Here is a 72,089-nt window from a genome sequence, read left to right on the forward strand (position 1 = left end):
AATCCTTTCTACTACTCTCAGTTTCTCAAGTTTTTATTTTTATTTTTTTTAAACATTTTTTATTTATTTATTTGAGAGAAGAGAGAGACAGTGAGAGAGAGCATGAGCGAGGAGAAGGTCAGAGGGAGAAGCAGACTCCCCGTGGAGCTGGGAGCCTGATGTGGGACTCGATCCTGGGACTCCAGGATCATGACCTGAGCCGAAGGCAGTCGCTCAACCAACTGAGCCACCCAGGCGCCCCAAGTTTTTATTTTTAATCAAGTAAGTGTTACATTATATTTTCTGCATCCATGGAGATGATTGTTATTCTTTTTATTCTGTTGATAGTGTAAACTGTATTGGTTAATTCTGAATGTTAAGCTAAGTTTTAAATCCTCGAATAAATCCCATTTACTCAAGATGAATTATTCCTGTTTATATATTGCTGGATTCAGTTTGCAAATATTATGTTTGGTACTTGTGTCATGCTCATGAGAGATATTGGTCTGTCAAATTTCTTTGTTGTAATCAGGCATTAACTTCAAGGTTATGATAATTTCATACAATTAATTGGGAATTATTTCCTCTTCCTCTACTTTCTGAAAGAAGTCATTTGAGATTGGTATAACTTTTCTTTTTCTTCTTTAAATGTTTGAAAGAACTTACCAGTTATACTATATGGGTCTGAAGTTTTCTTTGTGTAAAGATTTTTTAGCTACAGATTTAATTTCCTTACCAAATATAGGAGTATTTCACTTTTTGTGACAAACTTGGAAATTTGTGTTTTCAAGGAATTTGTTCATATTGTCTCTGTTATCAAATTTATTAAAATAAAGATGTTTATTATTAAAACTATCTTATTGATTTCTTAATATTTTGCAGGATCTGTGCTGACATCCCTTGTCAAACATGATACTAGTTAATCAATACCAGATAGTTGGAAAATCAAGAATTTGTTTAAAAAATATTTAATGAATACTTAATATGGACCCAATGATATTCTAGACACTGAGAATTCAGTAGTCAGAAAATCAGACAAAAATCCTTCCCAATTAGGTTTATGTTCTAATGAGCTTACATTAAAATCTAAATGTAAATTTGCCTTATTTACATAAATCTGAGATTTCTTATTGTTTGACAATTTCTTGTTTCCCTTTCAGTATGGAAAATGAACTGAAGTAATATTTTTTTAAAGATGTTTTATTTATTTATTTGACAGACAGAGATCACAAGTAGGCAGAGAGGCAAGGCAGAGAGAGAAGGGGGAGAAACAGGCTCCCTGTTGAGCGAGAGCCCGATGCGGGGTTCCAATCCAGGACCCCAGGATCATGACCTGAGCTGAAGGCAGAGGCTTTAACCCACTGAGTCACCCAGGCGCCCCATGAACTGAACTAATATTAAAAAGTCTTTTTTTTTTCCATCTCATGATTTATAGTTTGAGACTGGATCTCTCTTTGTAGATATTCAGGTTCATATGTAATTATTATGGTCAATTGCTGTTCCAGCCTTCTGTCAGTGTTTGGGCAGAGCCTGTGACTGAAGAGAATCACTCAGAGGGGAGAAGAATTTGTAGCCCTTCTTTCTCCCTGAAGTTTATTTTGCTGGGTCAGCCCAATGTAGCATGAAGATGCATGATGATGAGCTGACAAGTTTGCCTAAATGCTGTGAAAATAAATATGTTTTGTGCCTGACCTGGTGATATCTCAAAACTTTATGATTTGTGTGTTCACAGTGATGTCAAACATGGGCTTCTGCAGTCATGACACTTGCCCTAGGTGATTCACTCCCCAGGTTTCCTTCCCTCTGCTCCAGTTCCAGAGAAAGGCTGGCACGTTCAATCTTGGCTCCTACCAGCAGTTCACTCTGTGAAATCTTTTGAGTGTCGTTTAATTCGGTAAATTTCCTATGTTGTTGTTCTTCTAGTGTGTGTCCATAATAGACTCTATATCTTCTGCACTGCATAATGCAAACTTCCAAGAACAACTTTTTGTTCCTGCCCTAAGCCTCAGGATTCAGGGTAGGGCTTCTACCCCCGCCATCTCCAGACAATACCTAAGCACAGCACAAGATCCTGTGAGACACCTCTTTATTCTCCAGCCATTCAGAAATTCCAAGCAAGAGGGTTCCAAGGCCTTAGAAAAACTCCCAAACTTCCAAGAACATTCTTTAGAGCCTTCATCTTTATTGGGAGAACTATTCATCAAAGCTCTTCTCCACAGTAGGTTATGGGAAAAAGAAGAATGTTCCTATCTATATTTAATCTTTAAAAAATCTTCTTTCTCAAAGTGCTTCTTTCATATAGTTTGCTTAGTACAGTGCTACAAGAGAAGCAAAATAAGCAAATTTATCCTATTTACTTAATGATTATGTCCCACACTAGAATCTAGCTTAATAGAGCTTATTTTCATGTAATTTAGTGTGTCTCCTCTTAAAAGTCGAAGTAGGAAATGCATTATAAGAAAAGAAAGTGGAACTGAGTTTAAGCTCCCAAGGCATCGTTACAAGTAAATACATTATATACTATTCCATTTCAAAGAGTTAAGAGTTAATATGAGCATATCATGTTCAAAAAGTAAATCAAAAACAGGGTCAGGGTTCAGGTTAAGAAGCAGAAAGCAGTAAGAAAATGAGGTCATGAGCTGGGGAGTTCTTCAGGAGTTAAATACCCGCTGTTCTGTCTTCAGCATAGGGCTAAGGGACAGGTCAACCTGCCTTGGAATGGGAAGTGATCCTTTTAAAACATGAAAGCTATTATTTCCTCAGTGGCTGAAGAATTTCAAGAAATGTCAGCTTGGGCCAAATTTGGACATTGGTAAAATGAAAACTACAATATAGGCACCACACATTTAAAAAAGGGGGAAAAAAATCAGGGCCAGATGTAAGTATGAATTAAGTGGTTGGAGGAAAATATTCTGCATATAAAGTTCTCTATTTTGTACCAAGAAAGTTGAAAGAGTGTGGGGAAGGATAGAATCTGGAATAGAAGACATAAGGTAAATTCTCAGGTTGCTCTTCTAAGAGGTCATGGTGGTTTGGGGCTTATAATTTGTTCTCTCTAGACTTTGTTTCCCCCACAAGTAAGAGGAGAGGTAAACAAAACACGTATGTTACAAGCTCACGTAAGAAATGACATAATTGCTAACACAGTTACTAGTTACTGTCAGCCTCTTAATTTGTTCTTGGATTTTTTAATTTAATATTTTTAAAGATTATTTATTTATTTACTTGACACAGAGAGAGATCGCAAGCAAGCAGAGAGGCAGGCAGAGGGAGAGGGAAGGAAGCAGGCTCCCCGCAGAGCAGAGAACCCGATGTGGGGCTCGATCCCAGGACCCTGGGACCATGACCCGAGACGAAGGCAGAGGATTTAACCCACTGAGCCACCCAGGTGCCCCTAATTTAATATTTTTAATTAAAGATAACTGATATATGATTCTACTGCTGTAGGGAGACAAAGGTTTGACAAAATGGTAACATTTTTCATGGTCTGTAACCACTGGAAAGAATGACATGTCCATGGGTAGATAGTGGCAGAGTGTTGGTTTATGAGCTCCTGGGGAGCTTCCCAAGTGTAATCCAAAAGTGCCCTGCCCTAGGTGGAGAGCAAGGAGAGAAAGAATAAAGGGGCAAGCTACTCCAGGTTGGTAGGTGACAGGTTTACTAAGCAACAGAACTTACGCAGGGGGCTTGTCTTAGGTCACCATAAGACAAGTAGGTCTTGGGGCACCTGGGTGGCTCAGTGGGTTAAGCCGCTGCCTTCGGCTCAGGTCATGATCTCAGGGTCCTGGGATCGAGTCCCGCATCGGGCTCTCTGCTCAGCGGGGAACCTGCTTCCCTCTCTCTCTGCCTGCCTCTCCGTCTACTTGTGATCTCTCTCTGTCAAATAAATAAATAAAATCTTAAAAAAAAAAAAAAGACAAGTAGGTCTTCACACCTATCTGTCAAATCTAAAACATTTACATAGACTCCTTAACTACATTTACCCACATATACCATCCAGACGGTCTCAGCATAGCATCACTCTCGCAAGGCTATGACCTTGGGGCAGCCTATGGTGGTGAGAAGTCAAGCAGAATTCACATTCCAAGGACAATGGAGGTGATAAGGATCCTCTGATTGTTGAGGTCCAGCTCAGCGTCAACTGGTGGTTACATTCCCTGGACAACCTCCTGCAATGCATAGTCAACAAGTTAATGTCTTTCTACAAGGCCCTTCTTAACGTTTATTCCAAAACTTCTCAATACAACTTCTTTAAAGAAGTGTTTATTTTTTCCATTCAATTATTTATTCAATTGTAAGCTCTAGTTTCTCAAACCACACCAGCTGTACATATAAAATAAGATCACTTTTGCCATTATCCGCCCCACTTCCTGGGTTGTGGATATTTCATTCTTCTAGTAGTTTCCTTTCTCCACATAATTTTTGGAAACCCCAAAAGGATACTTACATCTTCCACAAATCTGTCTTGGTACTTGATTTTTAATTCCCCAAGATATTCTAGCAATAGTTCTAGAAATATAAACATTACCTTCAGTTTTGTTAAAAACTCTTCCAGGCAACTCTGTTTCTGCTTAACGGTATTTTTAAATGGAATCATACTTATCGTCTCCTGTGCCAATAAGATCAGGTTTGTTTTTGTTGTTGTTTTTAATTTACTGATCGGTTATAAAGTTTAAAAAAAACAAAACCAAGCAGTGCCTGGGTGGCTCAGTCAGTTAAGCCTCTGCCTTCGGCTCAGGTCATGGTCTCAGGGTCCTGGAATCGAGCCCCGCATCAGGCTCTCTGCTCAGCTTCCCTTCCTCTCTCTCTCTCCGCCTGCCTGCCTGCTTCTCTGCCTACTTGTGATTTCTGTCTGTCAAATAAATAAATAAAATTTTTAAAAAAGTCTCTTTAAAACAAACAAACAGCCTCAAAGACCAATCTGAAATCTGCTCTCAGATAAGACCAAGATTAGAGTTTATTGAGCTCCCCTGTGGTCTGGCCCTGAGACCACAACTATGCTGAAAATCTATCATCTTTCAGTTCAGAAGGAAATACCTTTTTCTTTTGACCAAGTAAACATTTTCTGTTATTTTGCACAACAGTGACATTTTTCTACAGAAGTACATATTTTGCCTTAATTAAGATGAAGCAGAGAATTACTTATGTCTTCAGAGTTAGCACTGTCTTAACTATCAAATATTTGGAAAAATTTGTGTGTAGTCTCAGAATACCAGGGCTCAATAATCATTGGTATGAATCCCCTCTTACACCCTGAAATCATGGACTCAAATTCCTAGCATGAGAGATTCTGAATCTGCCTCCTACTCTTTAGGTGTTCACACATTAGTTAGAAAGAAAGAAATGAGCATGGGTGAAAGCAGGACAGCATGTGACCTCTAGAATGGACCAGGCAGTTGATGCTTAGAGGAAACACTAACCATTCTTGGAGGTCTCAGGAATAAAATCTACCCCCCCAAAAGTTGTACTTTTTGAAAGATGTGGGATTATTTAGACAAGGAGAACAAGGCGGCTCTAAGTAAGGGAATATCTTGCATAAAATTACAAAGTATATGTTGTAATGTGTGATGGGAGAAAATGATAATTTAATATAATATTGATATGTGGAAAATATGGTAGGAAGTGGGGCTACAGGGTTAAATGAGAGTCAAAAAGTGAAGGCTCTTCTTTTTTTTTTTTAATTTTTTTTTTTAAAGATTTTATTTATTTATTTGACAGAGAGATCACAAGTAGGCAGAGAGGCAGGCAGAGAGAGAGGAGGAAGCAGGCTCCCTGCCGAGCAGAGAGCCCGATGTGGGGCTCGAACCCAGGACTCTGAGATCATGACCTGAGCCGAAGGCAGCGGCTTAACCCACTGAGCCACCCAGGCGCCCCAGAAGGCTCTTCTAAATTATGCTCTAAATTCAACCACAGTCTGCTTAGGGTCAAATTTTACATTCTCACTATTCTCCTCCACCATAATCATTTATATTTAATGAGAATGGACAACAAATTTTTTTTTCTTACATTGATCACAATAGATAAGGGAGGAAAGACCACCTTGGACCTGTAAGAAATTATATCTATTATTTTTCTTAGTCTTATGTTTAAAAGTATTATAAAATATTTGAGACATTTGTAGGAATATAAAAATAATATAACAGATGAATAATATAAGAAATATGATATTACAAATGTAATATAATTTAAACTACTGCTTTATTTCTCCTTGGTAGCATTTCCTTTACTCTTCACTCAAAAGTAATAGCTAATTTCACTGAGTTAAAATTTGACATTTTTTCTTCAAATATTTATAGATTCTTCCTCATATGTATACACAAACATATACCCATGTGTAGATGAATACATCTACATTTACATGTACATTTGTATATGTACAAATATAATTGCATGCAAGAGTTGAATGTATTTTGGTTTTAAGGTATGTAAGTGTTCTTCTGAAATTTGCTTCTTGATTTTCCTCAATATTTTATTTGTGTGATTCATCAATTCAGATGAATGAATACCTATAGCATTATGTTATTCATTTTCATTGTTGTATAGTATTCTATGGTTGATTATTACATGCAAGATCTCCATTCTCCTGCTGGAAACTTATGTTGCTTCCAATTGTTTGCTGCAATTAACAATGCTGCTATGAATATTCTTATGGATGTATTTTTGCTCATATGTGTATGTTTTGTTACATTCTATCAAAACTTATGAATGATGTGTAAAACGGGATTTTTAAAATATCAAGTGTACTATATTGCTAGAATAGGAAAACCAATATTTTTTCTTACAGTTGTATAGATATATATTTCTATGACCTCAGAACCTGAAAACAAAGGGCTTAACAAATTGCACAACAGTCTACGAAGCTTGTCAGAGGTTATAATCAAACTTCTATATTTACTTTATTGAGTAAAACAAGTTACATGTCCATTCTCCAAGGGTGCCTGAGGATTTATCTTTACATCAAGGTTACCTTTATTTCCAGGATCATTACTTACAATATTCTTTATCAGTCTTTTCCTGTTCTATATTTAATGAAGTCTAAAGACACTTAAATGTTTATTATTTCAAGAGTGGTTGTTTCATGTATAATGCAGTCTCATGACCCATATCAAAATCACTCTAGTGGATTATAAATTATACATTTTAGGGTCTATAAAACCTGAGAGGATCCAGTTATCAGGCTTTTTATTGTTAAAATATTTTTATAATATCTTTCTAGATATAACTAGCCTTTAACTGTTATGATGACCATCCAAAGTACCTCCCTTGACTAGTAACAACCGAATCCTGAATTCTTTTTCTACATAATTTTATGAGAACAGGGTGAAATATCACAGGGATCTTCTTCAAATATCTACCATAGGAGATAATTTGACACATGCCACATTTTGGGAAGCATTAATCTTTTCTTTCATATCCCAGAGGGAAAATAGCTAATGAAAATATTGTGACTAACCTTATCCAAAATGCTCTAGTTTGATTTTCATACACACACAGCTAAACCATAGATAGTGAAGCATTAAACATAGAATTAATTAAACCAAATTTACCAAATATTTACTGTGTTATTTCTTTATGCAACACTCTATTCTAGGAACCCAGGATACAGAGAATAATACAATGAAGTCTGGTCACGTAGGGCTTATATGCTATACGATTGCATTTTGCAGCACTATGTACTCTTAGACAGTATCCTAGCATTCTGCCTTATGTAGCATTATATAATTTTTAGAGGATACATTTCTTAGCATAAATAATAGCATATTTGAGGAAATTCTTTTCAGAAATGTTTCTACAAAATTTATATTCTACAAATGCATTAAAATATGATAATGGCTGATAAAAAGGAAAAATGCTGATAATAAGTAAAACAGTAGATGACCTAAAAATGAGAGACAACATACAAATTTAATTACACAAAATCTTAGAGATTCTAAAACTGTACACAAATATACAACTCAGAGAGAATGCAGGTGCCACAGAACTTTGTTTAATATGGTGAAGTTGCTGTGAAAAATGGGATGGTAGTTTCTCAGAAAATTAAACATATAATGTCAATATGACTCAGTAATTACACTTTTAGTTATATAACAAAAATAATTGAAAGCAAAGATCCAAGCAGAGATTTGCACACTCATGTTTGTAGGAACATTATTCACAATGGTCAAAATGTGAAAGAAACTCAAGTGTTAATTGAAGAATGAAAGGGTAAACAGAATGGTGTACATACAAAATGGGATATCAACAAGTGTTAAATAGGAATGAAATTCTAATACATGCTTCAACATGGGTGGACCTTGAAGAGATTAGGCTGAGTGAAATAAACCAGACTTAAAAGAACACATGTTGCATGATCATATTACATGAGGTACCTAGAATTGTCAAATTCACAGAGACAGAAAGTAGAATGGTAGTTGCCAGAGGCTGGCAAGGAAGGAAGTTGGGGAGCAATTGTTTAAAGAATATAGTTTTTCAGTTTAGGAGCTTGTTAGTGGTGATGATTGCACAATATTGTGAATACCCTCATTGTCACTGAACTGAACACTTAAAAATAAAGTGAAGGGAAAGCAAGAAACTACAGACAGTTATGATCAAAGGGGAGAAGTGAAAAGAGGTTGGAAGGCAATGCGGAGTCAAAGGAGGTGGTTTGGTTTTATTTTATTTTATTTTTTTTTAACTTTTATTTATTTATTTTTTTTTAACCTTTTTTTTTTAATTTATTTTCAGCATAACAGTATTCATTGTTTTTGCATCACACCCAGTGCTCCATGCAGTCTGTGCCCTCTCTAATACCCACCACCTGGTTCCCCCAACCACCCCCCCCACCTCTTCAAACCCTTCAGATTGTTTTTCAGAGTCTATAGTCTCTCATTGTTCACCTCCCCTTCCAATTTCCCCCAAATGCCTTCTCCTAACTCCCCATGGTGGTTTGGTTTTAATATGAAGAGAGCTAGCGCATGTTTGGAATATCCAGATTACAGATAGACAGTAAAAAGAAAGAAAACCAGCAGTAACTATGGGAGCAGAGTTTGGTTGGGAGAGGGGCAGGAACTCTAAACAGTATTATTTTGGTAAGCATGAAAAGGTTATAAACCTATAAAGAAAACAAGGTAGCAATAAGTAATTGACAAGAAAGTCAAGATAATGTACCTCTAAGGGTGAAAGAGTGACATAGTCAGAGGTGACACAGAGGAATTTCTGGGTGATTGTCCTGCTTCTTGATCTCAATGATAGTGTGTTTTCTATAAAGGGATGAATGTGTGCTTTGTAATTATTCACTAAATTTCATATTTAGGTATTGTGTGTTCTATTCCATACTATCAAAAGTAAAAAATAAAATACACACACACACACACACACACACACACACATACACACACACACACGAAGGAAGACTAATATCCCTAATGGATGTAGAGTACTTACAGATTACTGAGGAAAAAATAGACAGCCTTGTTTTTTTTTATTTTTAATAGGCATATTATGAAAATAGCTAATTCATAAAAGAAGAAATACAGCTAGTCACTAAACATACAGTGTGATGTTCGACCTCACAGATAACTTCAAAAACTAACTGAAACTCAAACAAAATCCTAAGAAAACAAAATGAGAAGAAAAAAAAATTATGGATCTGGCATAAATTTTTAAAAAGATGGATACTTTCCCAGGCTGGTGAAAATGTTGGCACAGAGATATTTTCTTTAAATGGTAGGTGGGGACTCTATTCTGATTAAATATGGGTGAAATGTGTGATCAAGCAATTGCACTTACAGGAATCTGTTCTTCAGTAATTAGGCAATTATCTCACAAATGTACTGGGCTTTTCACCACAGAATTATTATGTAGGAAGACAAATGGCAACAGAAAGAAAACAACCTAAGTATCCAAAATTAGGAAACTGGTTAAGTAAATTATGGTATGTTCATGTCATGGTATGTCACAGAACCATGAGAAGAAAATGCACTCGTATACTCACAGGAAAACAGGTCCATGGTATAGTAAGTAGAAAACCTTTGTAAGGTCTAATTTCACTTCCATTAAAACAAAAAAATAGTGTGTGTATGCACTCTTTTGTGCATGCAATGCAAAGACAAAGATAGGAAAAATGTATCATGAAGACACAGAAAAATACTAATGTCTTTACTTTTAAGAGACATGATTGGGGGTGGAAGACTAATTTTTACTTTAAATCTCTCTCTCTCTCTCTCCCTATTTACCACCGATACATTAATTAAGAGGTTTATTGATGAATTTGTTTTCTTTTTTGCTTAATGTATTTCAAGTATTTGAAAACAGAAAAGTTGAGAAGAAGCTGTGTATTTAAACACTGTGTTATGTGTTCTCTTTTCCATCATGTTAATTTGAGAAACCAGCATCACAGTTTTATAGATTTCTATTACTAAATTTTAATTCAAATATGCTATTTTCCTAATGCTTTTTATATTGCTTTCATTTTCTTCTGAAATTAAACATAAGAATCCAAAGTTCTTCCTCAATTCTTTTTTTTTAAAGTCTGCAGTTAATTTTAATACCCGAGATAAAGAAGATCTCACTAAATTAGGTAGCTATGTTAAAGGGGCTGAGAGGATTGCAAACCTAATTCTATTAAGGAAGTAAATAATCTATTTGCAAACCCTTATCTTGAGTTCTCTCTGGAAAAGGCTAATTTTACTTGTCTGGGTGCTGATGACAAATAAAAATTTTTAAATAACATAATAAAGAATGACCAAATCAAGCATTGCAATCAGAGGTGATAGGCAATTTACCTCTGAGAATACTGTGATGATAAAATTTTTGATGTGCTATGTCTTAAGTGCTTCCTTGAATTATAAAAAAATAATTACATTTTAGAGACCTGATTTTTAAACCACCCACTGATTATTTATCTGAGGATACTGCCATTTTCAAAATTTCTTTTAAGCTTGCCTATATTCATGATTAAATCACCCATTCTGATGATCAACTTAGCAAAACATGAAACTGATATGATTACTAAATCAAATTAACTATTCTGATGGTTGCTTTCATCTGCTGGCTTTCCTTTCAGGTTATTGAAGGTTATTATTTAGTCTCAGATATGTAATGTGGCCTGATTTTATGAATGCAGCTTAAAGTATTTCTGAACATATTTGGAAGACAATAGAACTAGAAAAATGTGGTTCAATGAGAAATGCTAAGTGTGGTGACTTAGTCACATATAAATTTGGTTAGGCTGAACTTCATTGTCCAGAATTTCCTTTACACTAAGTTTCCAATTAAGGTAGACCAGGAAAGGGATTTTTTGAGAGATTTAGAGAGAGGGGAAGCAGCATTTTGTATCTCACATGTTTGTCACTAATCTGTTGATTCACCTTCTTGGTGGTGGCTGGACCTATTACCACTCAAACTTGCCCCTCAGTGTCTTTGACACCTGTGTGCTTATCTCAGTGATGAGGAGTCTCAGCTTAGGCAGGATGCCTGTACACCCAGAGTCAGAGTAGGAATACTGACCTGGTTTCAACCTGTTCCAGTGGGTGTCAGAACATTTTTGTAGGTTCCCACTTTCCCTTGCTCTCCCCAACTTTACATCCATCTTCCCTTTTCAACTATTGTTTTGGAGACATCAAGCTTCACCTTCAGACACCAAGGCAACAGTTTTGCAGAGACTGCTCAACCAGCTCACACAACTTGGTGAGGTCAAATCCCTCTAATAAATAATAAATCTGAAGATAGAAGATAATAGAGAGATAGATAAATCAATCTCCTTATGGTTCTTGATTCTTTGAAAGAATCTTAACAAATACACTATGATATGGATTAAATACTTTTACTTGAATTTCAATTTTTCACCAGAAAAATGATTTTAATATATTTGAGTTATTATGAAAATTTAATTTTAAACTAGGCAAAATTAATTAATACCTGTCTTATTAGGTACTAAATGAATGCTAAGTAGCATTGAAAGTGTGTTGAAGAAAAGAGATATTCAAGAATAATAATGAAGTGAAAAATAAAACACAATGTCATTTTGTTCTGTTCCAAAAATATCTTATCTATTGACTGGGAAGAATGGCACAATTCCATTTCTGCCTGCAATTCTCACTCTTCCTCTCACTGTATTAAAGACAAAGGCATGGTATCTAAAAGTTCAATGTTCCTATTATTCAGTAATTGCTCCTGTAACCCTATCCCATCAGTACAGATTAGTTTATCACATTAGGTAGTTAATAATTTGCAATATCAGAATGCTGACACTAAAAGTTTAGCAGACATGGCATACATTTCAGTGGGCCCGGAGCATGCAGATAACAAACCCCAGATGGTAGAGGTCAAGCTGCAGGCTCCAGGCCAGGAAGAACAGGCTCCTGGTGATGGCACCATTAGAGGGGTACATGGGAACAGATATCCTGAGAGCTGGGGGTTGGAGTCACAACAGGGAACATTTCTTGAAATATCCAATGATAATTTGCAAGTATTTTGTTAGCATTATTAAAATCCAAGAGTCCAGAACATGAAGAAAAACTTTTAAGGTTTGAGGGTATATTATACTTCTAATAATTTGAAAAACCCATCTTATTTATTATAACTTTACTATGCTTATAAAGTTTATAGTCTGTGTTTTTAATAAGGCATGTGATAGTGTAATATAACAAAAATTTAGCGTATAAATGTATTATAAATAACATTTATAATCAATATACATATAATTAATTGAGAATGTTTTCCATATACATATATATATATATGTTTTTTTTTTTACTGCAAATTTTGGATTTAGAGTTTTTGATGAGACCTCTTATTTTCCTTTGATGGTCTCTGTAGTCTCCGCAAAACGTTGCTCAGTAGTATATATGTGGATATGCAGTAAACACTGCTAATCAATAAATATATAAAAATGAATATTTTTTATATTAGTGTTATTCAAAAGCCTCCATATTATTAAAATAGTTGAATGTCACAGCAACAGTATTAGTAAAATACTAAAAGACACTGGAATGACTTCAGGAGAACAAGGATTTTCTTTTTTTTTTCCCTGTTTTGTTCACTAATGTATCCTAAATGCTTGGAACAGGGCCTGGTATATTGTAGGGGACAGAATCATTTGTTGAATGTTGCTGTTTCAGTCAAAGTGAGCAACATATTATATTTTGACAATCAAACCACTTTTTTTCTATTTTCTCTAGTCAACTCCAGTTATATCTTGATAAAGTGAAAGAAAAAAAAAAAACAAGCAGTGACAATGAATTTAAGACAGCTGATTTGGCACACAAGGCAGTTTCTCCCCATCACTAAATTTGAGAATCATAAAAAACATTTTCAGAACGCTAATAGATAACTAGTTTCAAATATAAAGTGAAGTTTTGGTTGAATAAGAGCTCTAGGTTTATAATATTGGGCTGGAGAAATTCTCAATATATCTGGCACAAAGGATAAAGAGATGGGAAGTATAAGAGAAAAATGGACATATGGAAGATAAGAGTCAAATAATCTTGATTTTTTTTTCATAGAAATGTGGGAGAGGAAGAGAGAAAATGTCTGTAATTATTTGAGAAAATAATCACAAAAGATTAACACAATTAAATAACTGGATATATAATAAATTTTTCAAAATGAATGATAAGGAGCAAACTCAGAAACTACTACTGTCAGAGAGAAATAAAGAAAATCACTTCCAAAGGAAAAAGACCCACTGACCACAGACTTAATAGAAACGGTGGTTGTAGGAAGATAAAGGACCAGCATCAAAGTGCTGAACCAAGAATTCTCAAGCCAGTCAAAGATCATTTAAGAGTGAGAGGGGAAAAAAAAAATTCAGTCATACAAGGACCCAAGAAATTTACCTCACTAAGAACTTTTCTCAAAAAAATCCACAAAGGCAAATAAATCAGTAACTCATTTTCATCAAAAAATACTGACTGCAGGAGGAGGAGTCAAGATGGCAGAGAAGTAGCAGGCTGAGACTACTTCAGGTAGGGGGAGATCAGCTAAATAACTTATCTAAAGATTGAAAACACCTACAAATCCAACGGGAGATTGAAGAGAAGAAGAACATCAATTCTAGAAACAGAAAATCAACCACTATCTGAAAGGTAGGACTGGCGGAGAAGTGAATCCAAAGCGACTGGAAGATAGACCGCGGGGGGAGGGTCAGCTCCCAGCGAGCAGCCGAGCAACGGAGCACAAAATCAGGACTTTTAAAAGTCTGTTCCGCTGAGGGACATCGCTCCAGAGGCTTAACTGGGGTGAAGCCCAGGCGGGGTCAGCGCGGCCTCAGGTCCCACAGGGTCACAGAAGGATCGGGGGTGTATGAGTGTCGCAGAGCTTACCATTATTAGAACAGGGAAGCCAGCTACAGGGACAGAGCCGAGGAGTAAGCTCTAAGCTCGGGGTTACCTTGAGCAGGTCGCAGGCTCGATCAGCTTGGAGCGCGGCCAGAGGCCAGGGTGTCGGGAGTGGTTGGGCGCTGTTCTCTGAGGGCGAACTGAGGAGTGGGGCCCCGGGCTCTCGGCTCCTCCGGGCCGGACACCGGGAGGCCACCATCTTCATTCCCGTCTTCCAGAACTCTACGGAAAGCGCTCAGGGAACAAAAGCTCCCGAAAGCAACCCAGCAAACCCTAGCGGATTACTCAGCCCGGCCCAGGGTAAGGGCGGTGCAACTCCACCTGGGGCAAAGAAGCTTGAGAATCACTACAACAGGCCCCTCCCCCAGAAGATCAACGAGAAACCCAGCCAGGACCAAGTTCACCTACCAAGGAGTGCAGTTTCAATACCAAGGAGAGCGGCGGAATTCCAGAGGAGAAGAAAGCAAAGCACGGAACTCATGGCCTTCTCCCCATGATTCTTTTTTTTTTTTTTTAAAGATTTTATTTATTTGTCAGAGAGAGAGGAGAGCGAGCGAGCACAGGCAGACAGAATGGCAGGCAGAAGCAGAGGGAGAAGCAGGCTCCCCGCCAAGCAAGGAGCCCAATGTGGGACTCGATCCCAGGACGCTGGGATCATGACCTGAGCCGAAGGCAGCTGCTTAACCAACTAAGCCACCCAGGCATCCCTCCCCATGATTCTTTAGCCTTGCCGTTAATTTAATTTTTTTTCTTTTTCAATTTTTCTTTCTCTTCTTCGCCTAAATTTTTTTACCTTTTACCATTTTCTTTTTTTTAACATTTTTTAAATACTTTATCTAATATATATATGTATTTTTTCCTTTTTATATTTTTTATCGGCTTTCTTTTTTTAATAGTTTCTTTTTTTTTCTCTTTCTGAACCCCTTTTTATCCCCTTTCTCCCCCCTCACAATTTGGGATCTCTTATGATTTGGCTAAAGCATATTTTCCTGGGGTTGTTGCCAACCTTTTAGTATTTTACTTGCTCCTTCATATACTCTTATCTGGACAAAATGACAAGGCGGAAAAATTCACAACAAAAAAAAGACAAGAAGCAGTAACAAAGGCTAGGGACCTAATCAATACAGACATTGGTAATATGTCAGATATAGAGTTCAGAATGATGATTCTCAAGGTTCTAGGCGGGCTCAAAAAAGGCATGGAAGATATTAGAGAAACCCTCTCAGGAGATATAAAAGCCCATTCTGGAGAAATAAAAGAACTAAAATCTAACCAAGTTGAAATAAAAAAAGCTATTAATGAGGTGCAATCAAAAATGGAGGCTCTCACTGCTAGGATAAATGAGGCAGAAGAAAGAATTAGCGATATAGAAGACCAAATGACAGAGAATAAAGAAGATGAGCAAAAGAAGGACAAACAGCTACTGGACCATGAGGGGAGAATTCGAGGGATAAGTGACACCATAAGACGAAACAACATTAGAATAATTGGGATTCCAGAAGAAGAGGAAACAGAGAGGGGAGCAGAAGGTATGTTGGAGAGAATTATTGGAGAGAATTTCCCCAATATGGCAAAGGGAACAAGCATCAAAATCCAGGAGGTTCAGAGAACCCCTCTCAATTTCAATAAGAATAGGTCCACACCCCATCACCTAATAGTAAAATTTACAAGTCTTAGTGACAAAGAAAAGATGCTGAAAGCAGCCCGGGAAAAGAAGTCTGTAACGTACAATGGTAAAAATATTAGATTGGCAGCAGACTTATCCACAGAGACCTGGCAGGCCAGAAAGAGCTGGCATGATATATTCAGAGTACTAAACGAGAAAAACATGCAGCCAAGAATACTATATCCAGCTAGGCTATCATTGAAAATAGAAGGAGAGATTAAAAGTTTCCAGGACAAACAAAAACTGAAAGAATTTGCAAATACCAAGCCAGCTCTACAGGAAATATTGAAAGGGGTCCTCTAAGCAAAGAGAGACCCTAAAAGTAGTAGATCAGAAAGAAACAGAGACAATATACAATAACAGTCACCTTACAGGCAATACAATGGCACTAAATTCATATCTCTCAATACTTACCCTGAATGTTAATGGGCTAAATGCCCCAATCAAAAGACACAGGGTATCAGAATGGATAAAAAAAAAAACCCATCTATATGTTGCCTACAAGAAACTCATCTTAAACCCAAAGACACCTCCAGGTTTAAAGTGAGGGGGTGGAAAAGAATTTACCATGCTAATGGACATCAGAAGAAAGCAGGAGTGGCAATCCTTATATCAGATCAATTAGATTTTAAGCCAAAGACTATAAAAAGAGATGAGGAAGGACACTATATCATACTCAAAGGAACTGTCCAACAAGAAGATCTAACAATTTAAATATCTATGCCCCTAACGTGGGAGCAGCCAACTATATAAACCAATTAATAACAAAATCAAAGAAACACATCGACAATAATACAATAATAGTAGGGGATTTTAACACTCCCCCTCACTGAAATGGACAGATCATCCAAGCAAAAGATCAACAAGGAAATAAAGGCCTTAAATGACACACTGGACCAGATGGACATCACAGATATATTCAGAACATTTCATCCCAAAGCAACAGAATACACATTCTTCTCTAGTGCACATGGAACATTCTCCAGAATAGATCACATTCTTGGTCCTAAATCAAGTCTCAACCAGTATCAAAAGATTGGGATCATTCCCTGCATGTTTTCAGACCACAATGCTCTAAAGCTAGAACTCAATAACAAGAGGAAATTTGGAAAGAACCCAAATACATGGAGACTAAACAGCATCCTTCTAAAGAATGAATGGGTCAACCAGGAAATTAAAGAAGAATTGAAAAAATTTATGGAAACAAATGATAATGAAAACACAATGGTTCAGAATCTGTGGGACACAACAAAGGCAGTCGTGAGAGGAAAATATATAGTGGTACAAGCCTTTCTCAAGAAACAAGAAAGGTCTCAGGTACACAACCTAACCCTACACCTAAAGGACCTGGAGAAAGAACAAGAAAGAAACTCTAAACCCAGCAGGAGAAGAGAAATCATAAAGATCAGAGCAGAAATCAATGAAATAGAAACCAGAAAAACAATAGAACAAATCAACGAAACTAGGAGCTGGTTCTTTGAAAGAATTAATAAGATTGATAAACCCCTGGCCAGACTTCTCAAAAAGAAAAGAGAAAGGACCCAAATAAATAAAATCATGAATGAAAGAGGAGAGATCACAACGAACACCAAAGAAATACAGACAATTATAAGAACATACTATGAGCAACTCTACGCCAACAAATTTGACAATCTGGAAGAAATGGATGCATTCCTAGAGACATATAAACTACCACAACTGAACCAGGAAGAAATGAAAAGCCTGAACAGACCCATAACCAGTAAGGAGATTGAAACAGTCATCAAAAATCTCCAAACAAACAAAAGCCCAGGGCCAGATGGCTTCCCGGGGGAATTCTACCAAACATTTAAAGAAGAACTAATTCCTATTCTCCTGAAACTGTTCCAAAAAATAGAAATGGAAAGAAAACTTCCAAACTCATTTTATGAGGCCAGCATCACCTTGATCCCAAAACCAGACAAGGATCCCAACAAAAAAGAGAACTACAGACCAATATCCTTGATGAACACAGATGCAAAAATTCTCACCAAAATACTAGCCAATAGGATTCAACAGTACATTAAAAGGATTATTCACCATGACCAAGTGGGATTTATTCCAGGGCTGCAAGGTTGGTTCAACATCCGCAAATCAATCAATGTGATACAACACATTAATAAAAGAAAGAACAAGAATCATATGATACTCTCCATAGATGCTGAAAAAGCATTTGACAAAGTACAGCATCCGTTCCTGATCAAAACGCTTCAAAGTGTAGGGATAGAGGGCACATACCTCAATATTATCAAAGCCATCTATGAAAAACCCACCGCAAATATCATTCTCAATGGAGAAAAACTGAAAACTTTTCCTCTAAGGTCAGGAACACGGCAGGGATGTCCATTATCACCACTGCTATTCAACATAGTACTAGAAGTACTAGCCTCAGCAATCAGACAACAAAAGGAAATTAAAGGCATCCAAATTGGCAAAGAAGAAGTCAAACTATCACTCTTTGCAGATGATATGATACTATATGTGGAAAACCCAAAAGACTCCACTCCAAAACTGCTAGAACTTGTACAGGAATTCAGTAAAGTGTCAGGATATAAAATCAATGCACAGAAATCAGTTGCATTTCTCTACACCAACAACAAGACAGAAGAAAGAGAAATTAAGGAGTCAATCCCTTTTACAATTGTACCCCAAACTATAAGATACCTAGGAATAAACCTAATCAAAGAGACTAAGAATCTATACACAGAAAACTATAAAGTACTCATGAAAGAAATTGAGGAAGACACAAAGAAATGGAAAAAATGTTCCATGCTCCTGGATTGGAAGAATAAATATTGTGAAAATGTCTATGCTGCCTAAAGCAATCTACACATTTAATGCAATTTCTATCAAAATACCATCCATTTTTTTCAAAGAAATGGAACAAATAATCCTAAAATTTATATGGAATCAGAAAAGACCTCGAATAGCCAAACGAATATTGAAAAAGAAAGCCAAAGTTAGTGGCATCACAATTCCGGACTTCAAGCTCTATTACAAAGCTGTCATCATCAAGACAGCATGGTACTGGCACAAAAACAGACACATAGATCAATGGAACAGAATAGAGAGCCCAGAAATAGACCCTCAACTCTATGGTCAACTCATCTTCGACAAAACAAGAACGAATGTCCAATGGAAAAAAGACAGCCCCTTCAATAAATGGTGTTGGGAAAATTGGACAGCCACATGCAGAAAAATGAAATTGGATCATTTCCTTACCCCACACACAAAAATAGACTCAAAATGGATGAAGGATCTCAATGTGAGAAAGGAATCCATCAAAATCCTTGAGGAGAACACGGGCAGCAACCTCTTCGACCTCAGCCGCAGCAACATCTTCCTAGGAACATCACCAAAGGCAAGGGAAGCAAGGGCAAAAATGAACTATTGGGATTTTATCAAGATCAAAAGCTTTATACAGCAAAGGAAACAGTGAACAAAACCAAAAGACAACTGACAGAATGGGAGAAGATATTTGCAAATGACATATCAGATAAAGGGCTAGTGTCCAAAATCTATAAAGAACTTAGCAAACTCAACACCCAAAGAACAAATAATCCAATCAGGAAATGGGCAGAAGACATGAACAGACATTTCTGCAAAGAAGACATCCAGATGGCCAACACACACATGAAAAAGTGCTCCACATCACTCGGCATCAGGGAAATACAAATCAAAACCACAATGAGATATCACCTCACACCAGTCAGAATGGCTAAAATTAACAAGTTAGGAAATGACAGATGCTGGCGAGGATGTGGAGAAAGGTGAACCCTCCTACGCTGTTGGTGGGAATGCAAGCTGGTGCAACCACTCTGGAAAACAGCATGGAGGTTCCTCAAAATGTTGAAAATAGAACTACCCTATGACCCTGCAATTGCACTGCTGGGTATTTACCCTAAAGATACAAACATAGTGATCCGAAGGGGCACGTGCACCCGAATGTTTATAGCAGCAATGTCTACAATAGCCAAACTATGGAAAGAACCTAGATGTCCATCAACAGACGAATGGATAAAGAAGATGTGGTATATATACACAATGGAATACTATGCAGCCATCAAAAGAAATGAAATCTTGCCATTTGCGACGACGTGGATGGAACTAGAGGGTATCATGCTTAGTGAAATAAGTCAATGGGAGAAAGACAACTATCATATGATCTCCCTGATATGAGGGAGAGGAGATGCAACATGGGTGTTAAGGTGGTAGGAGAAGAGTAAATGAAAGAAGATGGGATTGGGAGGGAGACAAACTATAAGTGACTCTTAATCTCACAAAACAAACTGAGGGTTGATGGGGGCAGGGGGTTTGGGGGGGGTGGGGTTATGGATATTGGGGAGGGTATGTGTTATGGTGAGTGCTGTGAAGTGTGTAAACCTGGCGATTCGCAGACCTGTACCCCGGGGGATAAAAATATATGTTTATAAAAAAATAAAATTTAAAGATTGGAAAAAAAAATACTGACTGCAAAAATCACATTTTAAAATGACAATATTCAATTTGACTCCAGATGATTCAACATGACAGATGAGATGAAACCCAAAGAGCAGAGAGAAAGAAAATTGAAATAAAATGCTCTATAATTTTTGGGAAACCATAAGTTTAAAAATATTGGTTAATGTTTTATGCGATACCACTAAAATAGAAATAGAATGCATAATTCTCAATCCAGTAGAATGAGTAGAAGAAAAAAGAAACTAAGAAAATGTAAGCTTATATAATTCTACATTTTATAGGGAAAAAATTCTCCCTTTAATTCTTTGAGCAATAGTTCTCCATTACTAGCCTGTGTTCATAAAAGTCATGTATTTGCACGTTGAATAGACTAAAGCAGCAAATCTTCCCGCCCTCTCTGTGATGAGGGAAACCAGGTCCGATAACCTGGTCCACAGTCATACAGTGAAAATAATCCACAAAAGAGCCGCAGGAAGAAGATCAGGATTTAATACAAAAGAATGCAAATAATTTCAAAATACATTTATATCATTTCTGATAGGAGCATTTTAACTTAAAACATATTATTTCTTCAACCTCCATCTCTCAAATGCATTCATATGACTTCGGTTGTCACAATTCATTGACCCACTTGATTGAATCCATTCCTGTCTCTCTCTCTCTCTCTCTCTCTGTATATATATATACATATATATATGTATATATATATATATAAATGAAAACTCAAAACTAAAAATCTAAGATTTGTAATAATTTGAAAAGAAGATGAGAAAGGCATTTTTAAAAAGTGAGACAGATATGTTAGCATTTTTCTCAGTATTTCTCATAATGCTAAATTTAGATCTATAGCACACAATACTATTTAATGTAATACTTTCAATGTTAACTTAAATATTTATGAAAAATGTTCATAGCCTTGAGCAAAACAATATAAGAGCTACCATTTTAAATGCCCCAGGAAAAGATGATTTTAGGCATTTTAAATATTATGTTAAAACCATTTATATATTTCTAAATGTGTTTCTAGTTGGGCATTTTTCCAAAAATACTAATTTGGCCTTTCTCAATGTCCAGAAATGAAGGCAAGATTCGTCTAAATAAGAGACTGTGGCATTAGAGTCAGTGTTTCAAATGCAGATGGAAAGTTTATTTGAGTCTGATAATAATGTCAGAAAAGGCTTTAATGAGCTATTTAAAATGGGATATGGGTAATATGAAATATTCAGAATGTTAAAACTTGATCAATGGGAAATGCTGACACTAGCAAAACCATTTATATTTAGAATAAGATGGGGCGGGGATTTAGCTTTATTTATTTATTTCTTTGTTATCTGCTTTATTTATCTGATTTTGTTATCTTTTTTTTTGGTTGTTGTTCTTTGCTTTATTTATTTTTGTTAGCTGTGTTACATATTTTTCTGGTTATCTTTTTAATTACTTGTAGTAATAAGGGCCAAGATATTCATAATAAGAGCTACTTTTTTGAGCACTTACCAGGGGCCAGGTACTCTGATAGGATTTTAGTTTTATGAACTCATTTAGAGCTCTGCCATTGTCTTGATTTGTTGTAAGGGGAAGCATTGCACTCTACTGCCTCCTTACATGCATGAGAGCAGCAAAGAATACATGGGGGCAGGAAGTATGGGTTTGGGAGTCCTCATGGGCCACTGGAGAGAATGTGGACACTCCACTACACCCAGCTTAGGACTCTGCATTTTCTCCTGGGCAAATGTCTCAGAGGAATTCTCACAAGGCTTCAAGCAAGGCCTGGATGAAAGGATGCTCATTACAACATTATTTGAAGTGCCAGGTTTTACATATGACTATGTCCCAACATGAGGAATCTTTGTGGGTAAAATGTGATGGAATTTCACAGTGGAGCACAGCAGCTAGAGGAATAGATGATAAAAACAAATATTTATAAGTCCTAAATGCATAATGTTAAATGGCAAAGAAAAAATATATATTGAAAGACAATAATAATAACAATAACCACAAAGAATACAAAATAAACACATCAAAAGAGTTGTCTGGCTAGAAAAGCAAATGGGTGGGAGAATGAGGAAAGAGAGGATGAGTACCTAATTTTTAATTAAAAAAAAAAAAGAATGGAGGAATTTTCAGGGACCAAGGAAGATAGAATGTCATACACGAAAAACATGTATTAACTCAGTGTTTTGCGTCTGAATTCTAACATAGATAAAAACATAAAATATAAATAAAATATTCTATTGCAAAATTATTGAATAACACTTTCAATTCAGATAAAAATCAGAATTGGCTAGGAACCAAGATAACTGAAAATAATATTTAGTTTTAGTGTAAATTAAATTTGTGCAACCATTTTTGGAGTAGATTTTTATAAATGCACATTGTTTTTAGTCTAACAATTTATCTTCAAGAATTTTGTAGTAAACAAATGATTGGAAAAGTAACCAAAGACATATGTGTATGACTGTTTACTGAAATAGCCAGAGAAAGGACATTGACTGCTTTCATAAGTGTATGTAAAGATTATTAAAAAATAAGATAAATGAAAGTCAAATTATTGATTTATACATCATGTGAAAGAAGGCAAAGCCCAGCAACTTAAATGTATTGCAAAAATTGGTAATTATATCACAAATTTTAAATAAGCATTCCACATTTGTTCTTCAGAATAGACCAGCATTATGAAAATTATTATTTAATTAAAGCTAAACAGATTGCTTGCAGTATGCTTAATCTCTATCTCCAAATCTATACCATATTTGCATCTCCTCTGTAACTATTAAACTATAAAGTGTAAAATGCAATAAATTAATAAATGGTTATTTTATGAATGCATACCTAAATAGAATATGAACAAAGGCACTTGAAAAAGTGAAAGAAAATGATGCTTTCTTCTAGTAGAATTATATTTTGTTTTATTTTTACTTTTCTGTATTCTCTAATTTTTTTCTGCAAAAAATACAACTAATCTGTGTAATATAATGAGACATGCTCATTTTGATTTTGCCTGAGTATATGGAAAAAGTATATTGCTTTTGTTAAAATGTAGCTTACTAGCATTTTGCAAGATGTGAGTGTTTGTTTTGCAGATTTTGATTTATTAAGTGTGTGAAGAATAAGGCTATTTCATGAAATACCAAGAAATTTATGAAGAGAGGAGGGGATGAAACTGTTTTTGTGCTTAGAAATTCTCAGTAGTCTAGGGGAAGATTACAAAATACACAAAAATCCATGATGAAAATATGTGTTACCAAAAGAGATATTATTTGTTAGAGTGTGTATGCTTGTGTATAAATGGAGGTAGATAAGAATTTATCTAGGAGGTAGATAAGATTTCCTTAATCTCAGGAAACAAACTGAGGGTTGCTGGGGAGTGGGGCAGGGGGATAGGGATAGGGTGGCTGGGTTATGGACATTGGGGAATGTATGTGCTGTGGTGAGTGCTGTAAAGTGTGTAAGCTATATGATTCACAGACCTGTACCCTAGGACAAATAATATATTATATGTTAATTAAAAAAATAAATGGAGGTATGATAGACTACATAGTTTATGAACTTCCAAAGTACAGAAAAAGGAATATCTGATAAATTATGCAGCATCAGATTTTGCTGGCTTATATCTGGCCCATAGGCTCTTTGAAAGTTTTCATAGGCAAAGTCAATGAGGAACAACTGGATATAATTAGAAATAATGATGATATGGAAACTCTGATGGTCATTATGGGGCCTATACCTGCCATTTTTAAAATTTTTTTTTTTTTTTTGACAGAGAGAGATCACAAGCAGGCAGAGAGGCAGGCAGAGAGAGAGGAGGAAGCAGGCTCCCTGCTGAGCAGAGAGCCCGATGCGGGGCTCGATCCCAGGACCCTGAGATCATGACCTGAGCCGAAGGCACCGGCTTAACCCACTGAGCCACCCAGGCGCCCCACATTTTTAAAAGATATTTTTATTTAAATTTCTTTTTTTTTCTTTTTTTTTTTTTTAGATTCCACAAATAAGAAAGATCACATAGTATTTGTCTTTTACTGTGTCACCTATTTCACTTAACACAACGGCCTTGAGGTCTATCCATGTTGTCACAAAGAAGTGTTCTTTCTTTGTGGCTAATAGTTCCATTGTATGTATGTGTATGTGAATGTGTATGTGAACATTACATATAAATATTTAATTTTTTGTCCATTTATCCATTGACGGACACTTAGATTTTTTCTCTATGTTTGTTGGCTATTATTTAAAATGTGGATACAAACATGATGGTGTAGGTATCTTTTGAGTTAGCGTTTTCATTTGCTTTGGATAAATACCCAGAAGTGAATTGCTGGATCATATGGTTGTTATATTTTTCATTTTTTTGAAGAACTTCCATACTGGTTTCCATAATGGTTGCAGCGAATTACATTCTCACCAACAATGCACCAGGATTCACTTTTCTCCACATTCTTGCCAACACTTATTTCCTGTCTTTTTATATTAGCCATTCTAAAAGGTGCAAGATGATAAAAAACAAAAAAAACAAACAAAAAAAAAACAAAAAACTGAGGTTTTGATTTTCATGCCCCTGAAGATTGATGATGTAGACTATTTTTTTCATCTTTTCATCTGTAAGTTTTTGGAAAAATGTCTATACAGATCCTCTGCTCATTTTTCAATCAATTGTTTGAGTTTTGCTATTAAGTTGAATGAGTTCTTCAGTTATTTTGCATGTTAGCCCCTTGTCAGATACATGATTTTCAAATATTATCTCCTATTCAGTAGGCTACCTTTTCATTTTGCTGATGGTTTCATTTGCTGTGCAGAAGTTTTCCAGTTTGATGTAGTCACACTTATTTTTGCTTTTTTTTTTTTTTGCTTTTTGTGTCAGATTTAAAAAATTATCATCAAACCTATGTCAAAGAGCTTCCTGTCTATATTTTCTTCCAAGAGTTTCATGGTTTTAGGTCCTGCATTCAAATGTTTAATGATTAATTAATTAAATAATTCATCAAATGAATTAATGTGTGTGTGTGTGTGTGTGTGGTGTAAAATAGTGGTTTATTCTCATAAATTATACAATATTCTCATATCATTCTGATACGTCATTCTATTCTATTGGTCTATGGGTCTGAATTTATGCCGATACCATATTGTTTTAATTACTATAGCTTTGTAATGTAGTTTGAAATCAGGAAGCATAATGCCTTCATCTTTGCTCTTCTTTTTCAAGATTGCTTTGGTTATTTGGGGCCTATTATAGTTCCATAAAAATTTTAGGATTGCTCATTCTATTTCTGTAAAAACTACTACTGGGCTTTTGATAGGGATGACTATCATGAAGCTTACATATAACAGCTTATATCTATAACAGTCCATTTTTAAATTGATAGCAACTTAAATTTGATTTCATTCTAAAGGTCAACATTTTTACTCTCCCTTGCAACATTTTATGTTTTTGGTTTTTTTTAAAGAATTGTGTGACTTTTTTTTTAAGATTTTATTTATTTATTTGACAGACAGAGATCAAAAGGAGGCAGAGAGGCAGGCAGAGAGAGGAAGAAGCAGGCTCCCTGCTGAGCAGAGAGCTCGACTGGGACCTCCCCCCTGGGATGCTCTATCCCAGGACCCTGGGATGATGACCTGAGCCGAAGGCAGAGGTTTTAACCCACTGAGCCACCCAGGCGCCCCAACATTTTGTTTTTAATGTCATATTTTACATCTTTTTATCTTGTGCATCTCTTAACTAATTATTATAATCATAGCTATTTTACTACTTTTGTCTTTTAACTTCCATACTAACTTTGCAAATGATTAATCTACAACATTTATTGTACATTTACCTTCCCAGTGAGATTTATACTTTCATATGTTTTCTTATCACTAATTGTCATCCTTTCTTTTCAACTTAAGGAAGTCCCTTTAACTTTTCTTGTAAGACCAATTTAGTGATGAAGTCCTTTAGCTTTTGCTTGTCGGTAAAACCCTTTATCTCTCCTTTAATTCTAAATGATAGCTTTGATGTGTAGAGTATTCCTGGCTGGATTTTTTTTTTTTTTTTTTCTGTGTACACATTAAGTATATCTGTTACTCTCTTCTGGGGTTTCATTGTATGTAACAAGTTGTTTTTCTCTCACTGCTTTTAATATTCTCACCATGTCTTTAACTTTTGACTTTTTAGTAATAATGTGTCTTGGTGTGGGGTCTTTTTGGTTTCATCTTATTTGAAACTCTCCAGACTTCCTGGGCCAGGATGTTTGTCTCCTTTCCCAGGTTAGGTGTTTTCAGCTATTATTTCTTCAAATAAGTTTTTTGCTCCTTTCTCTCTCTTTTTTCCTTGGGCCCTTATAATGTGAAAATTAGTCTGCTTGCTTTTGTCCCAGCAGTTCCTTGGGATATGTTCACGTTTTTTCCCCTTTGCTCTGATTGGGTGAGTTCCATGGCCCTGGTTTTGTGCTGACTGATCCTTTCTTCTTCTCCATGTAGTCTGCTGCTGAATCCCTCCAGTGTATTTTCCAGGCCAGATATTGCATTCAGCTCTGTGACTTTTACTTGGTACTTCTGTAAGGAAGCACCATATGCTATTTAGATATGGGCTTGCCAAAAATTACCACAGAAAATAAGTGTTTTGGTTCTGACAGAGATTTTTCTGTCCCTCACAGCATCAAACAAATTCCTGACACTTAAAGTAAAGAATTCACTATAGAACTAGATTGCAAGCACATCATAGACCAGAATGTTGCAGATTATTTTTTTACACAATTGAAAAAGATGTACTTTCTTACAAGAATTATATCCCTTTAAATAAAAGGAACAATATAATTCCGGATATGATATGGTTGATTAATAAAAAAAAATTCATGTTTTCATCCATTGATTATTGCTATAGCTTATGAAAAGGAACAAACGAACAAACAACAAAAAAGTTCAAAAGATGAGAGAGAATTACTCAAAACTATCTTACCCAGAATAAAGGTAAAGTTACTTAACAACAGACAAGTTTCCTCAGAACTAAAGAGCAGGGCATATTAGCTAAATCAAGCCTAGAAGCTTTCTATGACTTTTTCAGAATAAAAATAAAATTATTGATCAAGAATAAAAGTTACTTCTTATTTTCAAAGGCCACTCCTTGCAAATGTATTAGCCATCTTTCCACTTATAATCTTTTCAAGACATGCTATCTTCCATGCAATCCTTCCTTTTCCTAGTTCATCAATCTCTTCCACTCTATGTGATTTTTCTTAACATTTAATCAGCATGTCCTTCTATATCCCTCATAATTCCTATCATCCTCAAGTTATATTTTCATTTTTCTGTTCACTCTAATAGCCAAACCTCACAAAAGATTATATGTGCTTTTTTTTCTCTACTTGCTCATCTTGTATTAATTTTCATTGTGACTTTTCCTGTAACATTTCAATTAAATTATACTTATTACATTCCCATGATTGTTGTCAAACACCAGAGATAATTTTCTACCTTAATACTACTCCACTTCTTACTTTATGAGAATCAGTTAGCTCTTCACTCCTTCTCAAATCCCTGTGTCCTCTTGAACTCCAATATATCCATGACCTTCATGCCAAAGGTAAATTGTACCAAAAGATAGAATTAGACAAAGACCAAGACAGTACACAGAAGATAGTAGAGACTGATAATTAAGAAGTCCCCAGTCATATTAGAGGATGCAAGGGGGAAACTTGAAGTTGATTCAGTATTTATTTTGTCTCCCTTATAGCTTGTTATTGTAACCATGACTAGAAAAATGAAATCTTTTATTATAATTTAAATTGTTTTATATATAACCTTTCCCAATTTTCTTATTCCCTTATTTAATAAAAATTTTTGCAATTTTTTTTGCATTTACTGGACAAAATTAAAGTTTAAATGAGCAGTATATTTAGTTATGCTAAAAAACTACAACAAAATGTTACATAGTTTTCTTATCTTTAGCCTTTTAATATTATAAAATATCTGAAATACACTAATCCTAAAGAGCAAAAAAACTCTATTTTTTTTTAAATCATAGAGACTATTTCTAACCCATATCTGGTATATTCTCACTGTATTAACAGCTTGTAGTATAATAAGAAGTTGCTATAGCAACGTTTCTTAATCCCGTAAGAATCACTTTTACAATTTACTGCTGGATTTGTACAGATAGACAAATGACTATTTTTGATTCACATTATTACTAAAATTAATAGTGTATCAATCAGGAATACAAAGTTATTCCAGAAGTATAAAATGAAACCAGCAATATTTAGCTTTATTCATCCTAAGTATATTTCCACATTGCTTCTATTCCAAATGAAGTTTTCACATTATGTATCCCATAACTACATTGAAAAATCCCCATCTGGTAGGGTCAGCATCGTTAAAGAAAAGATAATCCAGACTGCAAAATCAGCTCTCTATCACTTGGTGGTCCTAACATTCATTGAACAGTCAGAGTGCTTTATTTTTTGTTTTTTGTTTGTTTCTACACAGCTATAATGTATCTCTTGCCTATAATTTGTTAAATCTGTTAAAAATTCATTGAGAAGGGCAAAACCATGGACAAATGAACATGACAAAAATTGGAAGATGTGAGCTGCCTTTATTGAAAATTTTCAATTAATATTTCATTTCGATATAAAACACTAGTGTCTTGGGGCACCTGGGTGGCTCAGTTGGTTAAGCCACTGCCTTCGGCTCAGGTCATGGTCCTGGAGTCCCAGGATCAAGTCCTGCATCAGGCTCCCAGCTCTGTGGGAGTCTGCTTCTCCTTCTGACCTTCTCCCCTTTCACGCTCTTTCTCATTCTCTCTTTCTCTCTGTCTCTCTCAAATAAAGAAATAAAATCTTTAAAAAAGAACAAAAACAAAAACAAAAAAACCCAATAGTGTCTTTCATAAAGATTTCAAAACTATAGCAACATAGAAAAAATCCATTTAAAATTCTAGCTTTCTAAGATTATCACAGTTAACACTTTGGTATAGACCCATATGAAATTAATTTTACACTGTACCTACTGTGCAGTAACCTGCTGTTTTCTTTTAAAAGCAATCACAAACATGTCTTTATATCCTTAACTGTTGTATCATGGAATGACATTCAATATTTCCATGACATTTGATTCCAAGGATGTACAGTCTTTTTTTTTAACCATTTCCTTTTGTGGTCCATTTAAGTTGTTTTCAATAGCTTGCTCTTTTATATGATATCCCACATTAGTCTTCACTCACTTTTCTATTCACTTTGACGATTGGTAATTCAAACAATAAACACATTCTTTGCTTTTGTTAATTATATTCGATGCAGGTTTTTAAAAAAGATTTATTTATATATTAGAGATAGAATGTGCATGAATTAGGGGAGGGGCAGAGGGAAAGGAGAGAAATCCTTAAGCAGACTCTCAGCTGAACATGAAGCCTGATTTGGGGCTTGATCCCTGGTCCCTGAGTTCATGACCTGAACCCAAATCAAGACTCAGACAACTAACTGACTGAGATACCCAGGCACTCCTACTCAATGCAGTTTCAATTAAATGTTAATAATCACATGGGCTTTAAAATCAAACCTGTTGAATTGAAATTGAATTTGATACTTAATAACTCTATAACCTGAGAAGAGTTATTTAATCATCCTACGTCTCCACTTTCTCATCTGTAAGATGGGATAAGCACATACCATCTCAGAATGATTTTTATTTTATTTTATTATTATTTTTTTTAAAGATTTTATTTATTTATTTGACAGAGAGATTACAAGCAGGCAGAGAGGCAGGCAGAGAGAGGAGGAAGCAGGCTCCCTGCTGAGCAGAGAGCCCGATGCGGGGCTCGATCCCAGGACTCTGAGATCATGACCTGAGCCGAAGGCAGCGGCTTAACCCACTGAGCCACCCAGGCGCCTCAGAATGATTTTTAAATAATTAGATCAGTCAATACATGAGAAGAGCCTATATCAATATCTGGCAAAGAGTAAACACTCCAAAAAAAAAAAAAAAGGAGTAAACACTGCAAAATGTTCATTATTATTATTTGCCAAATGAGCTGCCGGAATTAATGCACTGATTTATACTCGAAAATATAATATATACATATTCCTATGTTGTTATAATATAATTAATAGTATGTATTGTTACTTCTATGCAGTGAAATGCATATTGATTGTATTTAATTAAAAATTTTTTTTGATAAGCTAAAGGTCAAAAATTTTAAAAACTTACCTAAGTAAACATGGCCGATTAAAGTAAGCATCAGACAGAAGAAACTTCTATGAACTTCCAGAACACTCCTTCTACTTAACCATAATAATTACACTGAAAAAACAATCCACAAACATTTGGTTATTCTCTTAAGTAAGCAGAGTTTCACTATATCTGAAATGTTCTGTGCAAGCCAGATGTCTGTAATATAAGAAATAATATGTTAACATGAGGCTAGAAATGTCCTAGAAATGGATAGTGAGATGGGCATGGTGATAGACTCTGCATGATAATTTCAATAATAGGAACTCAAATCGAAAGATGACAGCAAGGAAAAATATGATTGATATTTTCTGATTCTTAAAAAATATATAAGGAAAATAAACTCAATTACCAAACAGTCAACTAATATGAACAGTAGAGTCCTCCCTTACATCTTAACTATGGAATAAATATAAAGGCATACTACAGGGCATAGAAAATAATAAGCTCATGAAATTTATAGTACCAAAGGATTATAGACAGGTTGAAAATATAGATTCAAGAAAATACACAAATGGGTAAGAGAGCCTTAACATACAATAAGATGTTAGGGAAGTTTCCCTAAATGTTTGATATTTTCTGGAAGGCAAAGTATCCTTAAAAAACATAGCTGGTTGCCATGTGTTATGGACTGAATGGTTGTGTCTTCCCAAGGCTCATATGTTGAAGCCTTAACCTCCAGTGTGATTGTATTTAAAGATAGAGTCCTTAGGACATAATTAGGTTATATGAAATTGTAAAAGTGGGCCCCTAATTCAGTAAGATTAATATTCTTATATGAAGAGAAAAACTGACTAGCTCTCTCGCTCTCTCTCTGAACACATGCCCGGAAGAAAAGGCCATGTGAAGACACAACAAGAGGCAGTTCTCTGCAAGCCAGGAAGAGTTCTCACCAGAAACCAAATCAGCTTATCTTGGACTTCCCACCCTCCAGAACTGTGAGAAAATAGTTGTGTTGTTTAAGCCACGGCCAGTGTATGGTATTTTGTCATAGCACCCTAACCTAAAGTCATCGCTGGTCCATCTTAGCAGCATCTCTCGTGTTCCTAAGAATCTCACCTGCTACAGATTGAATGCTTGTGTTCCTCCAAAATTCATATATTGAAACTGAAACCCTCAAGGAGTTTGAAAGTTGGGCCTTTGGGACATAATTCCTAAAGGCAGAGCTTTCGTAAGTGGGATTAGCACCCTTATAAAAGAGGCCCCAGAAAGTTATTTTGCTCCTTGCACACCAACAATGTAGATTAAGGCCAAAACTTGTAACTCTGAACTTTAACAATAATAATGGCTATCCTGTAGAGACTCTGAGCTGACATTGGAAAGATGACTATGAGGAATTTTCTGGTCCATTACACTAATTATATTGTTGGCTTTCTGTAAATTATCTGGATAATTGTAGCTGGTTGTCAGCTTTAACTGCAAACGGAGTTGAAAAATAGCAACCTTTGGAAGAGAATTATGATAGGATTAAAATAATAAGAAAAAAAAAGTGAAATATCTTCCCCCAAAGAGAATTTATATGTACTAAAGTTTGCAAAGCACTATGTATAAATTTAGAATTAAGAAGATAACTGCAAACCTTTCAATCTGTAATATTTGGTAAGCCTATGAACTTCTATAGATCTTCTCACACATAGTCTTTTGTTTTCTTATCCAATTTCTTCTACAGTTATAAAGATAAAGATATATGGATATACTCATTAAAATAAATTAATTGAAATACATTGATAAATCTGAGAAAGAAGAACACTTAAGGTGACCAACTTTCAGACCATATTTATAATTCCGGTCATCTGTATTTTTCAAATACTAATTTAATGTAATTATTTAACAATTTGAGGTAGGTGTGTAAAGGATAAAATGACAATTTTAAAAAATCTTTTAAGAACACATTGGGCATTATGGTAGTTAAAGTTAAATTACAGTAAGGAAATGGGAAGTGTTCTCTGTCAGTGTGCCTTTAGGGAGCAGAGGATTTTATGACTTGGTTTTTAATGACCCTCATGATTCCTGAGGGGAGTCATAATTTTTTAATCAGGCACAGCTGCCATTTAATAAAAGCCAACTTTGCTAGAGTAGGTCAGTGACAGTATGTTTAACGGCTTCCTTGATAGTTTTGTACACATTTTTCTTTTAAGCTTATCCACATTTCTGGACATCCTTAAAAAAATTTTTTTAAACTAACTTAATCAAGCAAGGGAATAGATTCCACAGGTCAGAGCAAAGATTTTGGTAATAGATACTTTAAGACTTTCAGTCCCAAAGCAAGTATGAAACTATCCTATTAACTTTGCCATCTTTTTTTTTTTTTGAAATCTTTAAAGATATTGGGGAGAAAAACCCAAATTTTCAATATGAAGAATCTGAAGCTATTATGTAAAATTTAGGAAAGTTCACTTAACAATTTTGTTATGTGAATGTCTTAAGATGTCTGATTCTGCCAGTGAAACTATCTGTCCCTTTCTCTCTACTTTCAACCAGTGTTTATATCCTAGTGTTCTAGAACTTACCTCGAATCTCACTGGTCACAGTTTTCCTCTGAAATGTCATGATTCTTCTTTCCCTCTTTTAATGATAAACTTACCCTGTATGCCCTAGCATGGTGCTATCTTCAGGAAGGTATTTATAAAAAGTTTAAGAAAAGACAATAAAATAGCTGCTGTATTATTATCAGGTCATGACTTGGGCACTCATTGCTGAGATTTCCCTCTGTGGTAACACTGCTACTAATCACTATTATTTCAGGTTCTGTCTTCCCTCCAGGAACATAGAATTGCACTTACTCTCCCCTGCAAAGTTAGGAATGGGGATGTTTCTTGTTTGTTGTTAAAAGATTGCTGGAAGAGGAGTGTGTCAATTCTGGGCTGAAATATTTAATTGCTATTGTAAAGCCCTCATAGTCTTTCTTTCCCTCTGTGGACATTATAGAAGCATACATTGAAAGGGTAACACCTTAAGATGGTAAAACCTCTGTTTGGATCTTAGGAGACTTTGGTAAGAAGAACTCTCTTGTGAACCTGCATTTTACATATAGCTTAACTGATAAACTTTGATTGTTTGTAAGCCACTGAGATTTGTGGTTGGTTGTTAGCTGGTCTATCTTGACTGACGCACCTCTAAATTTAATTTATTCCTAATCATCAAGCTAATTATGAGGGTTATTCCACTTATAAAATAAATGGTCTCTACTGGTCTCTAACCATCTCTAATGGTTAGAGATGTTTGTTCATGATCTTTGTATAGGTTCGTGATAGTGCATTTCTGTCTTACCCACTATTCTAACATGAGTTTCCATTGTAGCTATTTTCTTTGGAGTAGTGTGACAAATTATGAAAAACTGACATCATGCTAAGCTTAATACTCATCAAAATGATACTTTCCATGTCACCCTAGATGGCAGGACTGATAAGGAATGAAGGCTAGGAACTTAATCTAATTTTACTGAACTTACTGTTGAGAGAACTATATAGTTCTAACCTTTCCACCCTGGTTCCTGTGTCCTATTCTACCACCTGCAGCACTGTAAACAGAAAAATCTTGCTGGATGGGAGCCATCTGCAAAATAACTCATCTCTTCAAAGGACGGCTGGATTCAAGTGCTATCATGTCTTCCAACATGCAGTATATTTCAGTTATTGCTTTTAAATAATCTTTAGTTTCCTCTTTTGCACATCGGTAAAACTTTAAATAGCAGATATCAAAGTCACTTGATTCCTTTGCTTATTGAATTTCCAGAAATGTTCGGTATGAAGATACACTTCTACAGTGCTTGTGTGAAATAATGTAATTCAATCATGCTTCCTCTATAGATAGCAATGGTCCATGTATGAGAAAAATTCTGAATGCGTTATCCAGACATTAGCTTCCATACATTTTATTATACTTAGCTCTTCTGGAATAAACAAAATTTGATGCCACTGATGCTGATGCCCTAATTCTTACTTCACCTGCTGTGCATGAAAAATAGACACTAGACGGGGAGCACAAACAGTAGCAATGGTATAAAGATTTCTTATTTCAATATTTACCTTTTGTGGGCAGATCTGGGAATTTTCTCTTGCCTTTAATGAGAATTGAAGATAAGCTGGCTTCACGATGGCAATACAAATGTTAAAATTATCACGAATGCTATGCCATATGTCACTTAGATAATAGTAGAAATAGGTTGTTGATCAGTAGATACATTCTCATTAGAATCTCACCATTTTTAGCATAGAACAGACGAATTTTCTTTGGAACAGTTTGTTCTAAGGATGGTTTTCTTGGCTGTCATAGGAGGTTTTAGAGTTTCATGAATTGTTGCTATAGAATTCTATATAAATTGAATAAAATGTCTATTGTGTTTTCCAAGGTACATGCTTCCTAACTTCTACAGATATTTCAATATTTATTTATCCTATGCCACAAATTAATGCTAATTATTAAAGTCACAACACAATTCTTAAATATTGTCTGTACACATCTTCATATCTTTTATGAAGCAGGCAATCCCCAAATCTCATGCTGTAAATGGTTTGCATTTGCAATGTAGGGGACTGAGAAGAATAATGTTTATTTGTGCCTCACCTGAAGAGGTAATTCTATAATGATTTAGAGGTGTACCTGACTATTCAACTTTAGAAGTAAGATTTTTGTAAAGAAGATAACCTAAGGAAAATAAAATGTCATTTACATATAGCTACCTAGAGTCCCATGCAAAACTGCAATATAAAATAGAACCCTATTTACTTGTATTTTTTTATTATTTAACTTGCCATTGCTATATTTATTTAAAATCTTTGCTTTCTATATTCCTTATATTCTGTAAGATTAAATATTTGTGTTATTTTATATTTTTTCACTAAAGTGAAATATTATTTTTCTAAAGTAATAGAACTAATTACATAATAGTTTTGATTGAACTCAACATTTATTAGCATAAATAGAATTGGAAAAATTTAAATACCTATGCTAAGAGAATAGACAACTTTCATTACTGAAACTTTGATGTTGATAGAAATATGCAAATGCTTCATTTTGAATCATGGCTTCCAATTTAAGAAAATTTAGTACAAATCACGTTTACTTGTAGAGCATAAGGAATAACACAGAAGACATTGGGAGATGGAGAGGAGAAGTGAGTTGGGGGAAACCAGAGGGGCAGGCCAATCATGAGAGACTGGACTCTAAGAAACAAATTGAGGGTTTTGGAAGGGATGGGGGTGGGGCGTTGGGTGAGCCTGGGAGTGGGTATTAAGGAGGGCACATATTGCATGGAGCACTGGGTGTGGTGCATAAACAATGAATTCTGGAACACTGAAAAGAAATAAAATTAAATTTAAAAAAATCACGCTTAAATGTGTTAAATGTAAATACATTATTTTTTTTCTAATTAGATATAAGCTCAACATAGTGAAAAAGAACAGCAGCTTTGAATCTGGTATTTCTAAGTCAAATTCTGATCTGTTATTTAAAAGCTATTTAAAATTTTATTTAAAAGTTATGTAATCTTTCAGTGCTTCAGGTTTTGTTTTGTTTTATTTTGTTTTTCCCCAATTGTCAAATGGTGATTGTAATAGCTTCTGTTTTGGGGGACTTACTTGAGTGTTACTTAAAACACTTAGAATGGGGCCTAATATAAAACTGGCACTAAACTTTTGCTCACTGTTATTTTTATTTTATTACTATTACATTGTATCATAAGACAACGTATCATTAGGGTTTTGGATCAGTAATACATTATTATTATACAATGTCATAGGACAGTTTCAGCCTATGAAAGTTATTGAATTTTCCCCAAATGCTCATTTTCCTGCTGAAGACATAGCATATCTCTCATACTTCTGTTTTACCCTAGTCTATTAACTCTTCAATTTTCTTCGATAACTCTGACACAACTATTCCTTTCTCCTTTCTTTTTAATTTTCCAATGCCCCTCATCCATTTTGACTTTCATCTGAAGACAGGGCCTCCTATTCCACCTAGAAAACTGAGAATATCAGCTGTAGGTTTCCTCATGTTCCTTTATCCAAGGACCACATGCCAGCAAGTGTCCCTTTTTTTTCTGTATTAAACTCTTTCTTTTCCACTGAAGCTTTTCCATTAGCACATGAATGTATTTAACAGTACACATTTTTTTAAAGATTTTATTTACTTGACAGAGAGAGATCACAAGTAGAGAGAGAGAGAGAGAGGAGGAAGCAGGCTCCCTGCCTAGCAGAGAGCCTGATGTGGGACTCGATCCCAGGACCCTGAGATCATGACCTGAGCTGAAGGCAGAGGCTTAACCCACTGAGCCACCCAGGCAGCCCCAACAGTACACATTTTTTAAAAACATCTTTATTTTTCCTTCAGCAGTATCTCATATAACTTTCCCTTCTTAAAATAAACAAAAACCAAAAACTCTCTAAAGAGTTGTCTTACAATCACTGAGTCTCTCATTGCTCTACTCTCATTCCTTTTTAAAAACATGACCTTAAAAAAAAAAAATTGGCTTCCAGCACATAACTAAATCAGCTGCTGTCATTTTCAGTGATGACAGCTGATGCTAAATCCAAGGTTCATTTTTATACCATTATTTAAAATATAACCCTGATTAAAAATAGTCAACAAATCCTCTTTTCTTAAACTGGTTCCTGATTCAGTTCTATGCCTTTGCTACTTTCTTCTTTTAAAACTTCATTACTCGACCTCAAATGCTAAATATTGTAAATGATGGCTCAGTCTTTCTTTTATTATCTATTGATATCAACTCTTGCTCAGTACATTGACTCAAAATTCTAGTATATGCTAATGATTTAAGTTTATATCACTAGTCTTGATTTTACCTACAACTGCCTGTTCAACAGCATCGTTTGGATGACTGCAGATAATCTCAATTCTCTACCAGTCTTCCTTCGGACTTCTTCCTAGTACCAAATATACCTTTTACGAATACTCTAAAAGTAGGCCTGCTCAGAACAGAATATTTTGCTACAACATATATTCAGTACATATACTAATTTTGACATGTATATAAAGCTCTTTCATCTCATCTATCTTTTATTTTCATCTATGAAGTTGTTGTTTCGAAAAACTCAGGTATATAAAAATATTCATGGATTATGATTTTAGCTAATTTTATGTAACAAAGAGTACAACAGATTGGGTTATTTAATTTTAAGAATAGTACCTTCCTGCTTCTTATATTTGCAGAGTAATTAAGGTGCTTTTCATACGCTCAAAATACTTAGTTATATGTCTCATAGTTTTCCATCATTTAGGTTCACTTACTAACTCAGCAATTCTACTTCAAATCTTAATTTAACTAAACAAAGCAAAGCAAAACCCACCTAACCCCACTCCCCACCACCAAATAAACAAAATGAATCTATTGTGAAATCTCCCTTCACCACTAATTTTGAATTTCTTTTTTTTTTTTTAAGATTTTATTTATTTGACAGAGAGAGATCACAAGTAGGCAGAGAGAGAGAGAGGAGGAAGCAGGTTCCCCGCTGAGCAGAGAGCCTGATGCGGGACTTGATCCCAGGACCCTGAATCATTACTGAGCCGAAGACAGAGGCTTTAACCCACTGAGTTACCCAGGCGCCCCTAATTCTGAATTTCTATTGAAAAACTTTTTCCACCTAGAAGACTCTCATTAGCTCTTCTCACCATTTTTTTTTTTTTTTAAGCCCATGAACCATGGCTTTCATGCCCTATATAGTTCTTTCTTCTTGAATCTGGGCTTACCTTTGACTTGATTTTAGTCAATAATATATGGCACAAATGGTGCTTGTTCATAAAAACCCTAACATCTTCTACTAGGGGCTCTTGGTGAACACACATTTGAGTCCTCTCGTTTAACACCTAGCTGCCATGTTGTAAGAGGCCCAAACCACATGGAAAAATGACATTAAGCATTCCACTTAGTAGTCTCACTGAGCTCTGAAAACAGCCGGTAGCTAATAACCACATGAATGAGACAGTTTAGACATTCAACCTGAGTCTTCATATAATTAACTACGTGAGAGACCTTTTGCAAGAGTCCAACTGAACTTAGTCAACTACAAAACAGTGAGAAATAATAGTAAGTTGTTGTAAGACATTAAGTTTTAAGGTAGTTATTTTAGGATTGGTTTTAGAGTTTGTTTAGAGACTTCTTATCTATGACACTGGGATAGTTTTGAGATGACAGATTATACCAAAATTAATAAAACATAAACAATTTTAAAATGCTAATTCATTGATTAAACTGTTTGGTTATTGATTTATTGATTTAAATAACTTACAAACAAACCTATAAAGTAGTTCTGTTAGAAAAAATATTTAAAAAAATTTTTTTCTAAATCAATTAAAAGAACATAAAGCATTATAAATTCACTCAATATAAGCAGAAACTCTAAATAAAATGAAGTGTATTTATCTTGATTATTTGAATACTGTATATAACATGAGCTGAAAAATTATTCTCAATATATATAGGTAATAGATAGGTAATTAATCGATTTTTTTCAACTACATTTGTCTCTAATATTGTGTCACTGGTATTCTTCTGATGAAAAAATATTCTTCTGTGTTCAAAATATATGATATGTTATTTTTTCCATAAAATGTTCTAATATTTTCTTAAAGTTGCATCCTATATTTAATGCATTTGAAATAGTTAATTCTGGAGCGCCTGGGTGGCTCAGTGGGTTAAAGCCACTGCTTTCAGCTCAGGTCATGATCCCAGGGTCCTGGGATCGAGCCCCGCATCGGGCTCTCTGCTCAGCAGGAGGCCTGCTTCTCTTCCTCTCTTTCTCTGCTTGCCTCTCTGCTTACTTGTGATCTCTGTCTGTCAAATAAATAAATGAAAATCTTAAAAAAAAAAAGAAATAGTTAATTCTTTCCATTTACTGGTATGAAAACAAATCATGCTAAATGAAAGGTATTCTCAATTCTATATTTTGACTAAAATGTGTACATATATCAATCTATTTTAAAGATCCACTCATTGCTATCTTGTCATGTCTTTATGTGATTATTTTTATAAAATAAAACTTGTCAAAAAAGTTGTATCGACTTATGATTATTTCCTCTATTTCACCAATTTTAAATACTGTAAAATCTTAGACCTTTTCATTTTCACTTTATACCCAAATATAATATGTTCATTCTATGTGAACAGAGCCCTATCAAATTACTATTCCTATAAGTATAAATATTTCAAAGCACAAGAATACAATGCTAAAATAAACTTTGCATTCTGAGTTCTTAACATTTCTTTAGTTTTTCCCATGTTTTGTATGAATAAAATTTAGCATCTTCCTGTCTACATGCTTTATTTTCTTTTTTTTTTTTTAAAGATTTTATTTATTTATTTGACAGAGAGAAATCACAAGTAGGCAGAGAGGCAGGCAGAGAGAGAGAGGAGGAAGCAGGCTCCCTGCTGAGCAGAAAGCCCGATGTGGGGCTTGAACCCAGGACCTGGGATCATGACCTGAGCCGAAGGCAGCGGCTTAACCCACTGAGCCACCCAGGCGCCCCTGCTTTATTTTCAATAATTATGATTTGTTAAATGCTTCAGAAGCTGAAGATGTAGGATATTGCATTCATTGTGTACTTTCATTAAACATTTCTAATTTTTTATGCAACCAAAATATCATAAAACAGTTTAATACAAATATAAGAAACTTAAGTTGATTGATGAAGTAATTCTTTATAGACTCAAATATATCTGTAATCAGATTAATGTTGTGCAAAAAGGATGAATTCCATACTACCATGACAAACTAGTATCAGTTCAGTATCAGCTCAGTATCATCAGAAAAATTGTCCTTAATCTGAGTATACATATTAAAATTATTTTTGGCAACTATGGATTCTATTTCAGTTGTAAGAATAAGTGTAGTTTATTTGAATACAATTATGAATTATATGTCTTCTATAACTACATAATAACATTGCTGCTTTATAGGTTTCTTAATGTAAAACTTTGTAATTTCACCATACCAAAAAAAAATTGTATTCTAAATGTTGAATTTTGTCTGAATTTATGCATTCACAATACTACCAAATATTTCAAAGAAAATTTCTGAAAGCTCAACTATGATTCCATAAATTGCATGAAACAACAATATACTATTATTGTGATTAACTGATTTTCTATTTGAAGTATTTTATGATGTTGATTGTCAAACTGGCATCATTTAACTGATGAAAAGTTCTGTCAATGGAACCAACACAGCTCTAACTTCACTTTTTAAATGCACAAGAAAGCTTAGAATTAAAAATGAGAGAAATTAATTATGAATAAGTTTTTTTCCTCCAAAAATGTTATGTTTTCAGAGTGATATACAAGCACAACTTTATGTGGCTGTTTATGACCCCTCATTTTCAAGTAGTCTTAAAACTGCTACTTGTATTTGAAGTTAAGGCTAATAATCCCCCAGCAGGTTAGGTCTTATCTGATCATTGATAGCATCATAGACCGGTGGTAGACAGTAAACGTCAACAGGAGTTTATGAAATCACATATATACATGTTACTTTCCTGGGATACGGAAATCCAGAACATGAATTTCATGTATCTCTGGCGTTCACTAAGAATGAATGGCTTGGAAGGAGTGATCTTTTCCAGTACCTTGTAAGGGATATTCTTATTGTCAGAAAAATCTCTATACTCATTGGTGACACCTCCCATGAATCCAGACACACCTGTTATGATGAGCTGGTTCAAGCCTGGATCTATGCTTCCCTCAATTGTTCAGCTCTGATAAGGATAGATTTGTGGACCTTGTTTGTGTAGAATTTATTCACAAAAAAAGAAAAGAGGAAGAGAGAAAAAAAGCAAAAAGGAATAAGAAAATTATTTTTTAAAAATATCTAAAAGGAAGAAAAATGAAAAGAAAAAAAAAATCTGAAAGAAAAAAAACAAATGAGAAGTTAAAATATGAAAGAATTATAAAAACTTAAAAACAAAGTGAAAACAGTTCCTAAGAAAAAAATTCCTCACAAACTAGTTCACTGCTACTAAATAATTTTATTAGAAAATGTAAAAATGGATTTTCAAAACAAAATAATTAGTTAACTATAATTGTATGTGAGATAATAAAAACACTCCAGCAAAAGCCTCTAGAACACTCTCTGGGCTGAGTGACTTCTATTTTCTGCATACATATGTCAGATATATCTAAACTATACTTGCCTATGTTCTCCACAGACCATGCAGGCTGGTGGCCTGGTCCCTTGAGGCATTTCTCAGAGAGTGAACACAACAGAGCCCTGTGGTAAGCCTAGTGGCCAGCAAAGGGAGCTGTATCCAATACTGCCTCTACCCTCCCAGCACACAGCACCTAGCACCCGGCACAGGGCGTGAGTTTATCAGCAACTCTGTTTCTCAACAAGTGTCCCCAACATGTTACTGTCTGGAAAGAGAGAGGATAGCTACTCCACATCTGAAAGATTGAAAGAAAAAGTGGTAGGTTGGGGCGCCTGGGTGGCTCAGTGGGTTAAGCCGCTGCCTTCGGCTCGGGTCATGATCTCAGAGTCCTGGGATCGAGCCCCGCATCGGGCTCTCTGCTCAGCAGGGAGCCTGCTTCCTCCTCTCTCTCTGTCTGCCTCTCTGCCTGCTTGTGATCTCTCTGTCAAATAAATAAATAAAATCTTTAAAAAAAAAAAGTGGTAGGTTATCACTAGTTGCTTTTTATGTTTATTCACACATTAGAATGAAAATTATGCCCACTATATGTGTCTTATTCACTATCAGAGGAAGTTAATGCTGAATCTGGAGATACAAAGCAGAAGTCTATCAAAACCATCACATCTTGTCTTAGAGCAGCATTTACTTAATAATGTTCTCTTTAAAAAGTGAGAAATGTAAGACAAATCTAAATCAGATGCCAAGAGAGTCAGTATCAACTGGCCAACTGGGATGGACAGAAGATCACTCATTTCTCAGCCACAAGTCTGCAACCCTGTTCAATAAATGAGTAAAATATTGACATCACTTATAAATCCTTTACTGACTGCTTCCATTTGACTTCAATTTTCCTCAGCTTTCTTTAAGCATTTATGTACTTAGTTCTTTAGAGCTGGATAGCTTGGCATTTACTTTGTATATTTTGCCATGATATATTCTTCATTAAAGCTTTTCAGTTTGTGTTCGTCCTGTTACCCTTGTTAGATTCTCTGTGTTCTTAAGGACTATAACCAACTTTTGTAAATTTCTGCACATAAATATTATTGATTACTAATGACATTGCTCTAATTTGATATTCACTGGAAATTAATTTACATTTGATGAATATAACTTTTAAAGTTAAACATTCAGTGAATGAACAATCCACTTTTAAAAATACGTTATGTCAAGATTGGAGGTAAAGAGAAATCCAGTGCTTTTCCTAGACTGCTGTAGTCTGAAATATACCTTATTTTAGCAAATCTGTTATTTAAGGAGTCTCAGTTTATTCAAATGAAGTGACAGCTACCTTAGATATTTTCTTGATCTTTTTTGATAGTTATAAGTCTAGGAAGTCAGCCACTTAGAATTCTTGGTAATTTTCCTTTAAACACAAATGTCACATTAAAAAGGAAAATAAAAACTGCAATACTCAAGCCATCCCCTGTTTTTTAATCCCCTTGCACAGAATTTTGATTTGCTTATTGGTAATTTACTTTTTTTTTAAAGATTTTATTTATTTATTTGGCAGAGAGAAATCACAAGTAGGCAGAGAGGCAGGCAAAGAGAGAGGAGGAAGCAGGCTCCCTGCTGAGCAGAAAGCCCGATGTGGGGCTCAAACCCAGGACCTGGGATCATGACCTGAGCCGAAGGCAGCGGCTTAACCCACTGAGCCACACAGGCGCCCCGGTAATTTACTTTTTTTTTTTTTTTTTTTAAAGATTTTATTTATTTGTCAGAGAGAGAGGAGAGCGAGCGAGCACAGGCAGACAGAATGGCAGGCAGAGGCAGAGGGAGAAGCAGGCTCCCCGCCAAACAAGGAGCCCGATGTGGGACTCGATCCCAGGATGCTGGGATCATGACCTGAGCCGAAGGCAGCTGCTTAACCAACTGAGCCACCCAGGCGTCCCCCTGGTAATTTACTTTTAATTCACTTTCTAAAATGACTAATTAGAAACTTTAAAATTAAATAATTCTTTTACAAATACCACTGGTAGTACGTATATCCATGACTGGGAAACTATTTTTTTTTTAAATACCACGCAATTGTTGGAAAAATAAAAATAAGCACATATTGCCAATATAAGCCTATTTAATTTCTTATAAATAATATACTTGGAATACTCTACTAGTTCTAAATCCCATTTGTTTAAAAGCTTGTTTTAATGGTTGTCATGGGGGAGGGAAGTGTATTACTAGACTATGTGGATCCAAATAAAAAAAGTACATTGTTGGTTATCCCTTCTCAATCCAATTATTCAATGGTTAGTTCCTATTACCTCCCGATGCAGGGCTCAATCCCAGGACCCTGAGATCATGACCTGAGCTGAAGGCAGACGCTTAACCAACTGAGCCATCCAGGTGCCCCTATTTTCCCCCATTTTAAATTGCAGCAAGAAAGCAAAGGTTTTATTTGAAATTATTTGGTGGTCAGTTCTGTTAAACCTCCTCTCCCCCAACCCCCACCCCCAGTTTCCACTGCCTCCTTCTCTGGTCCTTCTTATATTTCACTATAAATAAGGAAGTTTTTTCTTTATTAAGTTTTAGTGAAATTGTGTAAAATGCTCATTTGAATCCCATACAATTTTTTTCATAACATACAGTTTTGTTCTTTGTCTTCTAGATGCTTGGTTCTAAAAAGCCTTCCTAGTTGTTATACCTTCATAGTATCACTATCTAATCACCAAAGATTTACTCAAACTTAAGAGAACTTTGACCACAAAAAACAGTGAATGCAATTCAAACTTCTAAGTATCCTTCTGATAGTTGCAAAAATTTTGGTCAGATTTTTGCCAGATCTACCTAATTCTGATTGTTTTGTTTCAAAGCCTGGTTGACAAAGAGCTCATGCTGGAGGGGGAGGTGTGTCAACCCTGTAGTTACGTTGTTTGCTGATACATGCATTATTACTTTCTGTGGTTTCTTCTTAAGGAAATTTTCTAATGCATTTGCCTATTTTATGAACATTAAGTTTGATGAAACGTGACAATATAATTCATAATTATAAGCATGCATAAATTGCAGTATTTCACAAAATGCTGAAAGTAAAAAACATAGGTGACATAAACATAGACATAGGTGCTCCTGTCTCACTTTGCACATTGAAGAATGCCCAGTCTTCTCTGAGGATAGCTCATTTACCATGTGGATTGATGATCGTCAGGGTTATGGCCTTGGTGAAGCACTAGTCCCAATGCATATTTCAAACAAATATATGGTGATAAGTTTATTTTATTGCCACACCCAAATGTATACTCTTGATGATTCCCTGAATACACAAATACACACACTCTACTGTTCTAGGAAGCTGCATACTAGATGTAAACTTTGGTTTAATTCCATATTCTGATATTGGTTTCAGCTGAGATCTTGATCTCAGGGTATGAGATTGTGCACTGAAATGGGTTTGCCACACAGTGCAGAGTCTGCCTCTTCCTTTCCCTCTGCCCCCCTTGTTTGTGTTCTCTCTCTCTCTTTAAAATAAATAAATAAATCTTCAAAAATAATTTTCCCACTTATTTCCTGGGAATTCCATATTTTTTTTTTTTGCTTTTCATTTTTTAACAGCTTTACTTATTTATTTTTTAATATTTTATTTATTTATTTGTCAGAGAGAGAGATTGAGAGTGCACAGGCAGGGGAAGCAGCAGGCAGAGGAAGAAGCAGGCTTCCTGCTGAACAAGAAACCCAATGTGGGACTTGATCCTGAGACCTTGAGAACATGACCTGAGCTGAAGGCAGCCACTTAACCAACTGAGCCACCCAGGTGTCCCTTCTAACAGCTTTATTGATATATAATTCGCATATCATATAATTCACCTGTTTAGAGAGAATTCAATTTTTTTTATTAGTAGGTTCATAGGATTGTTATAATCATCACTATAATCTAACTTTAGAACATGTTTGTCTTCCCACAAAAGCCCTAGGTAACCATCAATCTACTTTCTATCTTTATAGATTTATCTGGACATTTCATATAAATTAGATTATACAATATGTAATCCTTCCTGACTTCTTTTGCTTAGAACAATATGATTTTCAAAGCTCATCCATGTTGTAACATACATCAGTTCTTTTTTCCTTTTTATTGACAGGTACTAGTCCATTATATACATTGAAGACATTTTATTTATCCATTTATCAGTTGGTGGACATTTGAGTTATTTCAAATATATTCTATATATTGTGTGAATTTTCATATTCTTATATGATACTACCTCACTGTCCATAATTGATTGGTCTAAAATGAAGTTCTTATACAATTCTGAAAACTATATACTTCCTTATGAAAGGAAAGTATATTTCAAAGGAAAGGAAATTTTCCTTTGAAAATTTCATATGCTAAATATAAGGTTTTGGTGGCCATATTTTCCAACATGTGAAGAAAGCTCCTCAGCATGCAGAGAAGAAAGAGAAAATACGAACCAAGCATCCTGGAGGCATTTTCTTGGCTGGTTTCAGTGTTGAGAGGCCGAGCAGCATCCTGCCTTTCCTGTTGTTTTGTTGTTCACCTCTTCTAATCAATCTTCTAATCAATCTAATCATTCCTCAACCACGGCAATAATCATCAGGGGTGAACTTCTCCCAGGGAACTGGGTAAAATTATCTAATAGAAAGAATAACCTGCATCTCCATGTGAAGCAGCAGCAGGATGGTAAGTGGGCTTTACTCTGTTGCCCTAAAGAGGCTATTTGATAGAACTCAGGTAAAAGTAGCCTGAGAGTAGCTTAACGAAAGCAAATAATAATAATAATAATAATAATAATAATTTAAAAAAATAATTGCTACTAGGCATCTCCAGAATTTATTAAGTATTGCAAACATATACATACTCATACGTGCACACATGCACGCACACACGCACATCAACACTAGTTGGTAAAACAAGATGGCAGTGTGGAGTTGGATTTGAATGAGGATGTGTCAGCCTGAGAGAGTGCTGTGGCTCTTTCCCTGCTTTTTTTTTACTATGCTTAACTTCCTTCGCATAAAGTCAAATGTGAAATTCCATGTGATTTATTTTAGATTAAGGGAGCCTATAATAACTGAGACCGACACCTTATTTCCTGCTTGGATATCTGCCTACACAGTAAACCTGCCTTTCTGCCTACTGTGCTTATGTGAGCAAGGAAAGTGTGAGGAAAACAAATGACTACAGAGAAAAATAACAACGTGGGATAAAAGGGTAAGAAAGGACATCTGAGCTTCTGAAGACTTAGTAAGCCCTACAGGAAGTAGCTTGACTTGAGCTAGCTTGCTGCTCTGCTGTCCAACAGGACAGGCCACCATGCCAGAGTAGTCCAACAGCAAATGTCTACTCCACCAAAAGTGGGAGTTGAAGTGCACTGAAAAAGTTTAAGTCACAATAGATCTCCCTCTGAAGTGGCATAAGCACAAAGGGACTCTGAGGGCTCCCAGGATGACTCGCACATGAACTTACCCGAGAATCAGTACTGGGATACTTGCTGAATGGAAGGTGTTGGAATACCAGTATTGAATGGAAAAACAGTGATGACCCAGAAAAAACTACAGGAGCAAGACAAGTTTCCCTTTACAGCTCCTGAGTCCTCACTCCAGCCCAGGAAGAAGAAGGCATGCTGGAAAGGAAAGGGAGGAGAAGTGAGAGGGCAGGTCCAAATCTGTCTGGCCAACATCCAGCAAGTCCTGAGGAAGAGGAGAAAATAAACAATCAACAGGATGTATAAGTAAATTTTCATTCTAGAAAGAATTGTTATACTTAGAAGTGACTGGAGAATTAAAGGAAAAATAAAATCACTTCAAGTGTAGGTTGTTCAACGAATGGGTTACACATGGAGCATTTCCCCCCAACATTTCCAATAATTTTCAGTAATTGCAGAGGTAAATTGTGTGTGTATGTGTGTGTAGCATGCACGTATTTGGAGAAGGAGAAGGAGGCTGCCTTCACCAAAGTACATGAGAGCATAGACAATGAGGTATAATGGGGATCAGAGATGATCTGGTCTAAATACTCATTTGCATAAAGTAGTTAGAAACGAACTCAGGTATCATGGCCTGCCAAGGTCCAATAGCCCTCATGGGTGGCCCTTGCCCAAGGATCAGTACGCATGCTGCTTCAAAACATTTTCCCATTATTATACTTTTTTCCTGGACTTTGTCCGTTTTCTGAGAAACCCCTTGTAAATGGATGAAATACTCTTTCTGGTATAACGTGACTTATGCTTTGTCTCCTGTCTTATGCCCAGCTAGGAAAGTCAATGACATGTAATCTCACCACTTGCAAGTGTTTATAGGCTCTCAGCAATCTGGGCTATATGCTTTGAATGTTAGTTACCCTTTTCAAATAAACAGGAGTGTCATTGGTTTGCAGTGCCTTGCTTAAATACCTTACTTTTAGGCCTTTAGGAGATGATATAACTTCTCTCAGGAAGGATTTTCAATCTTCCTTAGAGACTCATTCAGGACTGGCCCAGTGGTCACCTTCTGTCCCATTGACATTCAAGGAATTTGAATAAGAATGGGGCGGGAAGGCACTAGGCAGAAAGAAGAAAATGCAGTCCTGAGCAGGCTACACCAGAGTTTTATTAGACTTGTAAATGTGAAAAATTTGTTAAGCAAAGAATTTGTGATGTTAAAACAAATATCTAAATTTTCATTGTTCACATACTTTTAAGACACACTTTTTCTAATAATATACAGGATATTTTTGCCATTTAAATACTGCCTTTAACCTGTTTTCTCCTATAAATGTCCACATTTTAAAATATGAGGGCAGCATCTTTATTACTATACTATACAATATATAATTAACTCGGAAATGATTCAGCTTAGGCAGCATAAAGAAGAATTATAGCACAAGTCTTTGTAAGTATGTGTTAAGGTTACGGTCATGGCTACAGCAGTTTCCATGGTCCTCCCGTGCTCTCAAGTCTTCCTGGCTTTAGCTCTGAGATGTTATCTATTTGATTCTAAATGAGAGGGTATTTTATTCTTAAAGTCCCATTATGATTATTATAAGAAAGACAAAAAGCAAAATAGAGCACACGTTTTTGGTAAAATATATTCACGCCTCCCAATCTCCAGGGTGTAAACAGTAGTTGACAGAGATCGGGAAAAGAATAAAGCTAGCTATAGGAGGTTCCTCCTTGGAAGTGCAGGCAGAGAGAGGAAAAGGAAAAAGGGAAGGAGAGTGGAGTAGGTGGGAGGAGGAGGAGAGCAGGTGAGAAGAAAAGGTCAGGAGAAGGGGAAGAGGAGTGGAAGAGAGGAGGGAGGGAGCAGAGGAATAAGATGGTCTTCCCAAGGAGAACTAGATTATAAGTGAGAGAGCAAAAGTGAAGCTTTTTAAAAAGTTCACTATCAGGTTGCCTGGGGGGGCTCAGTAGGTTAAGCATCTGCCTTCAGCTCAGGTCATGATCTCAGGATGGAGCCCCACATTGGGCTCTCTGCTCAGCAGGGAGCTTGCTTTTTTCTCTTGCTCTCTGCCAAATGAACAAATAAAATCTTTAAAAGAAAAAGTTTCACTGTACATATTTTTTTGGATTGTAAAAAAGGAATCCATTGTGTTATCTATTGTTTTTAAACTTTGCACTAGCAAATAATTAAATCTTTTCACATTTGGACATTTTAGAATATACATTTTAAGATTATTTCCTCTAAGAACACATGGAATATACTTTTTAAACAAAATGAGATTAGAGCAAATGAAATAGGATCAAAGCGACTCTTTTCTTAGTCAAGAGCATTTCACTTATCCTTTAATTTCATTATATAGTTCTTTAACACCATTTTAATTAACACAAAATATCCAAACATACTGGGATTCCATTGCCATAAAGAGAAGTTCTATAGTTGGTGTTTGGTGTTTCAAATTTGCTTCCTGTACTATAACTGAACAAAACTAAAAAAGCTATATATGTATTTCTGTGTGCATATTATTTAATTATTTTCTCAGCATCAATTACTTGATGTGAATTTCAGTTAATGAATTTGAATTTTAGGTCTTTTGTGGTTCATTACCAAATTGTCCCTTGGAAAGTTACTGATTGACTATCCTATTCGTAGTACATGAAAAGCCCCACAAAGAGATGTTTCTTTACAATTACTGAAATGCTGAATTATTTTACTTCTCTGAATAATGTGCAATTGAAAAAAAATGTGTTGAAGATTAAAGGAAACCATAATAACCTAAACGAGATCAAAGAATAAAAAAAATCTCTCTATGAGTGATTTCCTTTAAATTCATTAAAAAATATTCTAAAGGCACTGCAATTGTTTGGCTCCGAAGAACTGATTACTAGAACCAAAAGAAGGCCCACAGACTTGAAAACCAGCTATTTGACTTCAGGCCATCCCCCACCACTCCCAGCCCCCACCCTCTGCTCTTCTCATCATCGTCTGCACATTATAAACACATTACTTGTGGACTTATATGATGTTCAGCTTCTGCTAAAATTATCCAAATCAGCTCTTTGATATATTTTGCTGTATGTTCTGGGTATACCAGCTCCAGCTTACAGAAGGGACATTTTAGGCTCTTTTCAGGGCAGAGAAACTCAGCTATTTGCATTTCACATGTACCTCCTAAACTATTTTGATATACTTACTTCATAATACATGTTAAAGTGTAGTAAATTCTTAAGTAACAAGACAATTAAAAATGTAGTCATACGTATTGTATTTTAAAGTTATAAAATGGTAACTTTTAAGTATAATCATTCCAGTTCATTTTCACAGGGTGTCTTTTGTCTAAATAAGATTCAGAAAGAAAGAATCTCAACTTACGTGACTGATAAAATAAAAATTATCACTTACAAAAGAATATTTTAATGATTATTCCTTCCTTGAGATCAATCCTGAAAACTGTTTGGGAGTTATAAATAAATTTGTTTTAGTCATTTTGACATTTGAGCATCATGAGAAACATGAAATAATTTTGATAGAAATTATGTTTTAATCTTACCCAGATTTGCTTTGCTATTTAAGACCTTTCTCAATTTCTCTTATCTCTGTCTCAGTGTTTTTCTGCCTGATAACTTCATATTTAAGGCACAAGCTATCAGTTTGCCCCTAATAAATCAGGCGTCAGAATTTACCCAGAAAAATAAATCTGGATTTTAGGAAGCATACGATTTATGAAGGGAAGAAAGGCAAGATCTAAACTGAAGACGAACATGGTTTTACAAGCATTTAGCCAAAGATAGAACTGTCCGACTGCAAAATATGTATCTTTTTTGCTGAGAGAATATTAGAAGCCAATGAAACATTTTAGGTAGAAGGATTTAAGGTAATTGTGACAGCCAAATTTAATGTAAAGGAAAGGGAGAGGCCAAAAGTGAGAAGAAATTTCAGGTTGATTAGAGAACAAGGCAGATCAAAATCCTTTGTGTGCTGGGTGCACTTTTTCTTCTTGCATTGTTTAAGCATTTAATTTTGATCTTTAAAATTAAAAAAGAAAACTTATTTCAATAGTATTTAACTATTATCATTCACTTGTAATCACGTTGTGTTTTGATGAATGGCTGGACTTTTTGCTGCCAGTTTAAGGAACCCAAATTTCAATTACATCAAAAAATAATACATCCTCATGTGTAAGGCATTTCATGTAGAAAAAAAATGAACTTTTCCTTGACCTATATCTAGGTGAACTTTTTTTTTCTGTTTGTACATAGATAAGATTCTCTGAGGTAATCATGAATATTTGGTGGCTCCCAAGGGGGTCTGACATTTCAATATTTCCTGACACGCTTGGGATGGAAGCATTTCAAAAAATTAAAGGCACTGATAAGCAAACCCTTCATTAATAAAACAGAATATTAAGTTTGTAGCTCCTGCACTTTAAATTTTCCTATTTTATCTAAAATTAATTTTCAGGTACCATGAACCTTTTTGAAGTCTGGGGAAAAAAAAAAAAGAGAGAGAGAGATTAAGTTAAGGGCAAGATTTCAAAAAAAAAAAAATGGCTTCATCTACAGTACATCGCTGCTCTACAGATCATTTTCTCCTTTATTTAATAATTAATGCCAGCTACACCAGCATGTTTAAATCCTCAACAGATAAGAAATAATTAAGTTAACACCACTCAAAATGATATGTAACATCTCAATTAGTGAGAATTTTTAAGTGGCAACAAGGAGGATGAATTTATTGAAAGCTGCACTGTAAGATTTTTTTTTTTCTGATTAAAGTCAAAGTCACATTCATACAGATGCAAGAAACACTACACTTAGTGAAATTGTTGTATCATCTGCTAAAATACGTAATGTAGCTACCAGCAATCTAATGAACACGCTCAGTGGCATACAGACAGGACTTTTCTGGAAACCCCAACAAAATATACTCCAAATTTGAAAATCAGACATTTCCCTGGATGGTGAACCTCCCCTCATTTTTCCTTCTTTTTCCACAAATACTAAAGTGCTTGGCTAGAATAAAGAGCTTTAATAGTCTCTGTCCTCTGCTTTAAGCTCGAGACATTATAATGGACAAGAATAATAAAAATACGTCATTCTATGTGTGTGTGTGTATGTGGGTGTGTGTGTCTTCTTCTCTCTTTCCCTCTTTCCCACACACCTTCCCTTCCTCTTCCTCACTTTGCTGAAGGAGCTGTGTGTCTTGTATACTTCTAAAAAACATCCATATGCCTTTGTCCATGAATGCCATATACATCATAAAAGTCAGTGCCAACAAACAAAAGGCCCCATAAAAAAGTAATCTTCCTACAAGTACACATCAGCAAATACACTCTTTGCTTTATTTTTTGACAACTATCTAACATTTTAGTTGACCCAGAAAATTGGCACATTTTCATTTGGCTCCTCTTCATTTCATATGCCTTATCTGAGAAATGGGGAAAATGACTTGAAACACAGAAGTCCACTAAAAGCAATACCACAGAGAAATAATTTCCTCTTTTAGCGGCAACTGTCTTCATCATCCAACACTCATCATAAACATTGTCATCATGTTTAGATTTCCCAGAAGTTCAGTGTATGTCAGGCAGATTGTTAAATCATTTCCTAACAATTATGGCTAGTGGGTTTTCCATTAAAGAAAAACATGGACATTCCACCCTGTTAGCAGAGAGGTTGAATTTGCATGATGTCACGGAGTACAGTTACTTCCTTCTGTCCCTAGAGAAAGACATAAAAGTGTCCATTAATCCAAAGTCATAGCACTGCAGCACTTTTTAAAAAAGATTTTATTCATTTATTTGACAGAGAGAGCGATCACAAGCAGGCAGAGAGAGAAAGGCGGAAGCAGGCTCCCCGTGGAGCAGAGAGCCCAACACGGGGCTGGATCCCAGGACCCTGAGATCATGATCTGAGCCAAAGGCAGAGGCTTAACCCACTGAACCACCCAGGCGCCCCTATAGCACTGTAATATTATCATTGTCTGGGGCCATTCAAAATACTCCTAAACCAGATTCCCAGTCTACACTGGGTGAGGCAAGAAACACTTTGGGCAATTGCAGAGAGTAGGCTAAAAGGTGAGTGGCCGAAAATCTCTGCTGTCTCAGTTTGAGGGCTCCAGTGAAGTGAAGGGAAAGGGGCATTTTTGAGTTACTAGCAGCAAGACTGACTGACCTTCATGTAACATGGAATGTCCTGACGAGGCCAGGTTCGTCAGATCTTCAGGGAAATGGGTCACAGAACAGGTAAGAACAACTCTGCTGCTTCCTCTCACTGCTTCTTCCACTACAAACTATCAATTCCACCACTTAATAACACCATCAAAAACAAGCCAAGCTGAGGATAGGTTCTGTAGAAAAGAGATTTTTCCATTCGTTCAAGATTTTTTCCTTTTTTTTTCCCCCTCCCCATGACCAAATATTTAGGGACATTTAATTTATGTAGTTTTCCTTAATGGTTAATGACTTATTTTCCAAAAATAACCATAGTGCACTCTATACCACAAAGAGCCTATGTACTATACCACACTCTTTGTAGAGTAATATTTATTTATTCATCCCTGCAGGGTATCTAACATGGCCTCATGCATACTCCAGATTCACCTGTCTTTGCACTTACCATATAGTATTGAACATGTCCTTCCCTTTAATGTAAAGATTTTTATCTTACTCATTTCCTTATCCCTAGCTCCTAGCACAAAGTCTGACATAGAGCTGGTGCTCACCAAATACATTTTGAAATAAACCAAACTAAGGCAATATATCCTAATCATTTATTCAGATATATAAAATATTTTTTGATATGTAGTAATTTTAATTCATTAAATATGACATCTAAAGTTAAGGTTAGGGATGCCTGGGTGGTTTAGCATCTGCCTTCACCTCAGGTCATGATCCCAGGGTCATGGGACCAAGCCCTATATCAGGCTCTTTGCTCAGCAGGGAGTCTGCTTTTGCCCTCTGCCTGCTCTGCCAGCTGCTTCCCCTAGTCATGCCTTCTCTCTCTCTGACAAATAAATAAAATCTTAAAAAAAAAAGTGTTAAGAATAAGGGCGCCTGGATGGCTCAGTCGGTTAGGCGTCTGCTTCGGCTTAGGTCATGATCCCAGGGTCCTGGGATAGAGCCCCACATCGGGCTTCCTGCTCAGCTGGGTGTCTGCTTTTCCCTCTGCCCTGCTGTCTCCCTCCCTACTCATGCTGGCGCTTGCTCTCTTTCTTTGAAATAAATAAATAAAATCTCAAAAAATTTTTACAAAAATTGAAGTTAAGGATAGTTCCACTTTTCCTGAATACCTCTCAGGGACTAAGCTACACGAAACCACTACCCCAGAAGCACTCAAAAACTAGGCTGAAAGGTTGTAGTTTTTTGAAATGCTGACAGTCCCATGTATATAACAGTTTCTAGAATTAGTGGAAGCAACATATATTAGCCAGAGTTGTCCAGAGAAGCAGAACCTATAGGAATGAGGGGTGTGTGTTTGTGTGTGTGTGTGTTTAGAAAGAGATTTTAAGGAACTGGCTTACGTGATCTGGCAACCTGGAGACCCGGGGAAGAATTGATGTTGCAGTTCAAGTTTGAAAACAATCCGGAGAGAACATTCTCTCTTCCACAATTGTTTGTTTGTTTTCTTTTAATAACTCAACTGATGGGTAAGACCCATTATGGAGAGTACTATTTACTCAAAGTCTAGTAATTTAAATGCTGACCTCATCTAGAAAATACTTTTCACAGCAACATTCACACTGGGGTTGGACTAAATATTTGGGTACCGTGGTTTCACAGAATTAACATAAAAATTAAATTAAAATTAAATTAAATTGACATAAAAAATTAACCATGTACAAAATGAGAATTTCTGGAAAAAAAGTTTAATAATTCTACTTTGGTGAAGGAAAGGTTATGTATAGAATTGATTAAAAACCCAGAGATAAAGATTTAGCTTCACAGTTTGCACTAACTCAACCTTTGCCAACTGTACTTTATCTGCATCAATTCTCTGTGCAATTTACATTTGTGAACTTAGGAAAGGTTGGAATTTGGATGCATTAGTAGGGCATTGAAAATCTTCTCCCCACTTTTTAAATTGTTGTTACTTCTTTGCATGCTCCCTAAGCAACCCAAAACTAATGATCCACAGAAAAGCTGTTAACTTTTGTGTCTCTCTAATTTTGAAAAATTTTCTTGGCCCATTCATTGAAATTCCAATCAGAAATCAAGATTATTCTCAAATGTCACTTCTAGGAAATCTTCCATAAACTTGCTTGCAGAATAAGTAGCTTCCTGCCTTCATCTGTGTTTTCATAGTAGATGTATACATTTTTATTAAAGTCTTATTTTATTTAAATTAGTTATATATAAGTCTGTCTTCCACAAGTTTATAAGCTTCCTCATATTACGAGAATTCCTTGAAACCCTAAATGTAGTTCCCAGATCAGCAACATCAAAATCACCTGTGAGCTTGGCAGGGATGTAGAATCTTGGGCCCATCCCTGACCTTCTGAAAAGCCATGAGTATTGACAAAAATATTTCCAGATGACTTTATGAACTTAACACTTGATAAGTCCTGTCTAGATATTGGTATTAACAAACATAGCTAAGGGAAGATTTCTACATTAAATGAACCCCTGTTCTACTAAAGAGATTATTATCAATTCCTAGATCAGGACAAGAATTTGTCCTGACTTCTCGTTGAGCATTGGTGAGGACTATTCCACATCGCCCCTGATGTTCAGACTCCCCTTTATCTTTCTACTGCTCCCTATTTCTGAACTCTTCATGTTCTTCAGGTCACAGTTTAGATGTTAGTCTACATACAATTAAAATAAAACATGTACCAAGACTTAAGAGAAGTCTGAGCAAATTTAATAAATTTCTTGTCTATTCCCCTCCCACTGCCTAACCAAATATCATCAAATTCTGTCAAAGTTTCTGTTTGTGTGTTGTTTCTATTTTCTTTTGTTTCTGGTGTCTGTGGCTACCACCTAATTACAGGCTTGGTCTTTCTGTTGGAAAACCATTAATTCTTGAAATCCAAGATTGGTTGAGGTGTCCGTTTTTTGGACTGCCATGAAACATGAATGCTGGAATGTTGCACTGCCATTTTCTGTTTATATTTCTAGTGAACTTGTGGTCAACTTCAAAGTAAGAATTCTTTGTTATATGATGTTACCTCCAGCATCTTATCTAAAACCTGGTGCCCATAGGTTCTCACAACTATTTGTTGATTTCATGAATGAATAATCCTGAGAATGCAATTAGATAAAGAATAGCCATACATGTAGGAAGGGGCAGATTTGAAAGATAGAAATCACCCCCAGCAATTTACATAAAACTGAATTATCAAAAGTAGGAGTTCTTTGGGGCAAATTTTTTTTTCTCTCAATTTTGACAAGTGTAAGAGAGACTGATTTTTTTGATTGTGGGGATCACAAATTTAAACTCAGTTTTTTTTTTTAAATTAAATCCATTACTCTCCTCTTTAAATACCAGAATGCAAAGATTGCTAAGTAAGTATTGAGGCAGAAATGAGGGTGAGTAGAAAAATAATGTGTTGCTAATGAAGTCAGTGGAATGCAACCAGGTTGTTATTTGATTTTTTTAGGCACTGAAGTGGTCAACCAAATCGACAAGTTAAATCTATAATCGCATGAAAAAATCCCTTTCCCATATCTATTGGAAGAAATTCTTGGCCAAATTTAAAGAAATGCCTCCTTAAATTTGATCAAGTCTTTCCATTTTCACTTTAAGAAACATCTGCAGAGTCTGATGTTTCTCTCAGGTACTTGCAGGGGGCTTAGTTTTAATATCATTCCTCTTAATGTGTTAGCTATTATTTTTACATAAATAGTCTAGCAGCAGGCTATATATTAAATCCTGAAGTACACTGTATTCTTAGTATTTCTGAAAATAAATAAAAACACACAGAAGAAACATTTATGAAAAATGACACATTTTCCTACATGTTCAGCTGAAAAAACAGAGGTTTATTAAAGAAAACAAGAGATGCTTTCTAGTGGTAGAAGATAATGCCCCACATAAACATGAATAAGATCAGGTCCTTGAAATATCTCTGGATCTTGTTATGGTCAGATTCAGAGGCTTATGGTGACAACTTTAATGATGGATTTATTGTGGTTCAAATCGTATTTGCACAATGCCTAGAAAACTAAGCACCCAGGCACAGAACTTTGCTGAGAGGACATTCGTATGACAACTGGCGTTGGGGAATGAAAGAGGAATGTGAGCAGATCTGCAGGCATGTAGGGCATGACCAATTTTAGTAAACTACTTGAGTCAGCTCTGTTCAGTATCTATCTCTAGGCACTACAGAGATGCCCATCACCACGCTACTTAGTGCTCAGAGGAAGATATTAGAAAGTCTGCCAAATTATCTTGACCTAATTAACTGGAATTCAAACTGGGGCAGTATTTTACGTAGTGTAAATTATTGTGCACTTGGGTCTGGCTATTTTAGCACATGGTGATGACTTCCTATTGTTTTCCACACACATAGCATTCTTATATTTTGTCAAGTATTAAGCATATTTGAATTAACCTTTCCTATTAGTTTATACTAATTTAAAATATTCCCATAGTAAAGATGAAAAAACTGAGGCATGAATAAAGCAAAATATCTGTGATGGGTAATTTATTCCTGACTAATACATCATCGAAGCCTAGCTGTACGCAGTATGAGAAAGACACAGAGTCTAACATTATAACAATAGAGGATCATGAACTTTCTCATAGACAGTGCTAGCTGATTTATTTTCTCCTTTGTGGCAGTGACTACCTATTGATAATTCTCACACAGGTAGAATCATCTTCCTCCAGAGTAGCATATTAGGATTTGTGCAAATGCGCTTATGTGTAAGTGGGTTTAATTTGCAAAAATAACACACAGATAATTCTGATACCCTCACTCCTCATCCCTAGTGAAAATCACTGACCGGGGGGCGCCTGGGTGGCTCAGTGGGTTAAGCCACTGCCTTCGGCTCAGGTCATGATCCCAGGTCCTGGGTTCAAGCCCCGCATCGGGCTTTCTGCTCAGCAGGGAGCCTGCTTCCTCCTCTCTCTCTGCCTGCCTCTCTGCCCACTTGTGATTTCTCTCTGTCAAATAAATAAATAAAATCTTAAAAAAAAAAAAAAAAAAAAGAAAATCACTGACCGGAAAGAATAGCATTCATTCATTCCACGAGGGCCTGAAATTATATCTCCTAATTATTTAGGTCAAGGAAATTATACTTTGTTTCATGTAAATAAAATGGCATTTTCAGAAATAAGTATCGTTGATTTGTGTTTGCAGTTAAGTAAAGCAATACTCCCTTTTTCTTAGCACCTATTATATGAGAAACACAAAGTCCAATTGTTTTTGTTGTTGTTGTTTTTAACCCAGCAGATTAGGCCACTGGTTCACAAGATTTTATCAAATTATAATTTTATGACTCTCCATCTTGAATGAAACTCCTTCGATTTCTTAGGTCATGGCTGTTCTCCACTTACCAAGAGACAATATGGAAAGTACTCTATATAGATTTAACTATTTTTCAAGGATCTGGAGGGACATAATTGTGCTTTAACAGTCAGTCAGAAATGTCTGAAACATTCTCCTTTATATGCTAATCATGAATCTCATCATCTTCAGAAACGAGATCTAAACTCATCCTGCTTAGAATGTCTTCCCCAGTGGATAAAATAGACCCAAATTGTTCTGTTCACTTCTTTGTTTGGTGACCTTTGAACAAATAAATCACAAATATTTGTGTTTATAGTTATATAACTTTTACTATTTTCCGGGTATTGTCTTAAGCCCTTTGTTAAATCCTCATGAAAGTCCTGTGAAGATAGTAACATAATTTCCACCACTTAAATGAGAAAGCTATGTAGTAGCCTGGTGACGACGACACAGATCAGCGAGTGGGGAGGCAGATTTTGAACCCTGGCCAGAAGATTGCTGTGGTCACGCTTTTAACAACTATGTAAGCCCGTCTTTCAAGAGGAGAGTCATTTGTGTTTCATTTAATTTTTTTTTCCACTGAGATAGATAATATTCTTTCCTAGAAAAATTAATAAATCCATCTGTTTCAAACCTGCCATTTAGGTATTTTAGGCCTACAGAGCTACATTAATATGTATTTTATATAAGATCTTATCATTTGATTCTGGTAACTTCTGAAACTTGTTAATTCTCAAGGTCACACTGAATTTTAATTCTGTCCTTCAAGGTTCTAAATAACCCTTACCTTTCAGTCTGATGTTATTAACTAAGCAAATGAGCATGTTTTGAAATGATTGATGGAATTATTAAATAGCACTCATCCTAGGACTAGCCCCATTAGTCATGTTTCCCAACTTTGATATTGAACTATTTAGACTACAATTGTGAAACAAATTATATACATATTTAGTAGTAATAGTGTAGGTATCTCAGTTCTCTCAAATCCTTTCTGGCAGTTAAGAGTGCATTAGAAAAATATATTTCGAAATTCAAAAATAGCCATAATCTTTTTCATTTGTTGATGAGATTACCAGATTAAGCAAAAACCTTCCTAAAGTTTATATACTTATTAAGTACATATTAAAATACCATAATTATTATTACCCAATTCTTCTTAATTTTTAACTTACTAGAGGAGAAAGATTCATCTGATAGCATTTGTTTGCTCATGAAATCATTTTCATTATTTTATAGCACCTAGTGATAATAGAGGTTTATGTGCTCAAAAACAAAATGAGACAAAAATTCCTCAGATATCTGTTATTTTTGTTTGTTTAAACAAAAACATATATATGTGTTTGGAATTGGGTATTTTTTCCTGAAATTACTTTTGTCTGCAGTTCAAAATCTAAATGCAATAAATTTAAAGTTTGTTAACTATGCTTTTGAAAAATCCACAAATATATCTGGTCAAGAGTATAGTATTCTTTTCATAAAATACTTTCACTTTTTATGTAGTACTGTCAAGAAGTTTTTACAGTAAAAGAGTGTCAGTATAATACAACTTCTTTTTTAACAAATCTTATTTTTCTTATATAGAGAGATATTTGGAGTGTTCAGTTTTCTGGAGAACTTTCAAATCCTCTTGACTTTGTTGCTTTTGATATGTTATTTTTATTTATTTGGGTTTTTTTTTGTTGTTGGTTTGGTTTGATTTGCTTCTTTTTCTTTCTAGAATTAAGATTCGTTGCTACTTTCTCCTCCAAAGTCACTAGATGCTACTATGTTTACAATTGCACTGCCAAATTAAATCATTAAAAGGCTGTTTTAGTCTCTACATTTCCTTTCGACTTTTTCGCTGTGATCCTGTGATCAGGGTTTGTGCGAAATGAAAGCTTTCTAGATCAACATGTAGTATCCGTTCCCCTGTATTAAGTAAACTGGATCTGAATTTCACCCTGTTACTCGCTACTGCAATTAATTTAGCTTTTGGTACATTCTGGGGCTACCACTTTTTGTTTTCTAGATGGTACAGAGCAAAATCGAATCAGGAGCTCTACGCTACACCCAATTTAGAACTTAATTAACCACAAAAGTTAAAAGTGAAGGTAGTCCCCAATAAGCTGACAATGAAAGTTGTGGCTGCCCTAAGCCTCATCAGAAGGCAACTGCGAGTTTTAAATCGAGATCACTACCAACATAGCAGTGGGTTTCGGCAGTGACAAACTGTAGTCACAGATTCCAACAGCCCCTGATGAAAAGCTGTTCTCATTCCCTAATGTTTTATGGGAGAGCTGCAGCTGCTTGGAATATTTTTCAAGCAGAAAGCCATCATCATGACAACACCAGAGTAAAAGAGGGCAAAAAAAATTTCTTTCTGGTAGGGAAATAAAGACATCTTAAGCTTGACTTCAAAAGCTCTCTACAGCAAACAGTAGCTGTGGAAATACCGTTTCATCTTTGCCTCTGGGATATTATTAAGCCTTTCTGGTAGCTCTAACTGCAGGACAAGGGATTACAGAAGTTGCTGCTGTGTAGCCGCCTGCCGTACAAATATCTGGAAAACCCGGCATCATGGATTTGTATTCCGGCCCCTGATTAGCCATCCCCCAAGAAACTGACCCGGTAATGAATACCGCAACCCACCCCTTTTTACATCACACAAACAAAAACACGCAAGACACTGCCATTTCTTGTTGAAGTATAAAAGACTTTTGGGTCCCAGTGTGCTAAACAGGAGCGGGGCCCGTTCTAGGGAGAACTACTAATGGCATGCAGAGTGGAGCAATGCCACTCACACCCTGTCAGTTACGGTTGTGTCCGCATTTCCATGTTGAATCCCCGCTTCCGAAGGTTGTAGCTCAATTGTTTAAAAATCCACTAGCAGCTGCAGTGACCCATGCAGTCCTGTTGTAGGAACGACACCAGATCGTTTTAGCACAGAGGGCAAGGAACTCAATAAAAATTAGTAATCAAAGGTGTTTATTTGATTCAGCTGCCCTGTATGTTTTTTTTCAAAGTCATTTTTCAGTGAAATGTAACTAATGTCCATTTGATGTGGATGGATTACTTGTTATTTTGGGGGTTAAAAAGGGGAAAACAAACCAATTTCATTTTTTAAAATGAATATGTGCAGAGTGCATTTAAACATGTCATCAAAGACCTGTAACTGAGATGGAGTGAAATTTGGTTGTTCTGTGTAACTAATAGTTATAGTGTAAATAGCCAGGATGTGGCTAAATCTCCTAACAAAGTAAAATTAATGATAGTTACTAAATAATAGCTAGTTGTCTTTACAGTTGGCATTTTGTTCTTACAGATTAAAATGCGCAAATGAACCTAAGGTGTAAGGTGCATGCATATATATTATATTAGTTGTGAAAAATGCAATATACTTAGAAGTTGAAATTGATCTTTTCAGGACAAAGAAATGTCAGAACACACAATGATGGGCCTAAAACATATAAACAAGATTGAGCCATAAGGTATTTTGAAACATAGAATAAAATTTCTTTTTAATGAATGTTAACATTAACTTGATTTGACTTTTGTCAAAAGTGGACACACTTGACAATCCTTCTATAGATACAACTGATTCAACTATATTGCTATTTTTAAAAGGCTCTAATAATTAGACCTTTACAACAGACGTTTATATTCTTAATTTTCCTATACAGTTGAGATTTCATAAAATCATTATATGATTATTCTCTGATCACCTCCCTGGTCTAGCCTCATTATTATTATTTTTCTCAATTTTCTTTTTATCCATTTCATTATTTCAATTGCAGTGCATTTTACAGCATCAGTAGACTCCCTCCAATAATAGAGATTTATAGCAAAGGAGGACTACATAGTAAATCCACCTCTCCCAAATTTGTACTGAAAGTGCATGTTTTTAAGGAAAGATGTAAGTATCCAGTCTATTATTTTATTTTCTTGTTTGAGGCTGTCTCTAGAACATAAAGAGTGAGGCCTGACCTTGTATATCAGCATATTTTAGTAAGCATTCAGTAAAAAAGCAATGACTAAAAATTTATTTAATTTACTAATCTGAAGAAAAAATATATCCATATGTATACATGTATATGTGTATCTATCAACTTGAAAAAGATGATTTGGTTCTAAAATATGCATTGACGTTATTGTAAGACTTTTAGATTATCATAATACTTCAAAGTTTTTATAAAACTTTTCAAAATGTAAATTTTTTCAAAATATAAAGTTTATTTCCAGCAATCGGCTACTAAAAACATCTGTTTAATAATGGTTATTAAAATGCTACATAAATGAATCAAATGCTATTGTAAAATATACCCATGCACATTAACTTAGATTTTAATAGTTTAAAGTTCTAGTGTTCTTTTTTCAGAAGTAGCTATTTGCATTCCATCTCTGGACATGAAGCTTTAAATATCAAATGCTTTGATGAATAATAAATACAAATATAAATGAATAAACGATCTGGTACCAGAAAGAGGCAGACAAATATTCAAAGGAGGTGACTTTGTGTGTTTTTTTTTTTTTATTTTGTAATGTATTTTGCATTTGGCTTCATCAACAAATAGATGAAAAAATAAAAATAAAATAAAATAAAATATTTACTGGTAAGCTACTGTTGTGGTTCCTGTATTTCCTGATGAGTCTAAGGTTCATGAATCCAATATTCTGTTGGGCAGGATGACTCAGCTTTGGCTTTTTATTTGCCATAATATGGAGGGTAAGGGGACTACGAATGGGGGGGTTTTCCAGAGTGATTTAAAAAATCAGTCCTCATGGCAGAAGAGAAACAGTATTTGATTCCCCTGGGCTGTTGCTGCTCAATCAAATTTATTACCAGCATTAGGGCTGGAGGGAAGACAGGCACTGGGAGCTGCTTGGTTCTTCACTGCTCCAAAAACACAGACCATAATGCAGCCTGATTCCACGGAGTGTGTCCAGGGATTACGGCATGGCAGCGAGTGTTCTCTGGTTCTGAATAAGAAAACTGCAGAGACGGGTGCTTATTTTGTATCATATGCTAAGAAAGTTGAAATATATAATCAGAAATATAGACTTCATCACCGTTCCCTATTTGACTGGGAAGGTCATGAGTCAGGCTGATGAAATGTAAAAGGCAGAGAGTTAAAGTTTTCCTCCTGCTGTGATCAGATGTTCTTAGGATTCCAGCAGAGGTAATCTTTAAAGGAAACATGGAAGAGCTTTGGAAGGCTTTGTGATCATGACCCACCAGTAGCCCATAGGCTCATTGGAGGGGCCAGTTGGAGGTAGCCTCCGGTCAATTTTTATCCTGCTATTCTTAGATACTCTAAAATTACAGACTTTAGTCTCTGAGGTAGACTTTAATTCTCACCATGCAGAGGTGCCAAAAATAAGGCACCAATGATTTTATCTTAAAATAAGATAGAAACATTCTATACATCCATGGCTTTTCTGCTCCAAACTCAATAATAACATATTTTAAGATGATTTATAATTTTCAATTGACTTACAAACACTATATAATTCAATTCTCAAACAACCTTTAGAGTTGATAAGAAAACATTAAAAGCTGCCTCTCATTTTATTTTTTTCTTTTCTCTCTTTCTCATTCTCTTTTAATGTAAAATAAGAATTTGCAAGGAAAGAAGAAGTGACTCTTCAGCAAGTAAACAAGTAATAAAACAAGCTTCCAGACCCTGGTTTCACATCATGGCAAACATCAGTATTCATGGTGTAGTGAAATTGCTACTAAATCTAGACTATTTACAGAAATCTTCTCAACACAGTATTCACAGTATCAACAGCAGAGCAATTCACACAGAAAGGAAACAAAGTTACCATTCCATTCTCCTGGACCAGTGAAAAGCAAAGATCAGCATACAGAATGTTTAAATCCTGCTTCACACGTTTCAGGTAAATAGATTTAAGTAGAAGCATATCCTAACCATAAACAAATTCAGTATCAAATGAGTTTTGATGTACGTTATTCCTATGGATGTTACTATTATAATACTCAAGAAGTAAAAATAAGTCAATACACTAAAAAATTACAAATAAATCTTGAATTTTTTTTTCTTGTTGGTTGTGTTTTCATGATAGTATGAGTCTAGCAGTTTTGAAGGTCTTTGTATGTGTTTTCAGACAGAGTATGTTGGTGTTCGGAGCTAGGGTTTTCTTTTCTTTTCTTTTTAAGATTTATTTCTTTATATCAGAGAGAGAGAGAGTGTGTGTGTGTGTGTGAGTTTAGGGGGAGGAGTAGAGAGAGAGGAACAGAAGCAGACTCCAAGCTGAGTGCAGAGTCCAACATGGGGCTCCATTGCATGAGCCTGAGATCTTGACCTGAGCTGAAATCAAAAGTCAAATGCTTAACCAACTGAGACACCCAGGCACCTCTGGAGCCAGGGTTTTCATCATGGGAGAGGGGCATATAGATATGGACTAAGGAAAGGCAAGCAAGAACCTGGACGTGGATTGAAGTTGGAGATAACAGTATATACTTGGTGTGCATGTATTCACACAAATATACATTGGTTCTGGGAAGAATCATAAATGGATATTAAATCTTGACATGAAAGTTTATGAGAAAAGTATCTCCCCACAGACTGGTTACCATTTGTAAAGGGAGAAAGTTAACAAATCAATTATAACTTAAAATTATAGCAAGTGATTTCATTTTTGTGAATTGGCTCAATATGGGTGTGTTGAATAAACTGGTAGTTTCCTAGCAGGTACAAGTATGTTATTCAGGTCATCCTGCTAGCTCTTACAGAAACAAATTCCTGTTGATTTCTCATGATTTCCCTGTCTTAGCTGGTTTTAAATGACACAAAACTCCTCCAGGTAGTAACTACACCTGAGTTTTATTTACAAAGGAAATTTTTGTTCAAGAACACTGAATTAATCCATCCCAGGTCACTAAGAGCACCTTGAGTAGGCTACAAATAATCTACAGTCTAGAAAAATCACATGATGCAAACATCTATCCAGGTTCACAGGCAAAACCTCTTATCTAAAAAGTTGTAGAAGTATCATGATCATCATCACACATATCTCACTGAGTGATAGTTACCACCTATGAATTATGTAATTTAACGTTAAGCTGAGTAATGTGCTATAACTTGAATAGCCCATCTTATAATATTTATGTATAGGTTTACTTCCCCAAATCACTGCCCCTCAAATGTGTTTGCATGCATCTTTATGCATAAATATATTCTTTGAGGAAATTATATCCATTATAAAACTAAACATACTCTTAACATATAATTCAGCAATCATGCTTCTTGGTATTTATTTATGCATAGGAGTTGAAAACATACCCACCCAAGAACCTGTACATGATGTTTTTAGCAGCTTTATTCATAATTTTCACAACTTGAAAACAATCAAAATGTTCTAGTAGGTAAATGAATAAACTGTGGTATATCCAGAGAATGGAATATTATATAGCGCTAAAAGGAAATGATCAAGCCATGCAAAGACATTGTGTGGTTGGGGGGTGGTTGTTTAAGTGAGGATATTACTGAGGATACTACTGAACAAAGCCAAGTTGAAAAGGCTATGTACTGTATGATTCTAACTCTATGACATTCTGGAAAAGACAAAACTATGAAGAGAATCAAAAGAACACCTGTTGCTAAGTGTTAGGGGTGGGATCAATAAACAGAGCACAGCCAATTTTTAGCATAGTGAAATAACTCTGAATGAAAGTATAATGGCAGATACATGTCATCATATACTTGTGAAAAGCTGTAGAATGTACAACACTAAGAGTGAATTCTAAGGTTAGCTATAAACTTGTAGTGATAATGACATGTTAGTGAAAGTTCATTAATTGTAACAAATGCACCACTCAGGAAGAGGATGCTGGGAGAGGAAGAAGTTGCACATGCGGTGGGGCAAGGGATATCTCAGAATTCTGTAATTTCTGCTTAATTTTGCTAAGAGCCTAAAATTGCTCTAAAACAGATCAAGTTTTTTCTTTTAATTTATTTCTAAAGAAATTTTGATGATATTTTGGAATACACAAATGTGAAAATGTGTACGTAGTTTACCATAGCCGTTTACTTCTACAGCAGTTATTATTTTAATATGTAGAGTGTTGACTCACTCCATAATGATGAAAACTCCATTCAAATGTACTTTTGTTGAGAAAAGAAAGATTGATAATTGGGAACTAAGAAGCAATTATAATAGAAAATATGGGATCTGAACTGAGAAGAACCGTTTCAAATTCCAGTTCTGTCACCCTTAACTATATGATTTTAGGAAAGTTGCTCAGCATCTCTGAGCCTTATTTTTCTCATCAGTAGGAATAAAAAAAATGAATAGTTGTAAAATGCCAATTTCACAGGGCTGTTGTTGTAAGGATCAAATTATAGAGTGAGTGGATGTTCGAGTTCTTTATAAAGTAATGGCCAATCACTGGTATCATTTGGATGATCATTTCAAGGATAATCACCCATAACATTCTAGAATCATTTTATTAAACATAAGAAGAAAGCCATACAAATCCGAAATGGATAAAATAACCTCAGAAAAATATGTGATGAAAATCACAGCAGTGAAACAAATTTTTACTGCAATGAAAACCCACAGAATAAAATACAATCTTGATATGATGACTCTTTCCCACTTTTTTATATGAAAGACGCTGATTCTGGGAATATGGTGCTATATTTTCTTTTTAAATGTATCAATATTGTTATAGCATATCAAAACTTCTGACAGGTTAAAGGAATTCTGACAGATCTCAAACACTGCATTACAATAGGTTTAAATTTCTCTGGAAAATTAAATGAACTGTTAGTCATATCTTAAAAAGTGCTACAAGTTATATAATAAATAATTGAGTGTGAATATAAAATACTTTAAATCTGATGTGGTTTTTTGTTGTTTTTTTTTTGTTTTGTTTTGTTTTTTAATTTTTAATTTTTTATTTTTTATAAACATATAATATATTTTTATCCCCAAGGGTACAGGTATGTGAATCGCCAGGTTTACACACTTCACAGCACTCACCATAGCACATACCCTTCCCAATGTCCATAACCCCACCCCCTTCTCCCAACCCCCACCCCCAGGAACCCTCAGTTTGCTTTGTAAGATTAAGAGTCACTTATGGTTTGTCTCCCTCCCAATCCCATCTTGTTTCATTTATTCTTCTCCTACCCCCTTAACCCCCCATGTTGCATCTCCACTTCCTCATATCAGGGAGATCATATGATAGTTGTCTTTCTCCGATTGACTTATTTCGCTAATATGATACCCTCTAGTTCCATCCACGTCATCACAAATGGCAAGATTTCATTTCTTTTGATGTCTGCATAGTATTCCATCTTCTTTTTCCATTCATCTGTTGATGGACATTTAGGTTCTTTCCATAGTTTGGCTATTGTAGACATTGCTGCTATAAACATTCAGGTGCACGTGCCCCTTCAGATCACTATGTTTGTAACTTTAGGGTAAATACCCAGTAGTGCAATTGCTGGGTCATAGAGTAGTTCTATTTTCAAAAATTTTGAGGAACATCCATGCTGTTTTCCAGAGTGGTTGCACCAGCTTGCATTCCCACCAACAGTGTAGAAGGGTTGCCCTTTCTCCCCATCCTCGCCAGCATCTGTCATTTCCTGACTTGTTAATTTTAGCCATTCTGACTGGTGTGAGGTAATATCTCACCATGGTTTTGATTTGTATTTCCCTGTGGCCGAGTGATATGAAGCACTTTTTCATTTGTCTGTTGGCCATCTGGATGTCTTCTTTGCAGAAATGTCTGTTCATGTCTTCTGCCCATTTCTTGATTGGATTATTTGTTCTTTGGGTGTTGAGTTTGCTAAGTTCTTTATAGATTTTAGACACTAGCCCTTTATCTGATATGTCAATTGCAAATATCTTCTCCCATTCTGTCAGTTGTCTTTTGGTTTTGTTAACTGTTTCCTTGGCTGTGCAAAAGCTTTTGATCTTGATGAAGTCCCAATAGTTCATTTTTCCCTTGCTTCCCTTGCCTTTGGTGATGTTGGAAGATGTTGCTGAGGCTGAGGTCAAAGAGGTTGCTGCCTGTGTTCTCCTCAAGGATTTTGATGGATTCCTTTCTCACGTTGAGGTCCTTCATCCATTTTGAGTCTATTTTCATGTGTGGTATAAGGAAATGGGCCAATTTCATTTTTCTGCATGTGGCTGTCCAATTTTCCCAACACCATTTATTGAAGGGGCTGTCTTTTTTCCATTGGACATTCCTTCCTGCTTTGTCAAAGATGAGTTGACTATAGAGTTGAGGGTCTATTTCTGGGCTCTCTATTCTGTTCCATTGATCTATGTGTCTGTTTTTGTGCCAGTACCATGCTGTCTTGATGATGACACCTTTGTAATAGAGCTTGAAGTCCGGAATTGTGATGCCACTAACTTTGGCTTTCTTTTTCAATATTCCTTTGGCTATTCGCGGTCTTTTCTGGTTCCATGTAAATTTTTGGATTATTTGTTCCATTTCTTTGAAAAAAATGGATGGTATTTTTATAGGAATTGCATTAAATATGTAGATCGCTTTAGGTAGCATAGACATTTTCCAATATTTATTCTTCCAATCCAGGAGCATGGAACATTTTTCCATTTCTTTGTGTCTTCCTCAATTTCTTTCATGAGTACTTTATAGTTTTCTGAGTACAGATTCTTAGACTCTTTGGTTAGGTTTATTCCTAGGTATCTTATAGTTTTGGGTGCAATTGTAAATGGGGTGGACACCTTAATTTCTCTTTCTTCTGTCTTGTTGTTGGTGTAGAGAAATGCAACTGATTTCTGTGCATTGATTTTATATCCTGACACTTTACTGAATTCCTGAACAAGTTCTAGCAGTTTGGGAGTGGAGTCTTTTGGGTTTTCCACATATAGTATCATATCATCTGTGAAGAGTGATAGTTTGACTTCTTCTTTGCCAATTTGGATGCCTTTAATTTCCTTTTGTTGTCTGATTGCTGAGGCTAGGACTTCCAGTGCTATGTTGAATAGCAGTGGTGATAATGGACATCCCTGCTGTGTTCCTGACCTTAGCAGAAGCTTTCAGTTTTTCTCCATTGAGAATGATATTTGCGGTGGGTTTTTCATAGATGGCTTTGATAATATTGAGGTATGTGCCCTCTATCCCTACACTTTGAAGAGTTTTGATCAGGAAGGGATGCTGTACTTTGTCAAATGCTTTTTCAGCATCTATGGAGAGTATCATATGGTTCTTGTTCTTTCTTTTATTAATGCGTTGTATCACATTGATTGTTTTGCGGATGTTGAACCAACCTTGCAGCCCTGCAATAAATCCCACTTGGTTGTGGTGAATAATCCTTTTAATGTACTGTTCAATCCTATTGGCTAGTATTTTGGTGAGAATTTTCGCATCTGGGTTCGTCAAGGATATTGGTCTGTAGTTCTCTTTTTTGATGGGATCCTTGTCTGGTTTTGGGATCAAGGTGATGCTGGCCTCATAAAATGAGTTTGGAAGTTTTCCTTCCATTTCTATGTTTTGGAACAGTTTCAGGAGAATAGGAATTATTTCTTCTTTAAATGTTTGGTAGAATTCCCCCGGGAAGCCATCTGGCCCTGGGCTTTTGTTTGTTTGGATATTTTTGATGACTGTTTCAATCTCCTTACTGGTTATGGGTCGTTCAGGCTTTCTATTTCTTCCTGGTTCAGTTGTGGTAGTTTATATGTCTCTAGGAATGCATCCATTTCTTTCAGATTTCAAATTTGTTGGCATAGAGTTGCTCATAGTATGTTCTTATAATTGTCTGTATTTCTTTGGTGTTCGTTGTGATCTCTCCTCTTCCATTCATGATTTTATTTATTTGGGTCCTTTCTCTTTTCTTTTTGATAAGCCTTGCCAGGGGTTTATCAATCTTATTAATTCTTTCAAAGAACCAGCTCCTAGTTTCATTGATTTGTTCTATTGTTTTTTTTTTGGTTTCTATTTCATTGATTTCTGCTCTGGTCTTTATGATTTCTCTTCTCCTGCTGGGTTTAGGGTTTCTTTCTTGTTCTTTCTCCAGCTCCTTTAGGTGTAGGGTTAGGTTGTGTACCTGAGACCTTTCTTGTTTCTTGAGAAAAGCTTGTACCACTATATATTTTCCTCTCAGGACTGCCTTTGTTGTGTCCCACAGATTTTGAACCATTGTGTTTTCATTTTAATTTGTTTCCATGAATTTTTTCAATTCTTCTTTAATTTCCTGGTTGACCCATTCATTCTTTAGAAGGATGCTGTTTAGTCTCCATGTATTTTGGTTCTTTCCAAATTTCCTCTTGTGATTGAGTTCTAGCTTCAGAGCATTGTGGTCTGAAAATATGCAGGGAATGATCCCAATCTTTTGATACTGGTTGAGACCTGATTTAGGACCCAGGATGTGATCTATTCTGCAGAATGTTCCATGTGCACTAGAGAAGAATGTTTATTCTGTTGCTTTGGGATGAAATGTTCTGAATATATCTGTGATGTCCATCTGGTCCAGTGTGTCATTTAAGGCCTTTATTTCCTTGTTGATCTTTTGCTTGGATGATCTGTCCATTTCAGTGAGGGGAGTGTTAAAATCCCCTACTATTATTGTATTCTTGTCGATGTGTTTCTTTGATTTTGTTATTAATTGGTTTATATAGTTGGCTGCTCCCACGTTAGGGGCATAGATATTTAAAATTGTTATATCTTCTTGTTGGACAGATCCTTTGAGTATGATATAGTGCCCTTCCTCATGTCTTATTATAGTCTTTGGCTTAAAATCTAATTGATCTGATATAAGGATTGCCACTCCTGCTTTCTTCTGATGTCCATTAGCATGATAAATTGTTTTCTACCCCCTCACTTTAAATCTGGAGGTGTCTTCGGGTTTAAAGGGAGTTTCTTGTAGGCAACATATAGATGGGCTTTGTTTTTTTACCCATTCTGATACCCTGTGTCTTTTGATTGGTGCATTTAGCCCATTAACATTCAGAGTAACTATTGAGAGATATGAATTTAGTGCCATTATATTGCCTGTAAGGTGACTGTTATTGTACATGTTTCTGTTCTTTTCTGATCTACTAGTTTTAGGGTCTCTCTTTGCTTAGAGGAAGCCTTTCAATATTTCCTGTAGAGCTGGTTTGGTGTTTGCAAATTCTTTCAGTTTTTGTTTGTCCTGGAAGCTTTTAATCTCTCCTATTTTCAATGATAGCCTAGCTGGATATAGTATTCTTGGCTGCATGTTTTTCTCGTTTAGTGCTCTGAATATATCATGCCAGCTCTTTCTGGTCTGCCAGGTCTCTGTGGATAAGTCTGCTGCCAATCTAATATTTTTACCATAGTATATTGCACACTTCTTTTCCCGGGCTGCTTTCAGGATTTTCTCTTTGTCACTAAGACTTGTAAATTTTACTATTAGGTGACGGGGCGTGGACCTATTCTTATTGATTTTGAGGGGGGTTCTCTGCACCTCCTGGATTTTGATGCTTGTTCCCTTTGCCATATTAGGGAAATTCTCTCCAATAATTCTCTCCAATATACCTTCTGCTCCCCTCTCTCTTTC

This window comes from Lutra lutra, chromosome 6 (assembly GCF_902655055.1).
Source record: "Lutra lutra chromosome 6, mLutLut1.2, whole genome shotgun sequence".
NCBI classification, from domain to species: Eukaryota; Metazoa; Chordata; class Mammalia; order Carnivora; family Mustelidae; genus Lutra; species Lutra lutra.